We start from the raw sequence: 71,854 nt of genomic DNA on the forward strand, positions 1-71,854 counted from the left end.
GAACATGATATTCTAATTAACCCAAAAGTTAATTGGGACGCTCCCAAGTTCACACTAAACTGACCACACGCTATATGTGGTAATCTACCCGATTTTATGTTCAGTTGTATTGTAGTGTCTTGTAGAAATAAACCCCTAATGTATCGGAATCACTGCATGGTAATGACAATAAAAACACATAAGTTACTATGAAAGATGGTTTCATTCGATTAACACGTTAACAAGAATCATTCAGTGCATCGACCCACAGGTAAATCAATTCACACAAGAAACAGGTAAATCAATTGACAGATGAAATCACATGCATTTTGGGAAATGTTGAAATCAAAATGCAGTCCTATGCCGGCACGAACTATTTATCCCCACGTTGCAGGCCTGTGTCGTCGCTTGGGTACGTGGAGGCCAAAAACAGAACGGCCGCTTCACTCACAGGAGCAAACAAACAAACAATCAAATGTACCTTTCACCTCACTTGGCGGAGTGTGTGTGCGTGCGTGTGGAAGCGAGCGGAAAGTCGCGGTCCTCGTGCCGATTGGTCCACGCTGGCGTTTTATCCAAAACGACCGGCAAGATCCTTATGCTGGCGTCTTATCCAAACGACCGGCAAGATCCTTATTTGGGCACACATCCCACTGAACCGCACTCAGGCTTCGCCGCGTCCACGTCTGGATGCAGGTTCAGCATCTCCTGTATACCTCAGAAAGAACATCAATACACACGATCACTGATGTGGTGGTTATCTATCCGACAACCTAAACAGTATACCTCTAGTCTATATCCTAGACAGAGTATTATTGCATGCATAGATCTAAGCCGGTATAAATGGTTCACGAGTTCGCACTAGCCGTCCGTCCTCTTCCTGGTTCACCCTTCCTCAGCTGCCGAGCTTCCAAACTTTTAACCCTCCGGTTCAAAGGTCACATTAAGAAAACAACCAAAACGTACATACTCAAATGAAAATAAAATACAGGCCATAGGAAAATGAAACATTCTGCATAATGCATTCAAAATCATTAAACATTTATTAACACCTTTTAACTTAAAGAAAATTAAAGGAAAATATAGCACAGGGCTACACTCTCCCCCCCCCTTAAATGTCCTCATGCCCTCATGAGACCCAACTCTGGCATGAAAAATTAGTTTATTAACCAATTTTTATGACTACACCCCTATGAACTATAGTCAAAGGCTGGTCCTTAGATCTTCCTGCCTCATCATATGTTAACCTAATAACCGGCTTAATTGACCTCTTCCCTCGTCGAGGAGAATTTCTCTGAGGTTCAACTTCCTCAGCTGATACAACTGGATCTTTATCAGATACAGTTCTACCTCGTTGTCCAACAGGGGTATCTGCATCGTTACCAATATTAACAATATCATCACTCTCATTAGCAAGGACATGTTCAGGCTCTGATATCACCTCAGACTCAACCTCACTCTCCTCTGGATCAGATGCAGTTTGTTGTTCATCAGCAGTGTCCACTACTGGCATGACATCGTCCCTGCTTCTCTGAAAACCACGAGTACAGGAATCAGGAGGTTCAGATCTCCATCTGTAAACGGGTCTAATTTCACATTCAGAATCACTAGTGTCCTCATCAACTAAGTAGCGGTCTGGTTGTCTCAAACTAGGACTCTTAGGTGAAACAGATTTTCTTTGAGTCCTAGTCACAGATCTTGCGACCGGCAATGGAGCATCCTGCTCCTCATCAGCTATCCGGACCAGCTCACCAATAGGCAAAATATTGTCTCTGTGTAGGGTTCTAAGTTTCCCCATTCCACTATCAGGCTTGACTCTGTACGCAGGCAAGTCAGGTAGCTTTTCAACCACCACATAAGGTAGAGCGTTCCAACGGCTCTGTAACTTATGCTTTCCCTTCAAGCCCAAATTTTTCAAGAGTACTCTGTCCCCCTTGGCTAAAACTTGGTTGCGCATGACCTTTTCGTAGTTCCTTTTGTTTCGCAAATGAACTTGTGTAGCTGACTTGGCAGAAAGTTCATATGCACTCTGTAAGTCCTCTTTCAACTCTTCTACATAACGTGAATGACTGACCGATCCCTGCTTATCAGTGCCAAAACACACATCAATTGGCAATCTAGCCTCTCTTCCAAACATAATGTAATAGGGAGAAAACCCTGTGGCATCGCACTTAGTGCTATTGTATGCATGCACTAGTTGACTCACATGACGGCTCCACTGTCTCTTATGTGTGTCCCTCAAAGTCCCCAGCATGGAAAGCAGCGTTCTGTTAAACCGTTCAGGCTGGGGGTCCCCCTGGGGATGATAGGGAGTCGTTCTGGACTTTCGGATCCCCAACGTCCTCAAAAGTTCTTTGATCAATCGGCTTTCAAAATCACGGCCCTGATCCGAGTGAATTCGAGCCGGGAGGCCATAATGCACAAAGAACCTTTCAACCAAGACTTTGGCCACTGTTATTGCTCTTTGATCTTTAGTCGGGTATGCTTGCGCGTAGCGACTGAAATTATCTGTAACGACGAGTATGTTACCATATCCACTTGAGTCTGGTTCCAAAGACAAGAAATCGATACAAACCAGCTCCATAGGTCCATTAGAGGTAATTTGATGTAACGGAGCAGCTCGGGAACAAGGGCTCTTCCACGTTACACACCTCCCACAGTTACCTATGTATCTCTCAACAGCCTGAGACATTTTCGGCCAGTAAAACCTTTCCCTTACCAGGTCTACAGTTCTCTCTACCCCCAAGTGTCCCATATCATCATGTAAAGCACGAATCACAGGCAATCTGAACTCCTTGGGCAGTAGCAACTGACGTCTTTCTTTTCCGGAGGCTTTGTTTGTAATTCTGTACACTAGTCCGTCTTCAACACTGAATTTCGGACTCTCACGTTTCAGCAAACCTACTTCAGGGTCAGTCTGGCTTAAATTAGCTGGCCACTGGCCAGTGTTCAGGGCCTCTCTAACCACCTTGAGTACACTGTCCTCCAGTTGCGCTTTTCGCAATTCTTCTCGGGTGAACTGTTCCAGACTACCCAGATTGAGATGAGTTGCAAAAGCATACAACTCAGGAACACCTTCTGCAGGGATACCTAGTCTATCTGCTACACGCACCTCCCCGTCAGGTGACTCCAGTACGTGTGCATAACCACAGATGGCCCTCACGTCACCCTGTGACAGCTTTTTCCAGGGCTCAGTGTCCTCGTCAATCCAAATCCGGGAAAGCAAATCGGCGTCAACATTAGTTTTACCAGGGCGATATTTGATCTCAAAATCATATGTAGCTAGGGCCGCAAGCCACCTATGCCCTGTCGCATTTAGCTTCCCAGTTGTCAATACGTAGGTGAGCGGATTGTTGTCCGTCATCACAGTGAATCTCACCCCATATAAATAGTCATGGAACTTATCCACCACTGCCCATTTAAGGGCTAAAAACTCAAGCTGATGAATATGATACCTCTTCTCTGCAGCACTCAAACCTCTACTGGCGAACGCGATAGGCCTAAGGCCTTCATCATGCACCTGATTTAAGACAGCCCCTAACCCTTTAAGGCTAGCATCAATGTGCAACACATAGGTCTTGTTCGGGTCCGCAAAAGCTAATACAGGCGCGTTGGTGAGGCACTCAATGATCTCATGGAAAGCCTTGGTACACTCATTAGTCCATCTTGAGCCAAACGGTTGAGACTCTTTAAAGTACTGCTGTTGGTCTTTAACACTCACTTTCTTTCCTTTCCTCACTGGAGGATAACCCTTGGTCAGGTCTGTCAATGGCTTAACTGTGGAGGAGTAGTGTGCTACAAATCTGCGATAATAGCCGCAGAAACCGAGAAAAGATCTCAGGGACTTCAAGTCAGTAGGCTTCGGCCACTTGGTGACAGCCTCCACCTTAGCTGGGTCGGTGGCAATCCCGTCAGCCGACACAATATGCCCCACATATTTTACTCTAGGCTGGCAGAACTGGCACTTATCCATTGAAAGCTTAAGACCCACTTCCTCGAGACGGTCTAACACCTTCATCAACCTCTCCTCATGCTCCTCCAAAGTCGCACCGAAAACAATTAAATCATCTAGGTAGACAAGGACTTGTAACAAGTTCATGTCCCCTACGGCCTTCTCCATTAAACGTTGAAATGTCGCAGGAGCCCCCATTACTCCCTGCGGCATTCTCTCGAACTGATAGAAGCCGAGAGGACATATAAACGCAGTTTTCTCCTTGTCTTCCTCGGCCATGGCTATTTGATAATAGCCGCTACGAAGATCAAGAACGGAGAACCATCGGCTTCCAGTTAAGCAGTCCAGTGCATCATCGATGCGTGGGGTGGTGTATTGATCAGGAATAGTCTTAGTATTCAGAGTTCGGTAATCGATGCACATACGCACACTACCATTTTTCTTTCTGGCGATCACTATCGGTGATGCGTACGGACTCCGTGACTCCTTGATCACTCCTATAGCTAGCAAGTCTCTAAGGTGCTTACGCACATCCTCTATGTCAGCAGGCGTCAAACGTCTGGACCTCTCCCGAAAAGGTCGGGGGTCAGACAGTCGAATGCGATGCTCCACTCCTTTGGCCAAGCCAACTTCCCATTCATGGAGTGAAAACACTTTGCGCCGCCGGCACAGCTTCTGGGTAAGTCTCTCTCTCCATTCCCTAGGAATAGGAGAATCACCAAAATCAATCTGACTGGGGTCCATCTCTCTTGATATCTCACCAGTCCCTGGCGAAAACGCCAAATCAGCCACCTGCACTTTCCCTAGCGGTGTGCCTGAAGGTATCCTCACCTCTTTCTTGGACTCATTCTGCAGTAGCAGAGAGAAACATTTAGGATTAATAGCCTTAGCTAGGGCTACCACAGGCTGCAACATCACACCTTGAGGCAATGGCGTGGAATCACTCGCCTCCACCACAACTATGCCTTCAAGCTCTGACTGAAATAAGTCCACTTGACACGGCACACAACAGCTCTCTAGAGGGGGTATGGTTAGCTGCCCAGGGCCCATCCAGCTGATCAAACCGACAGTTTCATCTGGGTCCCCTTCGCTAACACTCTGTGAAACCATCCCTTTCTCAAGCCCAAACCCCCTGATGTTAAAAGTATTAGTCAGAGTTTCACTCTTTTGATGGCCGCACACAGCAGCAAGTCGGTGAAACAAGCTAGCGTTGGTGCCTAAAATCATAGGGACCTGATCTGGCGTGCCAGGTCCAGGACAAATCAAAGCCAACACTGACAGTGTTTCTTGTTTCCCATCAAGCTCTTTTGGGAACTGCATATCGACTACAACATATCCTAAGTATGGGTAGCTGTTATCACTAAGGCCCCAAATGGCCAACCCCGACACTGGTTGGATGGTTACATCCCACAAGTGTTCCTCATACCATTTCTCAAAAATGATCGTCACTTGTGACCCGCTATCCAGAATCGCTGTACAGGGGTGCCCATTCACCTTCACCTGCATAGTAGACGACGGACCAATCAGCCCCTTAGGAAACGTAGCAGTTGTCTTGGATTGCACAGCTTGTTTTCTGACTGAAGCGTGCGTTGTGTCATCCTTAAAATCACTGTCAGGAAAGCAGTTTCTTTTGGCTTTATTAAGTGAAGCCATAAGCCTCCTAATAACTCTTTTCTCATTTTCAGGAGACGAGCACTTAGTGGCGATATGACCGTCCTCCCCACACCGGTAACAGAAACGGTCACCATCACTCCTAAACCTCTGCGGTCGTGCAGAAGACCCACGCTCAGCAGTATTCATCCCAACAGCAGCAGCTGCAACCTGCTGCTCAGCTACATCCCCGCCTTTAGCCTTCCACTTCTTTTCTAATCTGTTACCTTTCTTTCGCAAAGCAACCTCGTCAGCTCCGTCCTTGCCTGACTGGAATGACTGGGATGCTAAAGCATGAACATCACATTCCCCCTCACCGAAGGATGGCCTCTTATTCATCTCAGACACATAGGTTTTAAGAGCTTTGAAGTCAGCCTTCAGTTCCTCCACAATGTCAGTGTCATTCTCTGCAGATTCATCTCGTGCAGCAACACTTCGAACACGGGTATTCACTCTTTGCCGTGTCCGGTCATGTTCTTCCTCCGTTCTGATCTCGGTAAATAAATCTAGGAAATTAGGAGGATAGACCTTTCTTTCATTTAAACGCATTCTTAGCAGCATCCAATCAGAACCGATTGCCCCACGAAGCAGCTGTTCAACCCTCACTCGGTCTTTGTCTCGGTCTGAAATGCCACCTTTCTTAACCACCTTAGCCAGAATAGGTTCAAGCCTGGTAAACAGGAGATCCTGGGTTCGGATCCCAGCAGAGCCTCCATTTTATGTAGCGCCCCCATGCCATGGCTATGAACATGATATTCTAATTAACCCAAAAGTTAATTGGGACGCTCCCAAGTTCACACTAAACTGACCACACGCTATATGTGGTAATCTACCCGATTTTATGTTCAGTTGTATTGTAGTGTCTTGTAGAAATAAACCCCTAATGTATCGGAATCACTGCATGGTAATGACAATAAAAACACATAAGTTACTATGAAAGATGGTTTCATTCGATTAACACGTTAACAAGAATCATTCAGTGCATCGACCCACAGGTAAATCAATTCACACAAGAAACAGGTAAATCAATTGACAGATGAAATCACATGCATTTTGGGAAATGTTGAAATCAAAATGCAGTCCTATGCCGGCACGAACTATTTATCCCCACGTTGCAGGCCTGTGTCGTCGCTTGGGTACGTGGAGGCCAAAAACAGAACGGCCGCTTCACTCACAGGAGCAAACAAACAAACAATCAAATGTACCTTTCACCTCACTTGGCGGAGTGTGTGTGCGTGCGTGTGGAAGCGAGCGGAAAGTCGCGGTCCTCGTGCCGATTGGTCCACGCTGGCGTTTTATCCAAAACGACCGGCAAGATCCTTATGCTGGCGTCTTATCCAAACGACCGGCAAGATCCTTATTTGGGCACACATCCCACTGAACCGCACTCAGGCGTCGCCGCGTCCACGTCTGGATGCAGGTTCAGCATCTCCTGTATACCTCAGAAAGAACATCAATACACACGATCACTGATGTGGTGGTTATCTATCCGACAACCTAAACAGTATACCTCTAGTCTATATCCTAGACAGAGTATTATTGCATGCATAGATCTAAGCCGGTATAAATGGTTCACGAGTTCGCACTAGCCGTCCGTCCTCTTCCTGGTTCACCCTTCCTCAGCTGCCGAGCTTCCAAACTTTTAACCCTCCGGTTCAAAGGTCACATTAAGAAAACAACCAAAACGTACATACTCAAATGAAAATAAAATACAGGCCATAGGAAAATGAAACATTCTGCATAATGCATTCAAAATCATTAAACATTTATTAACACCTTTTAACTTAAAGAAAATTAAAGGAAAATATAGCACAGGGCTACAATAATAATAAGTAATAATAATACATATAGGTTTTATATAGTGCTTTTCTCGGTACCCAAAGACGCTTTACAAAAACACCAAAACAAAAAGGATACAAATGGACAGTACAATACATACATGCATACAAATATTCCAAAACAACAATACAGAGAAAGATAGGACAATTAGAAAGAGAGAGGGTGAAAAAGATTCGTCAGGTGTTGTAAGTGATGTTGAAGAGATGGGTTTTGAGATTACTTTTGAAAGACGGCAGTGAATCAAAGTTACGGATAGCCAGGGGGATGGAGTTCCAGAGGGTAGGGGCGGCAATGGCAAAGGCTCTGTCCCCTATGGTGCGGTATTTGGTCCTGGTGATGGGGATGAGGGTGTTGGCAACAGTGGAGCGTGATGATCGGTGTGGGTGAATGGGGCGTTGGAGGAGATCCGTCAGGCATGAGGGGTCAAGGTTGTTTAGGGCTTTGTAGGTGGTGTGGAGGATCTTGAAATGTATGCGTTGTTTTACTGGAAGCCAGTGAAGTTGACGGAGGACGGGCGTGATGTGTTCTCTGGAGGGAGTGTGGGTGAGCAGTCGAGCAGCGGAGTTTTGAACATATTGCAGTTTTTGAAGAACAGTTGAGGGGAGACCATACAGGATGCTGTTGCAGTAGTCGAGTTTGGAGGTGATGAAGGCATGAATTAGTGTTTCAGCAGCTGAGAAGGAGAGAGTGGGTCGAAGGCGTGCTATGTTCCGCAGGTGGAAGAAGGATATTTTGGTGACGTGGTTTATGTGTGACTTGAAGGAGAGTGCAGGGTCCATGTAGATGCCAATGTTTCTGACCAGGGGGGAGGGAGTGACAGAGTGACCATCAATACAGAGTGAGAAATTCTGGGAGGTGGGCCAAAGATTATAATTTCAGTATTATTGCTGTTGAGTTTGAGGAAGTTGTGGTTCATCCAGGTTTTTATGTCGGTGAGGCAGTTGGTGAGGGTGGAGAGAATAGCTGGAGTGATGGTTTTGGTGGTGATGTAGAGTTGAGTGTTGTCAGCATAGCGGTGAAAGTCCATGGCGGCGGATGATGTGGCCAAGTGGGAGCATATAGAGGATGAAGAGGATGGGGCCAAGCACTGAGCCTTGGGGGACTCCGTGTGAGACAGTGGTGGTGTGGGATTTGTGGTTGTTTATGGCGATATAGTGAAATATTTCTGACAGGTATGAGTTGAACCAGGAGAGGGCGGAGTCGGTGATGCCTAAGGATTTCAGGCGGCTGAGGAGGATGGAGTGGTTGACGGTGTCGAAGGCAGCACTGAGGTCCAGGAGGAGAAGAATGGTGAGGGAGCAGGAATCAGAGGAGAGTAGGAGATCGTTTGTGACTTTGATTAGTGCTGTTTCAGTGCTGTGGTGGGTTCTAAAGCCGGATTGGAATGTTTCATATAGATTATTGGAGAGGAGGTAAGTCTTGAGTTGAGTTGCGATGGCTCTTTCCAGTAATTTTGAGATGAATGAGAGGTTGGAGATGGGGCTGAAATTGTTGGGGTCGTCATAGTCAAGACCAGGTTTTTTAAGGAGAGGGGTGATGGCAGCAAGTTTAAGAGGTGGGGGGACAGTGCCAGAGGTAAGGGAGGAGTTGATGGTGTCAGTGATCAGTGGGGTGAGAGAGGTAAAACAGGCTTTGACGAGTTCAGAGGGCATGGGGTCCAGGGGGGAGGTGGATGATTTCATGGTGGAGATTATTTTGGAGAGGTCTGCAGTGGTTATCGGGGAGAAGGTAGAGAGCCGGTGGTCTGAGGATGAAGGAGGTGTGGGTTCGGGGACCGGGGTAGAGGCAGAGGAGGTTGCAAGCTGGTTGTGGATGTTTTCTATTTTGGAGTTGAAAAAAGAAATGAGGTTGTCGCATTTCTCCGGGGTGAATGAGGATGAAATGTTGTCGGTGGGCTTGAGGAGTTTATTTATGGTGGAAAACAGGGTGCGTGGGTTGGAGGATCCAGAGTGAATGATGCCAGAGTAGTATACTGAACAGTCATTTTTACAGTCCGGGGAGTCAATGCGTAGGTTGAAATCACCGAGAAGTAAAACAGATGGTGAGATTGAGGAGAGTGCGGTGATGAATTCAGAGAGTTCTGGTAGAAATTATGGATTGGGTTTGGGGGGACGGTAGATGATTGCAATGATGAGAGGTTTTGGGCCGGGTAATTTAAAAGCCAGGTGTTCAAAAGATGGAGCAGCAGGGATGGTGAGAGGGCGAGGTTGGAGGTCTTGTTGGTAGATGGCAGCAATGCCCCCTCCTCTGCCCTCAGAGCGTGGGTTGTCCAGGTAGGAATATACAGCAGAGGTGGTTTGGTTTAGTGACATTTTTTAGAGTGGTGATGAGTTCGGTGGAAGGAGGAATTTGGGGAATGAGCTGGCGGAGCTGCAAGGATGAGTAGCGAAGTGCCATGGCTGAGGCTGAGGACAGGTGGACACCTGCCCCGGATCTCTACCCTCAGCTCAGCGGCGATGGAAGATGTCCACTGGATGGGAGCAGGATTGGTTTGATGGGAAGGCAGCGGTCTTGGCCACAGCAGAGGGCCGAAGCATCCGCACCGGTACAGGTGGAGATTCTTACAGGTTTACCTTCGACCAGGTTACGGCGATGGAACCTGTCGCGGAGAGTCTTTCGACACTTGCCGGTAGGTGTCCAAGCTAACGCACTGCACAGAACACTGAGAGGGGCTCTGGAGCAGTAGCCTAGCACCACCGTGGTTGTTAGTTCGAGGAAGATACAGGTAGACAGGTAGATTAGCCGAGAAAGTAAAGAACGTAAAAAAAGTTTTTCAGAGCGGGAAGCGGCAGCCAAGGCAGCGCGCCAGCGTCCTCTCGTCCGAATCGTCTGATGAATTTCAAAGTCCAAGCTCGTTGATGATGGTTGTTAAATCCAATAGAGGTTGCAGGGTTGAGTTGGCGGAGTTGCAAGCTGGAATAACGAAACATCATACTTGCCAAGGAGGGATGCTGCTGGCCAGACAAGCGTTAACTCCAGGTACTGGAAGGTGGTGGAAGGGAGGAAAGTTGTCCGGCAAGGCGTTGTAGATGGTTGGAACCAGAGGTCTCTTTCCCAGTGGGGCAAAGATTGACAGTTGGAAGCAGCTAGGTGCCTAGCTACCCCGCTAACAACGCCGGTGAGTCTTAGGATCAATGTCCCGTAAAATGGGTAGGGCTCGTAACAATTGCTTGTTAAAAAATGTAAACATTAAAAGTGCAAAATCACAGGAAAATCAATTTTAAAAGTCACAAAATTGAAAAAAGATTGTGGGCAGAGAAGCGGCAATCAAACAACGCCAGCGTCCTCTCTGGAGAGGACGCATAACAACACACATAACAATACATGTACACAACAATACAATACACATAACAATAATAACCCATAATATCACGATTCAGCATATTTAAACAAAATCAACCACAACTATCAACAGTCACAGCCCTTCAACTCTGGGCTAATATGTTGTCACAAGTATGCAGTTAATTAGGTCACATCACATTCAAAGTAAAAACGTTTGTTTTGGACATGTCTCAAAATGTAGCCTAGCTAGCCCCAGGCTAACGTTACTTAGCATGCCTCCACTCGCTCGTCTCCTGGCGCAGCAGCACCTGCTGGGGTGTTGACCCCGGCACCAAATAGGTCTGTCAAATTTGAACATTTGGCAGCTTCCACCTCCAGAGACTTCAGCTTTTTAAGTCGCAGTTTTTCAGCGCCATCCGGCGTTTCTTATGCCTCGTTTCCACATACATATGTTTTTCGTATCCGTGCTTCCGTAAATTTACGGAAGGATGATGAATTTATTTACGAAAAAAAGATGGGGGAGCGTATGATAATGGCCGTTTTTAGGAGACCGGTACTTTGGAACATATACAGAGATAAAAACCAAACCAACCAGGCTTGGAAAGAGATCGGCGAGGAGTTTGGCCTGCCAGGTACTTACATGTTTTGTGAAAAACATAAAAACTTTCATACAGTATCTCATACTCGTCATACGGTAAAATTTAACTTTCGCCGTCGTTTTACGGAGATACCGTATGAAAGTTTTTATGTTTTTCACAAAACTTGTAGGCTAAGTACCTTGCAGGCCAAACTCCTCAGCGATCTCTTTCCAAGCCTGTTGGTTTTGTTTTTATCTCTGTATATGTCGATCCTCATGTTCCAAAGTACCGGTCTCCTATCCGCTTATCCGGGGTCGGGTCGCGGGGGGAGCAGCTCATGCAGGGGGCCCCAGACTTCCCTTTCCCGGGCCACATTGACCAACTCTGACGGGGGGATCCCGAGGCGTTCCCAGGCCAGTGTTGAGATATAATCTCTCCAACTAGTCCTGGGTCTTCCCCGAGGTCTCCTCCCCACTGGACGTGCCTGAAACACCTCCCAAGGAAGGCGCCCAGTGGGCATCCTTACCAGATACCCGAACCACCTCAGCTGACTCCTTTCTAAGTAAAGGAGCAGCTGCTCTAATCTGAGTTAGGGAGACGCCAGCCACCCTTCAGAGAAAACTCATCTCGGCCGCTTGTACCCGCGATCTCGTCCTTTCGGTCATCACCCAGCCCTCATGACCATAGGTGAGGATAGGAACGAAGATCGACCGGTAGATCGAGAGCTTTGCCTTGCGGCTCAGCTCTTTTCGTCACAACGGTGCGGTAAAGCGAACGCAATACCGCCCCCGCTGCTCCGATTCTCCGGCCAATCTCACGCTCCATAGTTCCCTCACTCGCGAACAAGACCCCGAGGTACTTGAACTCCTTCATTTGGGCACTCATTTCCTACCCGGAGTAAGCAATCCGCTGATTTCTCCTAACATCTTTTGTCCGTAAATAAATTCATGCCCGTACGTAAAACACTAGCGACTCCTTCCGTAAATTTACGGAAGCACGGACACGAGAAACATACGTATGTGGAAACGAGGCGTTACGCTTATCCATTTTCAGCTCCGTCCCGACTCCGGCCCACACCATGAGTTCCCGCCCACCCTGGTTTGTGTTGTGATTGACAGGACTGTCAGGGCTCTCTGAGCCTGTCAGCCCATGATTGATCGATAAACATAGACCAATAATATGTGTAGATGCTGGCAACACACTGCTAGCCCTCTGTAGCCCATTGGCCTGCCCAATTGGAGGGAATTTATGCCGCGTTTCCACTGCAGGGTGCGGAACGGATCGGATCGCTTATGCCGCGTTTCCACTGCAGGGTGCGGAACGGATCGGATCGCAAAGGTGCAGTAGGGAGGGGGCGGTAAAGCCCAGTTCAGTTCCGAGGTCGCGTTTCCACCGCCGACAGTACCCTTGGTGGTAGGCCGGATGTCGATCGCCGCGGCAGCTACGTAAACATCGTAAACAACGTCTTCCTCCCCAAGAATGCAGACGAACGTCTCCTCCTCCATGTTCGCCCAAGCAAGCTTTTTACGCGACATGTTAATTGTAAAGAATAATACCTCGAGGCTACTGTTTGTTTGTTTTTATCCCCGCGTCACCCGGAAGTGACGATTCTGTCGACCAATCAACGGAGGGGGGGTGTAGCTAGAATTTCACGGGACCCTTTAAGGCGTCTGGTCTCGTTTTGGGTACCGCAACGGAGGAGTCCCGAGAATGGGGCTGGAACGGGTACGGCAAAGTCCGGGTCACGCCCACTTTTGGCGGTGGAAACGCGACCCGACCCGCACCTTTGCGATCCGATCCGTTCCGCACCCTGCAGTGGAAACGCGCCATTAGGTGCGCCAGGGAGGGGGCGGTATAGCCCAGCTCAGTTCCGAGGTCGCGTTTCAACTGCCGACTACCCTTTGTGGTAGGCCGGATGTCGATCGTCGCGGCAGCTACGTAAACATCGTAAACAACGTCTTCCTCCCGAGGAATGCAGACGAACGTCTCCACCTCCTTGTTCGCCCAAGCAAGCGTTTTACGCGACATGTTAATTGTAAAGAATAATACCTCGAGGCTGCTGTTTGTTTGTTTTTATCCCCGCGTCACCCGGAAGTGATGATTCTGTCGACCAATCAACGGAGGAGTCGTGTAGCTAGAATTTCCCGGGACCCTTTCAGGCGTCTCGTCTCGTTTTCAGTACCCCAACGGTGGAGTCCTGAAAACGAGGCCAAAACGGGTACGGCTAAGTCCGGGTCACGCCCACTTTTGGCGGTGGAAACGCGACCCGATCCGCACCTTTGCGATCCGATCCGTTCCGCACCCTGCAGTGGAAACGTGCCATTAGAGAGAGAGAAAAAAACAAAACATAGCGGACCGGACTGGCCCACATTGGGTCAACGGCCCACCGGGACGATGCCCGGTATGCCAGATGGCCAGTCCACTCCTGATCTCATCATACGATCCACCCTCACTCATACTTGCATTCAGGGGTGGATGGTGTATAGGGGCGATTTGGGCGACACACTACCAACTGGGAGAAAGAGGATTTTTTTTTTTCGCAGCAAAAGTAGTTTTCTGTGTTCTAGACATATTATCTGTCATTGTCCAATCAGAATCGTCAGATTCAAGTCGCGTTTCAAATGGTCCTGCCTCTCTGGGCGAATTCATTGACGTGGAAAATCGCCCAAGGATTCTCACATTGACTGTCATGTTAAAACATTATTTTTTTCAGGAAATGAGCCTTCACTGCATTTTCAATGGGGATTTGGGACTCGCCCTAACGTGCTTGCGTCATAAATAACTGAGCAAAGAGCGCGAAGGGATATCTTTGATCAAGTCACTTGCTAATTTCAACATGGCTGCTAATGTGTGCAATTCCGTTGCTTCTCTGAAAAAAGTTCCTTTTAGTCTACGATCCAATTCAGAGAAATTGGCATTAAAACAATCAGGACCTCCAAGACCAAAATTAATAAAAGACAGTGGTCGCACGTCGACATTCTGTACCAGAAGCTCCAGAAGAAGGACATTGATGCAGTCTTCATCAAAAGGGCCCTAGAGAGCTTCACAAGCAGTGTGCAGACCATTAGGTAAGATAACATTTATATTATTTGATCCTTCTCAAAGCAAAGCTTTGTTATGAGAACATATGCATGAAAGGAGACTGTATGCGTTATATCTTTTATAATATATGTTCTTTTTTATAATATATTGCCAGTGGTGTAATCTAGCATGCTTTACTCTGTGCTGGACATCCTGGTTAGGCGAGGCACAATTTTTTAATATCTTAAAAAACAGTGTTTAACACTAACATTATGCATCCCTGCCCATTTTAAGTGGGTATGCTCATCAGGCCATCAGTGTGTCTTGGACAACCACACATAAAAGGTTGCCCATATTATATTGATATTTTTTCGTATTTGTCTAAATGCATACTTTACTGTAGATAGATTTATGGGTGAAGTTACCAACACAATAGATAAAAAACAATGTTTAACACTAACATTATGCATTCCTGCCCATTTTAAGTGGGTATGCTGACATCTTTTTACTGGATAAAGTGTGAACATGTGCATCACGTAGACTACAGTACTGTACACAGCCTAACAAACACATTATTGGTTTGTTTTCATTCAGAGACTCTGACCAGCTGCAAGAGCCATCAGGAACCGACAGACCAAGGACGGCTTTGACAGTAGAGGCGAAGCAGAGACTGTCTGAAGAGGTCTGCGACACCATCCTGGCTCACACCAAAGCGAGGTTCTCTTTCACTGGCCACCTTGTGAGTGCTACCTTAGTACAAGGAAATATGTTTGAAAGGTACTGCCATTCATTTCCTGCTGATGCTCTGAATGCCACTGTGAAGGCATATCCCACGCTGAACAAGGCAAAGCTCAAGACGGAACTGTCTCTGATCTATGAGAATCCTGAATCAAGTGTGCAGCTTCAGTGTGCATATAGTTCTCTGCAAACCAATGGTGGCATCATGCCTTCAGTGTGCATATTGTATCTAGTTCTCTGCAAACCTATGGTGGCATCATGCCTTCAGTGTGCATATTGTATGTAGTTATCTGCAAACCTATGGCGGCATCATGCCTTCAGTGTGCATATTGTATCTAGTTTTCTGCAAACCTATGGTGGCATCATGCCTTCAGTGTGCATATTGTATATAGTTCTCTGCAAACTTATGGTGGCATCATGCCTTCAGTGTGTCTTGAACAACCACACATAAAAGGTTGCACATATTATATAGATATTTTATCGTATTTGTCTAAATGCATACTTGACTGTAGATAGATTTATGAGTGAAGTTACCAACACAATAGATTGAAAAGAAAAATTTGTTTGGTTCCGGTTTCCGACCGATCATGTCAATTTATGTGCGACCCAAATTATTTTATGAGCTTTAAAAAAAAAACTGGAACCAAACTTTTTTTTATTTTTAGGCCTAACACACTCACCCCTTTTAGAATCACATTCTCTCTCTCACACTCACTCTCACGCTCTCCCAAACACACATACAGATAGAGACAGAGAGAGAATGTTAACTTGTGTATAATTCCCAATTATTATTGATGTATTTGCACTTTTAATCTTGCTGAATTCTACAAGGCAAATAAATTAAGTTAAAACTTATTTCCCCGGCTCCATTCGTCTTTCTAAGGAAATGTTCTATTTTGTCTTTATTATTTTGTCAGAATGCACCAGAATGCTTCATTTGTATGGGAAAATCACAAAATAATCTTCGGGGTTGCCCCCAGACCCCCCTACAGGGGTTTGGTTTACAAACTTTCAGCCCCTCCTAAAATAAAATTCACCAGCCGCCACTGCTTGCATTTGTAAGAAGCCTGCACCTTTAAGCTCAGTGTTGCCCTGCGGGCAGTCGAGATCTTTAGGAGAGAGCACCTTGAGATTACAGCACGTTCACATCACATCTCGACCGCAGGTGAGAGACTATTATTCCTTTAAAGTTACCTTGTTTTAAATCGTCAACTTAGGGTTAAGATGACAGAGCAAAGGGTTTTAGGAGGATTCAGGATACAGCTTGTGATGTAGTATTACAAATTAAATAAAACGTATAACCATATGTACTAAAAGCGTCTGTTAAATGCCTTAAATGTACATGTAATATGTCTCTAAATATGTTGAAATCAAGCACCAATTTGTTGAGATTGTGAATAGGTCTTTGACTAACCTTAATTAATCTTAACTATTACAATTAATTAAATTTAAAGGATAAACTTTACGCCAAATGGGGGATTACGCATTTTGATAAATATTTAAATGCATTTTTAAATTAAATGATTAATCCTAATATACTATATATTTTACTTATTTAGAGGTTTTAGTAGTGAACTAAGTGATTTCCCAGAACAGATCGTTGCGCCCGACCACAGCCCCTGAGCAGCCTGCGGCCTGGGTTTGTGGCTCTTCACCTGCAACTCTGTAGCAGACCTTACTACATGACACACATTAGGCTGGAGCTTTTTTACCAAAGTGGGCAAGTGTCAATAAAGCAAATAAGTGCAAGAAAATTTGCAAAGCAACTGCACTGTAAAAACGAACAGCTTGTTCTATTGCTGTCTGGCATTCAGAAATTTAAAATGGAAGTTTCAAATTATTAATTTTAATGAAGTGAATTTAAAACTCGTTTTGCATTCTTTGAAATGTTTTTTTTTTTAATAATAATATTAACCTTAATTTGAAATATTAAGTTAACACCCCTGACTTATTTTTTATTTTTTTTTTAAATATAAAAATCTTAGTTGCTATAACTCAGTTTGTCGAAAGAAGAAAATGACCTTTTTGATGGGCTCAAAACTGAAAAATGTATTGCAGTAAGTTGCCTTGCAATTTTGAGTTTGCTCAACTTTTTATTTTTTACAGTGCAGGTCTCAGGTTCCCTGGAGGATGTTCGTCCGTGGGCCCGCAGCCAGTCAGATGGTTCTGCTGTCAATCCTTCTGCCTCTTCTGCACTCGCTGGGTGGAGTTTTGGGTGAGCGGACCAGCCATACCTAACTGTTATGCGCTGCATATTCACATTCTTTCACAAGCAACTTAAAGTCACCCTGAATGTAGCAATTTGCACTATTAAAAAACTGGACAACACTACTGTGCAATACCGTTTGCCACAGCTGCTATTCTTTTTTATCTGTTTTTTATCCTTATTTGTTATTTGAATAATTTATCTTTTTTTGTTCATATAATATTTTTACCTTTCTTATATATTTATATTAGAGCTGTCAAGCGATTAAAATATTTAATCGTGATTAATCGCATTAATGTCATAGTTAACTCTAATTAATCGCGATTAATCGCAAATTATTTTTCTATGCTAAATATCCCTTGATTTTTTTGTCCCATAATTATTCTCATTTTAATTCTCTTATCAACATGGTGAAGTGCATCGGCTTGCCTTGTGCAAATGATTTTTTATTGATAACAACATTGGCATATACACTGATCAAAACAGGACGATACAAAAAAAGAGCCTATAGTGCAATTAAACGACTGCTTTGAACAAATGTCATTTGAACATAGCAGTCAGGCTACTGCTTCTTTGTTTTGAGCCAAAGAAAAAAAAAATATATATATATTATTATTTTTTTTTATAAAATATTTGCGTTAATATTTGCGTTAATTCTGATTATCACTGACTCACTATTCCCTATATAGTGTTTATGATAGTATCATAAACACTATGATACTATCCACTGATAGGGGAAACACTATACAGTGCACTTTATAGGGAACGAACAAACGAGAATTCGGACACTACGCTGAACATTTCTAAACAACCGCATTGCATTGTGGTATACAGGAGTAACATGTAGGGATCGTATGTGCGCTCAAATCTTGGGTATTTTATGTCAACTACATAGTGAATGAAATTAACCACTGAGAATTCGAACACCACTGCAAAATGGCGAGCACCCTATATAGTACACTACATCCGTGATAGGGAACGATTTCGAACACAGCCATTGTCTCTGCTGCTGAACTCATCTGTGTGTGTGTGTGTGTGTCAGGAGCCAAGACTTGTGTCCCCAGGCCGAGCTGCAGCGAGTGCATCCAGAGCCCGGGCTGTGCCTGGTGCTCAGCGAAGGTGAGAGGGTCTAGCAGTCCTACAGCAGGGCTGGGACATCACGGTCCATCCCAGGGTCTTTCTGTTGGCTCGACGTACGGACAGGACTCACAGGAGTCGTTAGTGGGGCTGGATCGATGTGAAGACGTCATAAGCATGCTGGTTCTCCCACGCGTCGCACGAGAAACGCTCTGGTAGTTTATGTTGTGGTTTAGGCTGTGAAACATGTATAGAGATGCACACCCACACAAATGCACGCACGCACGCACACACGCACGCACACATACACACACACATATACAAATATACACATATACACATAGATGCATACACAGACAAATATATATACATACACATGTATATTCGCAAATTTCGCATACACATACACATATGCATGTATTAATATTATCAATCGGTCATCAGATTAGCGGTTGAGTTTTAAACTTAGCGGTTGAGTTTTAAACATTTGGCGTGTTTTAAACACGCCAAATATATTAGGGGAACTATCGAGACCCAGATCAAATGACCTATAAACATGCACATTCATAGGGGCGTAGTCCCTATGAATGAAACAGAGGAGTGAATAACATTGATATCCAGCTTTTTACGATGCACTGGTAATAAAAGCCCTTACTGAACGTGGATCCGATATGGAGCTCCGTCCTAAGAGCGAGTCGTTGATCCAGGGGTCCCAGGGTAACTCCGTTCCTCTCGTGGTCCCTGTGGTTCCAGGGCTTCCTGCAGGCCGGGGAGCCCAGCGAGAGGCGCTGCGATGCCAAAGAGGCGCTCACCAGCAGAGGCTGTAAAGAGCCCTACCTCCCTGAGACAGAGGAGGCACTCCTTATGAAGGACAAAGAGCTGAGTGCTTCTGACGACATTATCCAGCTCCGACCCCAACAGATACACTTTCAGCTCAGAGTGGGTGAGTACGGTCGGCCCAGAAAACACACCAAAATGCTAAATGCTGTTTTTAAGTTGTTTATGTTTTAAAAAGGAGGGATGACATAGATAGGGCTGTGGGCCTTGTGTTTCGTCCTTGTCATGTTGTCTATTTCCTTCATGCTTTTCGTTCAATGGATCTTAGGAGTTCCACAAACCTTCAAGGTGTCGTTCAAGCGGGCCGAGGGTTACCCCATCGACCTCTACTACCTCATGGACCTGTCCTTCTCCATGGGGGACGACCTGGACATGATCAAGAAACTGGGTCAGGACTTGGTCAGCACTCTGCAGAGCTTCACCAAGAAACTGCGGATAGGTGAGCTCAGACGTGGAGCTCCTGGTTCTCCAGATCTCTGGACTAGGTAGCCCCGCCCATTCTGCCGGTGATTCGAGTTCGCCCTGCACAAGGATCTGGAGAAGAGCAATATATTTCTCTCTGCTTCCGATACGTTTTTGCGGGAGCCAATCACCCAGCTGGCTTTTCCCCTTCGCGCGCTATTGGCTGGTTTAACACAATGACGACAGGAAAGCGACGGCAAGCAGCCAATCGCGTACAGAGTCATTTGAACTAGGCCCGTTGATCACGCCTCTTGTGCTGAAGAAAATGACAGCAGCTTCTCCAGACCAACGGGCAATCTACGATTGATCTTGGTCTGGCATTAGCAAGACTACCAGATCTCTGCTTTGTGACGAGACCTCGATGTGAGACAGTCTCCTGCTTGCTCCTTTATTTTAGGATTTGGGTCCTTTGTGGACAAGGTGGCGTTGCCGTACGTGAGTCAGATGAAGAGGAAGAGGAGGGATCCCAGTCCGCACCGAGAAACCAGCTGCCAGCCAGCCTTCAGCTTCCAGAACCTCCTCAACCTCACAACAGACATTGCGGCCTTCGAGAAAAAGGTCATCGGGCAGAGGATTTCTGCCAACCTGGACTCACCCGAGTCAGGCTTTGACGCCATCATGCAAGCTGCGGTCTGTAAGGTAAGGCACAACATAACACATCACATAACACATCACGTCACACATCACATATCACACCACACATCACACCCACTGTCCCATGAGGACTTCTGGGGGCCCTCTCCCCCCTCTCCTCCTCTCCCTCATCTCCCCCATTCCCTCATCCCCCCTCTCCCTCCTCCCCCCCCCCTCTCCCTCCTCTCCTCCCCCTTCTCTCCCCACTCTCCCTCCTCTCTGGTCCCACTCCATAGCTGTTTTTTAACTTCCTGCGGTTCTGTGGGCAGGACGTGATTGGCTGGGACAAAGGGACCAAGATCCTACTCTACACGTCTGATGACACGTTCCACATGGCGGGGGACGGGCGTCTGGCCGGCCTCAGCGAGCCTCCAGACGGCCACTGCCACCTCTCTCCGAGCGGCCTCTACGATGGGACACGATTCGTAAGCGGCCCTGAGCATTAGCGATCGACCGATATATCAGCCGATATTCGCGTTTTCTACGTGTATCGCATCTGCAATTCTTTCTTCTTTTTTTTTTTCGGCATGATTTACAGACAGTCCAATAAATGTTCCTTTTTTAAATTGCGACTTGTAACATTTGTTGCATCATTGTGTCATTTTTATGATGTAAATGGAGGGAGAAAAATAAGTATCGGCTCCAAATATTGGCTCAAGAAAATTGGTATCGGCTAAGTCTGATGAAAAAAAATCGGTGTCGGTATCGGCATTTAAAAATCCATATCCGTCTGTCCCTACTCAGCATCAACGTTTTGTTTCCAAAACAAAGGACCAGGCTGGCGGTGAGGACCCGGGACAGCTGTCCGATGGAGGGGTAATCCTGGAGGAGAAGAGAGACATCACACTGGTTCATCTGGAGTTGAACCAGTGTGATGTCTCTCTTCTCCTCCAGGATTACCCCTCCTTCGGACAGCTGGCCCGGGTCCTCACCGCCAACAACATCCAGCTCATATTCGGCGTCACCAAGAACATTTCAGCAGCTTATGTCTCCAGATGAACCAGTGTGATGTCTCTCTTCTCCTCCAGGATTACCCCTCCATCGGACAGCTGGCCCGGGTCCTCACCGCCAACAACATCCAGCTCATATTCGCCGTCACCAAAAACATTTCTGCAGCTTATGAGGTTCTCCCAGAGAGCAAACATTCAGAGTCGCTTGCTTCTCTTTATCATTCACTTTTTCTGTCTTAATGGTTTATCTTCTCCCTGGACAGGAACTGAGTAAAATGATCCCACAGTCTGTGGTCGGAGTTCTGGAGAGCGATTCCAGCAATGTGGTCCAGATCATCAAAAATGCTTACAATGTGCGTATGCCAAAGCCCTCGATACACAAACAATACCTCTGTCTTTGAAGGCCAGGCAGCCCCCTACAAATCAAGCATCTTACATTACGAACAACCAAGGAGTTAAGAGCAAGTTAAGAGCTGCATAGAACGTAGACCAACACCTTCATCAGGCTGTGAAGCTCGGCTGATCTCTGTTGAAACTGTGTGTGTGTGTGTGTGTGTGTGTGTGTGTGTGTGTGTGTGTGTGTGTGTGTGTGTGTGTGTGTGTGTGTGTGTGTGTGTGTGTGTGCGTGCGTGAGCACTTGTCACATCCAGGTAGCAAAGTGACAGTCCTGTGTTGTGTGTGTGCAGAGCCTGTCCTCCAGCGTGGTCCTGGAGCACCACGGCGCCCCCCAGGGGCTGGAGGTGGCCTACCAGGCCTACTGCACGAGCCCGAGCCCGGGCCTGCCCGGGCTCCGGCCCTGGAGCCAAAGAGCAGAGTGCAAGGACATCAAGATCAACCAGCAGGTTGGCCACACCTTGAGAGCCCTCCCACTACTGACTGGTGTCTGTTAGGAGCCTTTTCTCCTTTCCTACCTTCCTGTCCTTGTTTCCTTTCCTTGTTTCCTCTCCTCCCTCCCTTCCCTTGTTTCCTTTCCTCCCTTCCTTCCCTCGTTTCCTTTCCATTTCAAGAGATTTCTGCCTCCAGGTTGATTACGGACCCTGGGGATCAAACCCACAACCTCCCTTCTGGTAATCCACCCTAACCACTAATCTATTCTCCCTAGGTATATTAGTCTACACCCTAACCACTAATCTACTCTCCTCCAGGTAGCTTAGTCTACACCCTAACCACTCATCTATTCTACTCAGGTAGATTAGTCTAACGGTTAGACTAATCTACCTGAGGAGAATAGATGAGTGATTAGGGTGGGGTTAGACTCTAACCCCACCCTAACCCTAACCCTCATCTATTCTCCTCCTCAGGTGGATTTCTACGTCCAGCTGAACATGTCCAGGTGTCTGGAGCAGACAGAGTTCCACCTCTCCGTTCAGGGCATCAGTGAGCAGCTGAAGCTCGTGGTAAAGATGAAGTGCGAGTGCGACTGCGGCCCGGTAGAGGAGGCGTCTCCCTCCTGCAGCGGTCACGGCACGCTGCACTGCGGCACATGCAGGTAATGCTCGTGGTAAAGATGAAGTGCGAGTGCGACTGCGGCCCAGTAGAGGAGGCGTCTCCCTCCTGCAGCGGTCACGGCACGCTGCACTGCGGCACATGCAGGTAATGCTCCTCAACGCTGTTGTGTTCCCTGGGAGAAAGGTGAAGTACGTATGTGCTGAACAGTACCCCACTGGAAAAAAACAACAACGGGATACTTGTCTCGACTGCATCGTTTTCGGCACCGCAGCGGTGGAACGAGCTCCCTGCCGATGTCAGGACCGCAGAGTCGCTCAACAGCTTCCTCAAAAGACTCAAGACTCAGTTGTTCAGAGTTCACCTAGACTCTGCATATAGCCTCCCCCATTACCACCCCCCCCCCAACCCCCAGACACCTCACACACTTGCCATGGCAGGTACCAGGGTGGGCCACGGGTAAGAGGGGCCAAGTGCACTCACCTTACCCACTTATTGTATGTTGCCACACATGTTGTACGTCCTGGCACTCAATGTAAGCACTTATTGTACGTTCGTCCTTGCACTTAAAAATAGTACTTACTTTGTGTAGCATCTTATCCTAGATATCTTTGTTGTATACAGTGAATGTTAACCTAGCTATTGTTAGGGCTTGGCCCTTGTTTCTATCCTTACTTTACCGACACGATGTAGGGTTTCTCTTTCTTCTGTAAAATGTACTCATTGTAAGGATAAAAGGGTCTACTCAATGCCCTAAATGTATATTTGAATGTTTGTTTATAACTTATTTGCACGGTTGCTGAAGAAGCCTGAACTCAAGCAAACCATCAGCATTCAAACTTCTGCCCGTGGTTCCATTCATGACGTTGTGACCAGACACCTGAGGCCGCTGGTGTTGTTGGTGCTGCGCCCGTTCCTGTGTTCACCAGTGTGCCGTGTGATCCTCAGATGCGACCCGGGCTTCCTGGGCCAGACGTGTGACTGCCAGCAGAGTGAGGACCATGTCTCTCTCTACGAGAAGTGCCGTCATGGCGGGTCCTCTCAGCTGTGCAGTGGCCACGGCAGCTGCGAGTGTGGCAAGTGTGCGTGCCAGCACAGCTTCAGCGGGCCATTCTGCGAGTGTGACGACAGCAACTGCGCACAAAGCAACCAGCAGTTGTGTGGCGGTAGGGGAGCCCTGACCACGAGTCGGACAACAAGAACATTAATGCACAACTTCGAATTCACAGGAAGTATACATAAATACGCTGTGTCCATCGCGGTGAATACATGCACACCACATTGTGTTCCTCAGGAAACGGGAAGTGTGTTTGTGGGAAGTGCAACTGCTTGGCCGCTTACGGAGGGGAGGCCTGCGACTGCTCCACGCTCACCGACCGGTGCCAGACGGCAGGCAGACCCTGTAGCGGCCGAGGGGACTGTCTCTGCAACAGATGCGTCTGCAAGGGAGGGTTTGACGGCGACCACTGCTCCCACATTCCCAACAACTGCACCAAATACGAGTGAGTGTGGATAGAAACTAAAGACGGAAGGCTTCCAATCGTCCCAGTTTTCAAGGCAAACCATTATAAGGGTTAAAGGTTTGCGGTTGAATCGGGACGACTGCAGCCATGCACCGACTGACTGGGTGCCTCTCTTGGGGGTCTGCAGGAAGTGTGTGACGTGCATTTCCAATCTTGCGGGAGAGGGCGCTGAGGCCTGCGAGGTCCCCTGTGAGGGGGCGGTGTTGAGCAGTAAGGATGGACGGACGCTTCAGGACGCCCACTGCAGCTTCCAGTCCTTCCTGTACGACGTGACGCTGACTCCCCAGGGCATCGTCCACCTCCGCTACGCCGAAATGCCCAGTGAGCAATGCTACATTTTAATTTATTTTTAAGTGCATGGACGTAGAAAATACAATAAGTGTGTAAGAGGGGTAAGGGGGAGGCTATGCAGAGTTTAGGTGAACTCTGAACATAATACTCTGAACCTAAGCTAAAATTATATAAGTATCCAGGGTGTTCTTATCATGGGCAGAATATGAGGCTCACACGCGTTCTGTAAGCTCCACACGTGACACATTGAGCTTGGTGTTGTGTGAATGATCAATGATATCATCCTTGGACCAGGAACTATTGATAAGACTTGGGTGATCATCTGGAGCACCATGTCAGGAATCGTCTTCATCGGCCTGTTGATCATCCTCATCAGCCGTCTGCTTCTCGAGTTCCACTACCGCCGGGAGTACCAAAGCTCCGTCACAGACCAGCAGCAGACCGACTGGAAGGAGGTGAGACACAATGTTATGCTGCCATTATGAACCTGTTTGTGTCTGATCACCTGTCTGTCTGATCACCTGTCTGTCCGATCACCTGTTTGTCTGATCAGTTGTTTGTGTCTGGTCACCTGTCTGTCTGATCACCTGTCCGTCTGATCACCTGTCCATCTGATCACCTGTTTATCTGATCACTTGTTTGTCTGATTACCTGTATGTCTGATTACCTGTATGTCTGATCAGCTGTTTGTGCCTGATCACCTGTCTGTGTCTGATCACCTGTTTGTATGATCACCTGTCTGTCTGATCAGCTGTTTGTGTCTGATAACCTGTCTGTGTGTTATCACCCGTCTGTCTGATCACCTGTATGTGTCTAAACACCCTTCCGTGTGTGATCACCTGTCTGTCTGATCACCTGTCTCTGTCCGATCCCCTCATGTCATCTGGTGAGCGTCTTTAAGAACCCTAACCAGTATTATAATTATTTGTTTCAGACTCACATTCCCTTGCTCAAAGATACCACCACCACCACGGTCATATTTAGATGATTTTTCTATATTACATTTTATTTTACATTTAGGTTCACTTTCTGACTATTCTGTTTTTTATAAGTATTTGTAAACTAGCCAGATTCATATTGGTAGGCTATGTAATATGCATTTTATTTTGAACTCATCATTGTATATGCATAATGAGTAATCATTTAACCCAGCGAGCTGTTGCCTCACTCAATACACTCAGCAACATTTTCAAACAACTCACTATTTTAATATATATATATATATAATTTTTCTATATTACATTTTATTTTACATTTAGGTTTTCTTTCGGACTATTCCGTTTTTTATATGTATTTGAAAACATGACAGATTCATATTAGTAGGCAATGTAATGTACATTTTATTTTGCACTCATCAATGAATATGAATGATGAGTGATCATTCAACCCAGTGTCTCACTCAATACACAACTAGGCATATTCATATTATTAGGCTGTGTAATATACCTTTTATTTTGACAATAAAATTGTAATTTACTTCTTTTTGTCTTGCTCCAAGTTTTTATAATTAATAGTGTGTGAGCTGAATGGCTCGAACCGCAATTAAAGCAATTAAAAAACACCAACAATTAAAATAAATGTCAAATAATGGATTGGTAAATTAGCCTATATATGTTGGATTTTAACATTAGGTTGAGACCATATTTTGGTTTTATTTTTTAAAGAGAAAACTATTCAAACATTTGTTTTGTCGTCATTTGTATCTCAAACACGCACGAGTCTAAAGTACAACCTCAAGCAGACACACACATTTTACCACAAATGTTGACGATGGCGCACACATAGGTTTGAAACCGGCTTTCAAATCCTCTGCGCGGGGACGGGGGGACGCGTTGCTTGCTTTAACAGTTTGAACATCGAACACTTGTACTTGTACACTACCCTACATGGTTTAGGCCCAAAATATTTAACTGATATGCTTCCACTACATAAGCCTTCTAGACCACTAAGATCTTCTGAGACCAATCTGTTAATTAGTCAACACGAAACATGGGAAAGCAGTATTTAATTACTGTGTAACAAATAGATGGAATAAATCCCCTGAAGATTTAAGACTTGCCCCAACTCTGAGCACCTTTAAAACAAGACTGAAGACTTTTGTTTGCTTTAGCTTTCTGCTAAATCTTAAATACATTGCACTTTCTAAAAAAAGTTTTTTTAACTTTGCCTTTACTTTCTATTTTATTACTAAAATGCCTTTTTTAACTTTCTATTTTACTCATTTCTATGCATATGTTTTCTTTTACTTATCTGTTGCGTTTTTTCTTGAAGAAAGTAGTCCAATCCTTGGTCGCTTTTAACTCACTTTATTTGTTAAAGTAGGCTTATTTCGGTGTGGGAACTATGAAGCAAAAGGGAGGGAATTGTATCTAACGCGTGAGAGAGAAATTCCGTGAGCTACTTCGAGCCACGGGCTTAAGGCCCATTCACACCCTACGGTAAATACGGATACGGACCGTTTCGTCCGGTCCCGGAGGTGTTTCGTCCGTAAATTGGTCCGTCGCCTCTGAGCTTACGAATCCGGAGTGCTCCCGGAGAACCGGAGCAATACCACCGGAAATCGGGGCGGCAGTATAGAGTCAAAAGTCAGACCATTCGCAAAAATAGATAGAGTAGTATAATATCTGATATGTATATTATATATATATAAATATATTGCATTTGACGTTTTGTACTTGTATTATACTATATACTTGACATTTTTATTGTATTGTTTATTGTTATTGTTCCCCTGCTTTGGCAATGAGTTGTAACTGGTCATTTAACAACATTTTGAGGAGATAATCTGCGGGTTGGTGAGGGGTGTCACATGCCACCGCACACTTTTTGCACTTTTTTTTGCCGATTTCGGATGACGCAAACCAAAATCATCTCTACAGATGTCATGTTTGCGATTGTGGATGCCGTTAATTTGTGAAACGACAGTCACTGCCATCTAGAGGATTTATTGCGTAACATCCATAACAATGCTGAAACCAGACGGAGGTATGAAGGGTAGTTCCGGGGGCAACGTTTGGGGCGACGGACGATTTTCGTCCGGATCCGGAGGTATGGATCGGCCTTTAGGCCCGTCTCTCTCCGCCCGTCTACCTATGAATCTCTCCCCTCCAATCTCTCTGTCGAGCTTGATAGGGTCAAGTGGGCGTGGCCTATGTAACGTGGGCGTGGCCGGTGTGACGTAATGACTCCGCCCTCCTCACCTGTTTAAAGGTGCTGCCATCTGTGGCTGGAGTAGTTATTGCAGCTTATGTGTTCGATCCTGTTTCCTAGTGGTTATGTGAGGGTAATGCAGCTTGTGTGTTTGATCCTGCTTCCTAGTGGCTATGTGGGGGCAGCTTATGTGCTTAAAATACGTAACATATCTATTATTTAGTTTATTGTATGACAATGTTTATATGTGAAGCACTTTGAGTCTGCCTTGTGTATGAAAAGTGCAAACTAAACTTGAAACTAATTTTCAAGTTTCTTTACGGTTTGCAGCGCTTGCCTGCTCAGTGTAGCATGAAGTGTATGCTAAGCCAATTCAATCGTCAAATGAAACATGGAAGCGGACGAACTGCTGGTTCCTAAAATAACTAATAAGGGATCAGTGATCTGGCAGTTTTCATACCTCCGTATATCACAGGCCAGTATATCGAGAGGAGGAGGGGGAGCAAAACACGCCAATGCTTGTAACGATAGTTACGTATTGTAACTCTAGATTCTATGAGTATAGGCGCAGCCTTAAGGCTATCGCTTCCCTAGGCGTGAGCCGTAGCACTGAAAAATGTGTAATCCCCGCCCACCAACAGCGTGGGCCTCAATTACGTCTGCGGGCCTCAACAACGTCCGCAGTTCAGATGTAGGCGGGCGCCGGCGGACGTTCTGCTCCCAATAAACAGCTTTTCTTCAGCTATTTAAAGGACAATGAGGCCGACACTTAAAAGGCTGCGCCTATACTCGGATCTAGAGTTACAATACGTAACTATCGTTCTATGTCGTATAGGCTTCGCCTTTTGAGGCTATCGCTATTGGGTTAAAGGGCGAAGCACGATATAGTCTATGCCTCATTGGTCCCGATCAGTACCAGAAACACAGCTACATACGCGCTAGTATCATGCGTCAGACGTATAACATACGTCATGCGTCTAACGGCAGGTCATCAACGAGTAGCTCCAATCTGTCTGATAAGACACGAGCTCTCAGCATGAATAGCATGACTCCTCCTCACATTGTTTAATATGCGAGGGGAATAGTCACACAATCACACTCACTCTGACAAAGCACCTAGAACTGAGTGTGTCATAGAGAGGCGTGACATGTCTCTTAGGTAAAACCTAATAAAAGAGCATGGGGAAGCCCAGGAGGCTGCTGTGCAGGTATCCTCCATAGGAATCCCTCTTTGCAGGGCGACAGAGGACGATATTCCTCAGGTCGAGTGAGCTCTGATAGTCTCAGGCGGCTCTGCCCCCGCTGACACATAAGCCTGTGTGATAGCATCACACAGCCAATGCGACAGCCGTTGTTTCGTCAGGGGGAGGCCCTGGGAATGTTCTCTGTAATGCACAAATAACTGTTGAGATTTGCGCAGAGCCTCCGTGCGCTTCACATAACAGGCAAGCGCACGTACGGGGCACACGAGATGGATGGTTGCCTCTTCCTCAGATTGATGAGGAGGGAGAGAGAAACCATTGAGCGATATTACTCTCGATCTGAACGAGCTAGTAATACCCTGAGGTGTAAAAGCCGGGTTCGGGCGTAATATGGCCGAACTGCAGTCCCCTTGTATTCTAAGACAAGAAAGGGCTACAGAGAGTGCAGACAGGTCGCCCACTCTCTTAGCTGACGTCAGGACCAGCAACAAAGCTGTCTTGGCTGACACAAACTTGAGGGGCACCCGGTCAAGAGGCTCAAATGGGGCTTTAACCAGTGCGCGCAGCACCAGCGTTAAATCCCATTGTGGAGTGAGAGAGCGCGTCACGGGTCTCTCTCTCCTCACAACTTTTAGGAAGCGCTTCATTAAGGGGTGACTGAAAACAGTTTTATCCCCGAAACCTTCGTGGCATGATGAAACAGCAGCCACGTACGTCTTGACCGTGCTAAAGGCCAGCCCTCTTTCCATCAGTGTCTGGAGGAAAGAGAGCACGCACGGCAAAGGGCAGGAGATGGGATCACAACCCCTCTCCGTGCACCATTTCTGGAAAGCCGCCCATTTAGCCGAGTAACACGCTCTGGTGGAGTCAGCTCTGGCACCCTGGAAGGTCCTTTACGACCTCCTGGGAGAGGCCGAGACCCTCTAGGCGCTCGCGTTCAGCGGCCAGGCCCACAAGCGCTAGCCGATCTCTGAGTAATCTATGATTGCTCCCCCTGCCTGTGAGAGAGCTTCCCGCCGCCAAGGGAGTTCCTTCGGCGGCCCCGAGAGCAGACGCTGGAGGCAGGGAAACCACGGTGCACTCGTGCGTTGCGGTGCTATGAGAATCATATACAGCCGGTCCTCTTGGACTCGGTCCAAGACTTGGGGAATCAGGGGGACGGGTGGGAAAGCGTACAGGAGTGTGTTCAGCCACGGTCTGTGAGCGAACTCATCCACCCCAAGTGGGGGATTGTCCTTCGCGCTGAGAGAGAACCACAGCTCGCACTGTGTGTTCTCCCACGTGGCGAATAGGTCGACCTCTGCCTCCCCAAACTCGCTCCACATCTGATTGATCAGATCGTGGTGCAGAGTCCAGTCTCCTGGTTGGGGACCCCCCATCGACATTATGTCGGCCCCTCTGTTCAGGACACCGGGTGTGTACGCTCTGATGGAGAGCAAGTGCGTGTGCGCCCAACATAACAGCTGTCTCGCTATGCTCAGCACCTGTGCCGAGCGCATGCCCCCTTGGCGACTTATGTATGCTGCTGTCGCCTTGTTGTCCGTGTGAATCATTACGTGTTGATTCGTCAACAATGGGGCAGTGTTGGACCGTCTCTCGGAGAGCCGTCTCTACGCACTTGGAAAACATTCGAGGGGCTAGAGAATAGCCGAACGGGAGACGGTTGTACTGGTAGTGTGACCCTTGGAACGAGAAACTTAGGAATTTCCTGTGTTTGGGGATCACTGTGACGTGGAAGTAGGCGTCCTTCAAATCTATTGAGGTTGCATGAATGTTGCATGCTTGGTGCATGAATAGAAGGTTCTCTAAATTAGCTATAACCGAGGATCATATAGAACAAACACAAAATTTGACATTTACCAATTTGCATCATACCCAGCAAGCATGTCAATTTATTTACAAGAATTACATGATATCCTTTTTATCTCCATTTGAGCATTTAATGTTTTTATATCAAAAGCATATTTTATCCATTCTTTTTTTTTATATTTTTTAAAACTTATACTATAAATTAGGCCATCTCAGCTAACCGTATAAATTATTCAAGTTGTTTCACAACTTGACAATAATATTCAGAATATTTATATATATTGCATGTGATTTTGTCATAGAAATATAAAAATGTTCTATGCCCATCCCTCTCTCTGTGTGTTCTCCAGGATCTCATCATAGAGCCAGCTCTGGGTGAACTCCTGACTCTTTTCCATCAGCTGGAACAGTCTCAGGTACTCCTCTGGAAACACGTTCCCAGTCAGAATGTCCTCAGGCAGGCCCATTTCCTCTAGAAGCTTGCTACCGCTGTCTGGAGACCACAGACTGAGGGGGTGCAGAAGAAGGAGGATGTATTAGCAATTTATTGCAACAACAATACATGTTCCACTACCGTAAACCAAGACCTATGTTCTTCTTGATTACATTTTCTCCTATCTATTATCCTAAGACATAGCATTAATATCATTAATATTTTTGCCATACTTTCAGATTTTCAAGGAAACAATGTAATCAAGGAAAATTACCTGCTACATGTATATGCAGCACATGAAGTGCTTGTTAATGCTACTTACTTGAGTCTATCTACGAGTTTGACCTTCCTTTTGGCTAGACATTGTTTGACCATCATTAATAACGTTCCAGCGTTGGACGGAGAAAGCCAGGATGAGAAGAGATCAGCTCTTGGCTGCAGGCGTACCAGGCACATATGATCATTGGGAATCTGGGTGGACAAGAAATATCGACATACAGAGATTTAGGAGGTTGACAACCATCCATTTCACATATATCGAAGTATAGGAACATAACCTGTATATTTGCTTGATACCACCACCACCACCACCACCACCACTACTACCCATGAAAGTCACGTAATATGCTGGGTCAGCATTATCAATGTGTAAGTAATAGGTTGATCATCTTACCTTGCCCTTTTGAACTGTGCGACACTGTTTGGAAGACACAAACGAATGCCAGGGTTCCTGCATAAACACGGAAGAGGTCATCCCATTTAAAAGTAAATTCATCAGCTGACATTAAGCCAATGGCACGCGTGCTAAAATTTCTGCTGCTCCTAATGAGTTTTGCACAGACACAAAAACACACATTTCTCCCCTCCATGTCACCATTGTTCAATACCTTGTGCAGTAGTGTTATATCACAGGCCATTTGCCAGAGGACACCGAAGGCTCTGTAGTTCATCATGTCACCAGGTCGGGAGACCAGTTTCTGAAAATAGTTACAAAACACAGGATGAGAACAAAAGTTAACTGATCTGAGCATTGGTCAAATAAAAAAAACACATAGTATGATAAAAGCCAATGTTACCTAAATTTAACAGCAACTGTGAAAACAGCTTTCAATTTATTATAGTGTACACATTGGCACACATATCTCACCATATACTCCTTTTCGCTAATGAAGAGGTTGAGCTCAACTCGACCATATCTGTAGACGGACAGTCGTTCAAATAGAGCATACACCATCTTCAGCAGCATTCCACGCTGATTACGCAAGGGCAGGATGCCAATCACCTTTACAGGAATGTCTGGGGTCACGCAAAAAGAGGCAGAAACAACAGAAATAGTTCCAAATTAGACAAATATCCAGAGGCTATGCATATGAAAAATGTCAATGCAGATGCTTTGCATCCAGCATCTTTACTCTCAATGCACCTGCACTTATGTCATGCGTGTGAAACTCTGTGTGTCCGTTAGCTCACCATCTGTCCAGCTGGCCTCGGATATTCCCATGTCGGTAAACAGTTTATCACTGAACATGGTGGGGGCTTTGACGCTTCCACTGCCAATAGGGTCAAGCTTGAAGAAATCACAGTGGACTACTTCTAACTGACCATCAAGACGGTTTTCCAAAACCTAGAATGAGGAAAATATTCACATAAATAAATAAATAAATAGGATTTCCAATGCAAACAACCATTTTTGTTTTTCAACTAGTTACTGATACCAACAATAAAATCTCAATAAATCAAGTTTCCTTGCTTTTGCAATTCGCTCATATCTTTTAGCCTGGAAAAATGGATTGTGACATCCTCTTGATCTCAGTAAATTTGTTTCCTATCATACCTGCAGGTCAGGCAGAAAGGATTTGTCTCCCTCGAGAGCTACGACTCTCTGAGCTCCTGCATTCAACAGTGTCTTAGTCAGTACTCCTGGACCTAAGAGAAACACACAGATGTATATCCCTCACTTTCATGTGTTATGCAAGCAGCCGATCCTAGCAGATGCTAACCCTGAAAACAAATACAATTAGCAGAAGTGTGTTCAATTGAAATAATCTTCACAACGCACACACACACACACACACACACACACACACACACACACACACACACACACACACACACACACACACACACACACACACACACACACACACACACACACACACACACACACACACACCTGGGTTACACTCGAAGATAATTGTCTTGGTGTCTTCAAGGCCAGGTCCTAGGTGCTTTGCAACTAGCTCAGCCATAGTTGGGTCCACAATGAAGTGTCTTATTAATTTGCACGCCTTAGCACGAATTATGTTTTCCTCTACATCCCCAATATCCAAGAGGTCATATCGGCACATAGGACGACGCTGTCCCTGGAGAGACAAAACATAAACAATTGAAAACATCAAGGAACCGTTTAGACTTTTGCACAGCATTTGATGAGAGGTCTTCTGCATTCAAGTATTACCTGCAAAGCAACAGCAGAAAGGTTTCGCTGCGTGAGAGCTGAGGCGGCAGAGATCCCTTCCACCCGAGGTTGTTGTGCAGAGCGTCCAAGTGAGGGCCGACCAGGACCCGAAGACAGAGAGTCCAGACTGTAAGCCCTGCTCTGGGAGCTTGGAGCTCCACAGTTAAATACTCCAGAGGGTCCCATAGTGGTCAACACTACTTGGCCAGAACCCGTTATACTCCGGGGGTGTCGGCAATTAGCAGCACGCACTGCCAACACGACCAGTTTGCATAGCTTGGTAGACATGATGATCAGACGGATGGATACTTGGATGAGAAAAACCTTAGGAGGGTCAGAAATGAATAACGATGAGTGGCATTAGGCAAAGTTATCGATACCCAACTGTTACATTTTTAAACAGTTAACCTATCGATAATATTAGGAAAATAAAACAATATATCTGAATGTGATGTTGCGATAGGCCTACTGTACTAAGATGCGTTTAGTTGAATGCACATGGATACTTAAGTGCATAAAATATTTTGGGACCATAAACACAGCACTGCAAATCTTTTCACTAAGATAAACTATACGGGTGCTATAGATTTAAAAAGCACAGGACGTAGATACAATCTCATAATGTATTCCTCATGATGCCTTTTATAAGGCTTTCGTACGGCATCATCAGTCACGTAAGCTACTTACGCATCTATATATATATAGCATTATAATGTTAATAACTGACTTACCTTTAAGACTGATTATTTTAAGCGTTTTCTGTTTCGCGATTATCTGACGTTGGCTTTTGCCGTCATAGTTGCATGGAAATCGACATGACATTGAGGCAACAGCATCTTGACCCTCGGTAGAATGTTTTGGAGTTCTCGTGGTGATGTTGGCTGGGCTCAGATTGAAAGCGTCATCCGTATGCGACAACTGAGAATACTGAGGAACCTCCGCGAAGACCAATCAGAAGCGATACTGTAGTTAGGACTGCCCCCATTTAGCATTGTGATACGTAAACTGCTGCAGAAACGTACATATCAAGGGCTGTGCAACCATGATTAAAGGTCTAACAATGCATATTTTGTTTAAATAAATATTTCGAACTCCAACACGACGTGTCAATTTATGAAATACTTTAGGTATATGGTGGGTCTATCCTTGGGACAGTATAATGGACATTGTTTTGTACAAGTGTCCGTGTTAGCGCTTCCGTAGCACTAGAGTCCTATAAAGGCAGCAACTGTCACCCCCTTCTTGAACGTTGATCAGTAGGTCTGTAGAGCTTACGTGCAAGTCCCTGACTGATTAGCAAGCTTTCTAACACGATGGCAAGTGTTGAAACATCGTCCAGCAGGCCCTACCATATCATTATTTTCGGAGCTTCTGGTTTTACTGGTCAGTATGTGGTCGAGGAGGTGGCACGAACGGTCTCGGAGGGTCCGAGTGGGACCCTGAGATGGGCTGTCGCCGGCAGAAGCAAGGCGAAACTGGAGAAAGTTCTGGAGCAGGCGGCCGGCGCACTGAGTACGTACTTTATTCGTATTGTATTGGTTAGTAGACACTTGGACTGTTATCTAGTCAGTGTTTTATGCAACAACTTGATGGTTGAGCTTAACCAAATAAAATGGTAATACTTGATAGGTCTGTAACATTAACATTCACAAGTCAAGGTTGATAAGGCTTATCTTGCTAAGATGAACAGATAGTACCTTATTATAAACCACGGGCTATATGCTTCTTGGAAATATGTTGATGACATCAAAAACTAAAGGATTTTTTAAATATATATATATATATATATATATATATATATATATATATATATATATATATATATATATATATATATATACCCACATTTACATCAGTCAAAATGTGCTTTGCATTCTCCATGTTTCCTTCAAGTAAACAGTTTTCTTTCTGTGGTTTAGGTAAACCAGAGCTGAGGACAGTAGACATCATTGTGTCAGATGTAAAAGAACCAGACTCATTGGCAGCAATGTGCAAACAGGCTGTGATTGTCCTCAACTGTGTGGGGCCTGTAAGTATTTGACTGTGCACATTCAAACCCTGAATGTAGATAACTTTTTCCTTCACATCCAGACATTAATTTCTATGCATGCAACACACCTCTTGGAAGCAAATTAATCTCACCTCACCGCAGCTCTTGTCGTTTCGTTGCCATGAGATCTTTTTGTTCCATTCTCTCTTCCTAGCATTCTCTCATTCACTGAAGCCTTCATTCAAAACCGAGATGACAAGTCTTATTGTGTTCAGAATGTCACAATGGAAAGGACCATGCAATGTACTAAAGCCCTTTGGGTGCTCTTTTCTGAAATATCTATGGTGCATTTAGCAACTGCGACTACATTTTGTTGGTTTCAATAGCTGAATATTGTCAAAGGTTTCATGGTTTAAATCGACATGAAATCTTTGCCTTGTCTTTCACAACACTTGTTCTGGTGGAATGACGGGTCAACACAAGATAAGGGATTTGCCTTGGACTGCACCTACTAACGCTTCTGGACAGGTGTTGGATTAGCTCCTAGCTTGTGCACTATGGCCAGTTGGCCCAAGATGCAGCAGGGTAACAGTAATGACTCCATCATAGTGGGTGAAAGGTAATTACGACAAAAATGTTGTAACACACTGTGTTACAACAAAATTTGTCACAACAAAAATGCATTCTATGGGCTTGTAACAACAGTATGTGTTATGCGTGCTCTTATCTGTGCTTTTATGATTTTGTGTGCAGTACAGGTTCTATGGTGAACCGGTAGTCAAGGCCTGTGTAGAGAATGGAGCCCATTGCCTTGACATCTCTGGGGAGCCTCAGGTAACCATCTGCAGTGACATACTTGTCATAATATTCAGATTCTTGATTAAATCTGTATATATGAAGTAGTTTAATCCTGACTATTGTAGATGGTCACTAGAGTGCTACTATGGTGACAGCTTTTTGGTAGGTTTTGCCCTTCCCTTTGTAGGATCAGTATGCCATACCTGCATTAACTTAATTTCTCATCATGCAGCGTGCACATTTTCTTTCATCTTGTTCCTTGGCCACGAAGTAAAAACCTATTCTCCTCTCAGAAAAAAGCCTACCGTGCAGATTTCTCTTAAACGCTAACAGAATGAATAGCGGTTAACAGAAATCTGCACAGTACACTTTCCTTTAGTGCTGCTATTATTCGTCATCGCTTCTTGTTCGTCATGAACTGAAACACCGTCCCGAGGCACTCTTATGATCTTTTTTATATTTGGTAAAAGCTTTCAATGTGCTCGAGGCCAGAGTGATCCGCAGAGAGAAACTTAATGTGTCCTCCCCATATCGGGATGGTCCAAGGCTATCGAGGAACAGCATGTCTTACAACAACGTCTGCTTACGACAATAAGGTTGTATGTATTTAAAGGGAAGGTACATCCGTCTATTTTAGCTCCCCTGAGTTAGTTATGTGTTCAGGAAAATCCTTACTGCCATCCGAAGAAACAGAATGATTGCATCAAACAAGACGTATTACTGTACTGTTTTAAGGTTGAACATTCTTTCTGTCTGTGCGTAGTTTCTAGAGGGCATGCAACTGAACTACCACAGCGAGGCAGCTAAGAAGGGAGTGTACATCGTAGGAAGCTGTGGCTTTGACTCCATCCCTGCTGACATGGGAGTCCTCTATACCAGGGACCAGTTCAGGGGTATGAACATGTTCATAGACCCCCACACACACATCCATATACACTTGTGTTTGGATGACAACTACACACTGAGAAGCCACCAACGTACCAGCCTTCTATGTTGATCACTTAGAAATGCAAACACTGACCTACTGACCAACCCCTGTCTTTCTTTGAGTCACAGAAATGTGTGTTGGATGCCTCATAGACATACTCGATGTTTGTTATACTTTTTAATTGTTTTTCTCCAAATGGATCATAAACCCTTGAATACTACAAAATGCAGAGTTTATTTATCTATGTCTCTGTGTTGCCTTGTGTGTGCAGATCCTATCCTGAAGTGTCTGGTATGGTTGTGATCTGTGTCTGTATCTACAGGTACACTGACAGCAGTTGAAAGCTTCCTCACGGCCAGTGCAGGACCAGAGGTATGATAACCAGATTCCCCGAGACCCCCACCACAAGAACCTCTTTATGTCCGATGTTAAGTCGGTTCTCTTCCAACCGTTATCTTCCCGTCCTGTTTTTAAGCTCTTGTCAGATCCGATTATGTATGCCTTCATCACAAACACAGTCTGAGGCAGCACCCCAGGATTTGACGACCTTACCTAAACCTATGTGAATAAACTCCACAGATGCATGGCTAAAGCAAAAACCGTAAATAGTATATGGAAAATGTAAATGATCCAAACTATTTTGCCTGTGCCAGGGCGCCAGCATCCACGACGGTACATGGCAGTCGGCCATCTATGGTGTTGCTGACGGCGCCAGTCTCCGCAGCCTCAGGAGGAAGTTCAAATACCAGCCACTTCCTGTAGTTGGAGCTAAGATTAAACGACGGTAATGACAGTGGATATCTCACTCACTGATCTGTTAGCGTTTCTTTACTAGTAACTGTTCTTCGCTGGTGACCCCTACATTTCCCTCCCAGCTTTTAAAGCTTGTTTTGACCGTTATTTTGATTGTAATATGTAGTCTTTGTGGGTGACTGTTGTGCAGGAGCGCCCTGTTCTACAGCAATGAAGTGCAGCAGTATGCGGTGCCCTTCATGGGCACAGACCCGTCTGTAGTGAAGAGAACGCAGCGCTTTCTGGCCGAGGAGCAACAAGAGTCGCCCGTGAGTCCCTCTTTCCTCTCTCATAGGCCCTGTAGGCATGTCTACTGCTTGTATTTTATTCATTGTAACTCATACCATCAAATTGTTTCTAATTGGTATTATTTATTGAAATTATATACCGGTATATGTATATGTGAATGGGAGCAGCAATCTTCCATCTGTTTGCATACATGTTGATCTGATCAACATATAATTCTAAGATGTAATCTTAATCTATTTGCTATTAGCGACGCAGCTAAAGTAAGTGTTTGGTTTTCTCTGCTGTTCTGCCTCTTAAAGCACTAAAGAACCTCCTCCCGGTTCGTTAGGTCCAGTATGGTGCATATGCAGGAGTAGGAGGAGTGGGTAACATCATCAAGATGCTGGTTGCTGGCATGATGTTCATGTTACTGATCAAGTTCAACTTTGGACGCAACCTACTCATCAAGGTAGTGAGATGCATGGAATGGAAAAACAATATTGGGCTTGAAACACCACAATAATCCACCGACATGGAATTCATTATTCTGTCACATTTCTTCCCCAGTACCCAGAATTCTTCTCCTTTGGTTTCTTCACAAAGGCCGGACCAACCAAAAGTCAGGTATGTAGAAAGCCAACGGCAGGAAGGAATGTCATGTAGAGGCCCTGAAATAGTTTAACTTTGCACAAAGGCTAAGAACTAACTTCCTATCTTCCGTCAATCATTGGAACATAGTGTTCTCTTGGCTGATTTGCAGCTTGTATGCCGTGTTTCAGATGAAGGACTCATCCTTCCAGTTTGCCTTCTACGGAGAAGGTTACACCGAGGGAAAAGACCCTTCCCAGGGAAAACCTGATGGCAAGATTCGTACTCTGGTCCAGGGGCCCGGTAACTACTTTCATGCGTCGACTATATCAATTTTGAAGGGTCAAATGAAGCTCAAAATCCCACATTACCAATGTAGAGAAGTGTCTTTGACTTAATTGAACTGACTTGATGCTTGCTCTCCAATCCAGAGGCTGGGTATGTAGCTACCCCCATCGCCATGGTACAGGCGGCGCTCACCATCCTCAATGAACCCAATGCTCTGCCCAGGACGTACGTCTGTGCACACACACATTTGCATGCACATACTGTACACATTCACACACTAACATCAACACTATAACCAACCTTTGAATAATTTTCCATTTGCCCTGCTGGTCCCTTATCAGTGTCTGTCTCTGTCTAATAATTGCTCTGCACACCTGTTGTCCCCCTTGTTTCTTTCACTTCCCACCCGTTTCCAGGGGAGGAGTCTACACTCCCGGAGCAGCTTTCGGCAAGACTACGCTGATCGACCGCCTCCACAAACATGGCATCCAGTTCTCCGTGAAATAGAGGTTGACTCCTAAACGATGTTGTCCTTCTTCAACAGTTGATAAACATGAATTTTCTCTTGATGGATCCCATATGAATCCAAACTGACGTTTAGAATAGTGTAGACCCAAATGAGTACATGAACGAGAAGATGGATTTAGCTTGAGTCCAGGCTCCGGAGACATCCGTTTCTTCCCCTTCTGATATCATTTGATTACCGTAGATTACCGAGTCTCATTTGGTTGAACATGCCATTGACCTTCTGCCAAATGGACCGCATGCCCATTGCATCATATGTTTACCGGAGAAAAACTTGCATGAAGGTTTAGTTGAAGTCTAAAAAACGAATGTAAAAAATATTTGGAACTCAACTAATTCCTCTCATCATATCGCCACACTGTTCTATATAATTAAGTAAATTGTGTGTGTTTGTGTGTGAGACTTTGCCTCTAAACCATACCAAAAGAAGTCCCTTAGGTGACCCTTGTCAGCTTGCATAAATGTTTACAAAGAAATAACATGCAGGATTGAATTTTTTTATTTTGTGTTCTGGAAGTGGAACACCCTTCTGACTATAACACTATAAAAGTGTACACTGGAGGGCAGTGCTGAGGCTTAATCATCGGGTGCATATGTGTTTGCCCTCTGTTTATTATATATGGTTCAATTGGAAAGGCAGATTGAGGGATATGGAAATGTGCCCCTCTCATCAGTGCTTATACATGCCTGGCTACATGCCTGGCTAAAGGCCTGCTTTCAATAATAAACTACATTTTTTGCAAAACAGTTATCACAGGATATGTTTTAACATGCTCATTCCTTGAAAGAAACCGCATTGAAATGCATTGACCTGGTGTTTAAAACCTGTATGCGTATAAAAAAATGGATATATTAAACACAAGTGTCGACAAATGGGTTCTGGTTACTTGCGCCATGCAATGCACAAATGGGTCTCAAGCTATTGCAATGATTTCACAATGAGTGGTTCATTATTTATTTGGGGTTGGTCTTTTTGCCTGTATATTATTCCTGAATTCAAGTCATATAAAATTGTTCACTACTGAAAAATGGGTTATTAAAAATGGTGATTGATTCCGGTAGTCACTTTCAGCGTGTGATTGCCACACACAACACAGGTTAATTAAGCAATATCAAAAGAGGGAGTGTGCTGTTGTACTGAATATCTGAACGGCTGTGATTCGGTCATAGGTACGAGGCCGTAGACCGAGCGCCGAAGATAATCACAGCCGTGCTGATGTTCAGTACAACAGCACATCCTTTTGTTGTTAGTTGCAATCGCAGCTTTTTTATAGCCTAAGGTCAGTTGAGTGACGCTGTTACGAACCCTCATTTATATTAAGTTGGTATTCATTTTTGGCACCCCCTGCTGGGGCAAGTATTTCTGTTTCACCCTTTCTCCCTGTGGTCGCAGGCTAACGAGTGATTGCAGGCACCGGATACCCCCCTACTTAAGGAGATCCACCTGCAGTAGCACGCTTTCTCTCTCTCTTCCACCTCCTGAAACCCGAAGGATCGTGCAACCGGCTCCTGTCTTCGCCACCGCCTTCCATGGTTTCACCATTATCATCCCCTGCGTTGGGATCATGATTGTTGGCGCTTTTGGCCTTTTTCGGATTAATTGACGGGTTAATAATAAACACCCCTGCTTTTGCTAATACCGTCTCTTGGTCCATTAATTCATGTTCAGCGCCTATCATGGGCCGTAACAGACGCGTAGGCTATATAAATCACGTGGCAGCCTACGCCCGGCCTCTCAGGATCTTCGAGTGACCGTTGTGACTGGAAGTCATCCAGGAATTCACAGAACCATTGTTACATTCGTAACTTTGTTCTGTTTAATTCCTTCCCGACTGCAGTACACAAAGTGGATGACTTATACCAGCAGTGTCACGAGGAACAACACCAACCTATTGGTCAACTGTAGAATCCAAAGGTAGGATAACCGATGCCAGCATGGACCCAGAGACCACGTTAAGGCGATAAAACCATGAGAATGTTCAGGGTGCTGTCCAGGACGCTGCCGCACAGACCTCTGATAGTGACACCCCCCTCATTGCCTCCCAGGATGTGGCAGATAGATAACATCTGAGGGGGCAGGTTTACCTGCTACGTCATAGGCCCCCCTGTTATAACCCCTGTTATTTCCGCCATAGCAGACCAACAGCTGCTCTAAAGCCCTGTGATGCCTCAATATGCAGCCGCAATGCTCGGAATGGGCACGGCAAATTGGCCCTCTCCTCCAGCCGGGAACTGTACGGAGGAGGATGGTATGCCCCCAGATTTATGGCCCGATGAACATGGTTGGGGGATAAAACCTGGAAGGCAATATTCGGCCACAGTGTAACCCCAGAACCTCCCTTCCAACAAAGAATCGTAGGACTGATAGTGAGTGGAGTTCACTCCACTCACTACTCAGAAAGGGTGAGTTCACACTAATTGTGTTATGTTGTTTGTCAGTTCTTTGGTCCCTGAAGCACCCAGGGCCAGAGGCAGAGGGGACAGGGGGTAGCAATATGAAGAGAAGAGCCTTCAACATCATTTCATTGAATCTGGAGATTATTTTGGTTACTTATTTGCCCTCCTTGGTCGTCTTGTCTTTGGTTACTATTATGCCGCGGGATATCTTTTTTTATCTGTATTATCCTGCTACATATCTAACATTGTTTGGTGGGATTGCTCAACCTTTACTTTATCTGCACAAAGCTGGGAAACTGCCTAGGAAATGTTTTTGTTATGGCAGTGCCACCATAGTGGATGATTAATGATACAGGAACTCGTTATAATGAGATGTCTTCTATTCATGAAATTATCTTTCTCGTTATTTTGAGATCCTTTCTCGCTATGTTATGATATTTTTCGGTAACATCGAAATCTTTTACCGTTATATTGAAATCTTTTCCTGTTATGTTGAGATATTTTCTCGTTAAATTGACATGTTTTCCTTTTACATTGGGATCTTTTCTCGTTATATAGAGACAACTTCTCCTGTTATATTGAGATATTTTCAAATTATATTGACAACTTTTTCCTGTTATATTGAGATATTTTCTAATTATATTGAGGTATTTTATATGTTTTTCTTTGTATAATATTTTATTTTTAATACATAATGAGACATTTTGAAAAGCATGAATAAGATGTTTTTAGCTTAAAATGACACATCCGTATTGAATACATATCAATAGTGATTTCAACGATAGTAATAATAATGAAATAATAAAATCAAATCTCTTCTATTAGAATAGTTATACAATAGGCAATCCCAAGACCCCTCCAACTAACACACCTAACTGAGCTATGCTAGTTTGAGAAACAGCTTTTCACTGTCTTTGAATATTATTTTGTCTCTGGATATCTTTAATCATATGTTTTATCATGCTATGTGTCTGAAATCCTTTCTTGTAATATTATAATATTTATATATATGTTATATTGTGTTTTTTTATTTTATTTTTCAAATAATTGTGTGCGAGAATAGTGAAATTGTTGCGGTATGTAGAAAAGGTACTCGAATCAGAATCGCTTTTAACTGCCTTTATTTGGCCTAGTTTCGGTATGGTAACTATGAAGCAATAGGAGGGGAATTGTATATTCACCCGAAAATATATATATTAGCTCAAATACAGTTTGGAGACATAGTCAATGGTGATTGACAGTGATTTAAATAATGTTACCAATAATGTATTATTGGTTGTCAACCACATTTTGCCAACCAATCCTGACGATCACGACAGCACCCTTTATAGATTAAACAGTACGGTTGAAAAGAAAAGTATGACTTTTTATAATAATGAATTGTTAAGTTATACATGGATGGTATTTTGTATATTATCATTCAGAATGTTGCTAGTGTTTTGACTAAGACTAAAATCGTACCCGATGGTTGCAGAAGAAAGATCACTACACTGGCATCCTGTTTCCCAGGTCAGTAGAGTTTAATAAATAGTAAATTGTTGATAAAGCGTTAAAAAGTCTAGTACCAAAACACATAGGCCTGCATAATCAGCACATGTATAACTGACCCACTAGACGTCTAGGGTCATCAAGGATTGAACCAAGCATGACGAACCTGTGAAGGTTACAGAACGAGAGGACCCAAACGCTTGACACAGGGGAGCCGAGACGGGGTGGAAAGGAAGGTGGGTTTATTGGGGCAAGGGGTAACGACAAGCCGGGACTAGGCAAGCAGTGGTCAGGCAGGCGAGGGTTCGGTATCAGGCAGGCAGTCAGGCAGGCAGGGGCTCGGCGGTAGGTGGAAAGTCGGGCAGGCGAGGATTCGTCAACGGGTAGCCGGGGTGACGGACGGAGAACTACAGACGGAGGAAAAGGGTTACAGGAGGACAGGGAAAACGGGCTAGACTTAGGATAACGCTGGTAGGACCGATACTAACTGAGTAGTAGTAAACGACGAACTGGCACCGGCTGATTGGAGATCCCCGGCTGAAGTAGGGAACGGTGATTGTAGATTGCAGACAGGTGTGTAGAGAGAATGAGGACCAGTGGCGCCAAGCGGCCACTAGATGGGGGTGTTGGACCGTGTGGCAGGACGTGGCGTAACAGAACCTGATTTTAGTTTCTGTGCTCCACATTTCTGAACAAACATCCAGAATAGCTGGGGTTGGTCTCATCTCAACACTACATAATTTAGGATAAGCACTCTGAATGTTTTTGTGTACTACAGCATTTGCTCTTAAATACTACTTGCAGCACATTTAAAGTCTGAGTGTTTATTCATATAATCAAAATAAACCTATCCCTGGATATGGTTACATTTACCATGTGTATTCTGTGTATTTACCATGTATGTTCTGGCATATTTAACCAAATAATGTTATGTGAGAATAGTAAAATGTAGTTAACCAAATTATTTATCTCATGTTTTAATCCCTGAAAGCTGCCTGAAGGATCCATACGGTGTATTTATGTTTCATTTCATAGGTCTTTTATGCATCAGATACAAATAATGGCCTGATTCATTAATTCCCTCACTCTCCACCTCAAGCTGGTGTGTGGTGAGCGCTCTGGCGCCGATTGGCTGCCGTGCGTCACCCAAGTGGGTGCTACACATTGGTGGTGGTTAGTGAGGTCCCCCCTCACTGTAAAGCGTCTTTGATTATCCAGAAAAAGGCTATTTAAATTCAATCAATTATTAAGTACTTACTACAGTATTTTTGTGAGCTGTACCACCGATGCAGTCCAGTGTTTGTCACTGAAGAACACTGAGTAAGCAATCAGTTCCTTTCCCGGTGCCTTACCTTCCGCTTACAGCCTCTTCTGCAAGGAGGACGGGTTCAGAGCCCCCCTGCATGGTGCCTCCTTCTCAGCCTCATTTTATTAATTTGTGCCCTTTCATCATTGCATTTCCTTAATTAAGTGTCCTTGAATATATATATTTCAATATGTCTTATAGATGTACTGCCGACTATCCCTCCAAAAGATTTTGCACAGGATCTGCATAATTCATTTCAGACACATTCCTTGCCTGAAGTAAATTATATATGTTTATTTACATAGCTCAAAAGTTGTATTTGCATGTGATTTGTCTAGTTATTACAACAGAATTGTTCATGTGACAGATGACTATACAATGTGGAGCACTGTGTTCCATTAGTCAGACGACGTGGTGAGCTGAACCAGTAGGCTGTATTAGAAACATAAGAGTTTGGTGATTAAGTATTACTAGGATAACTAAAAGCGGTAAAGACATATTCTGTTTTTGTTTGTTAGACCTGTTTAAAGTCATTCCTATTATTATATGATCTATACCTAATTAATTGCCTTACAAAAAAGGTTTTGAATAGTATACATATTTTTAAACACTCATTAAGAAAATCTTTTGCTGAGCATTTCAATGCTGGAAGATCAGAAAAGTTAGCTGTGAAACTATTTTCAGGACCCAAAGAGGAGCACTTTGGCCGATGATCATGTATCCAGAATATAACAATACCTCTTCTGAAAACTCGAAGACAAATTCAATCTTTGCAATGTGTGAAGTTCCATCACCAGCGCTCACAACATATATCCAAGGAATTACAGGCACCTTTCTGCTTCCCTACATGGTCGTTGGCCTTCCAGCCAACCTATGGGTGATGTGGCTTATCACTCACGGAACAAAAGATTCATTGGCGTCTGAGCTTTTCCATCTAAATATGGCAATATGTGAGACCATTTTCCTGTTGGGGAGTCCTTTACAGTTCTACTGCTTGTTTGACCATGCTGGTGATGGCCCGGTTGTTAATTTCCTGATCATGGAACTTAGGGTGTTAATAAGCTTTGGCCGTCTCCTGTTCCAGTGCTCCATCTGTGTGGAGCGCTACCTGGCTGTCGTTCACCCTTTGACCTTCATCAGGTAACCAATACCATTTCTGTTTCAAGTGAAGTAAGCCTAAAATGTTGAGGTTTTGTTTGATTCAATACCAACCATATGCTGTGTTGTGTCATGTGATCTTTTACAGGTTCAAGCCCCTGAGATACAGAGTAGTCTGCAGTGGTCTGATGTGGTTCGCCATATTGGTCCTCTTGGCGATCATTTGGACAGCTCTTCATAGGATTTTGATTGTATCACTCTTGACATTTATCATGATGCTCTCTGTAATTGTGTTCTGTTGTTTGTCAGTTCTTTGGTCCCTGAAGCAGCCAGGGTCAGTAGAGACAGAGAGGACAGGGGGTAACAATAGGAAGAGAAGAGCCTTCAACATCATTTCATTGAATCTGGGGATTATTTTGGTTACTTATTTCCCGATCTTGGTCGTCTTGTCTTTGAATACTATTTTGTCTTGGGATATATTTTTTTTGGGATATCTGTTTTATCCTGCTATGTATCTGAAAGTGTTGGGTGGGATTGCTCAACCTTTACTTTATCTGTACAAGGCTGGGAAACTGCCTCGGAAATGTTTTTTTAGAGCAGTGAAACCATCGTGAAAAAATTCAAATAGATACAGGAACTCGTTAAACGAGATGTTTTCTCATCATCAGATAATTTTTCTTGTTAGATTGACTTATTTTCTCATTATATTGACATATTTTCCTGTTATATCAATATATGTTCTCCCTATAATTAAATATTTTCCTTGTTATATTGAGATCTTTGCTCGTGATATTGAAATCTACTCCTATTGAGATCTTTTCTTGTTAAATGAATGGTGTGTCCAGATGCCTCGGACACCTGCCTCCCGAGTTGCACTTGTGACGTCATTTCCTGTACCGTAGCATTTATAGCATTCCCGTTTGTCTTTGTGATTATGTCATATCATTGGCTAGTCATTGATATTGTTAGCTACATTAGCCTCTTAAGCAAACCAGCTTGAAAACAAACAGCACAACTTTACATTGTATTGCACACGCAGCAAGACCGTGCAATGTATGAATTGGTGACCGGAATATAGTAGCAATGTAATCAAGTGTGCAAGAGCATTTAAAATCAACATTAAAATAACCAACGTGGCACAAATACAAAGAAAATAAATATCTTAATGGACGCAGCCATGTTTGTTGTCGAGTCGCCTCACTGAACTCGGTGTACTCTCAGAATTCCGAAGGGGACCGACCAAAAGGGGCGTGCCTCCGTGAAAGGCCACAAGAAAGCCGGGAGATTTCCCCACTTGCAACTTGGAAGGCTGGTGTCCGAGGCATCTGGAACACACCATGAGATCTGATCCTGTGAAATTTAGATATTTTCTTGTTATAGTGTGATATTTTCCTGTTATATTGATGTTTATTGTTTGTATGATATTTGAGAACCCGACGTGTTATGCGCCATAATACCAACAGCAGGACGGTTGTCCAAATAACAAAGAAGTATACAACATTCGTAGCTCATTGTCTCATTTGCGGGCCAAATTCTCTGGGCGGGCAAAGCAGAGAAGGGGAGGTCACCTGGCCCCTTATGACGACATATGGGGCCTTGTATAGGTTAAACAGTTTGGATGCACGCAAAAGTCAGTTTTTATTCAAATAAATATGTATTTTTAGTAGTGGTGGGCCGTTTTCGGCGTTAACGGCTGCGTTAACGCAAAACTTTTATCGGGCGATAAAAAAAATATCACCGTTAATCTATTTTCAAACACTTCCTTGTTCGGACCCATTACGTGACTGAATTTACCAATCAGAAGCTAGAATTTTGAGGTAAACGTGACGGAATCAGAGAGGCAGATTCAACAGAATACCTTGACTGTGTTAAATATCTAAACATGTAAATATGCAAGTAATAATTTTGTGACAGAAATATGAAAATGATTAACTGACTAAACATTGTAAGTAAATTTCTAACAAATTAACTCCGATATAAATTATATTAATTTATTCTGGAACTTGCAAATATTTAACTTCTAAACCTTTCATTATTATGGATTACTACACGGCTCTTCTCAATGCTGTAGACTGCTCCATTCACTTGCATGGGCCTTCCCAACGTTTAGCTGTCAATTATTTTTGTTTATGCTCCGTTCACTTGCATGGGCACTTCACAACTTCCGGCGGTGAATTATATTTGATAATTCAACGTTGCCAAGTATAATTGACAGATGTCAAGGTAAACGAAAGGATTTTTTGCCGTTTGCCATTTTAATCTAGATTAATCTAGATTAATTCCAAAATTAATCTAGATTAAAATGAATAATCTATGCCCACCACTAATTTTTAGTTTAAAAATACATTTAGATTGCCAGTTAGGTGTATTGTAAGTATAATGGTAGCCAGGGATTGAAACAAATAATCAATCGCTCATTTAAACTGCTTGAACCAAACCGATACTTGCCCAATCGGGCAAAAAATAAGAATAGATAATACGTTGATAAAGCTCATTAAAGTTGGTTTGTTTAATTGTTAGGAAGGTGTGGTACAACAGAAGGGGGTGAAGTAGACCGGCTGAGGAGGCACAGCGTAGAGCCAACTCCAGGTGGACATAGTCCTCATGTATCGTGTTGTGTTCCAGTTATACCGAAGCATGCGAGTTGTATTGTCATTTCCTAAATGTAGGAACAACAAAGCACCAAAGTTATGTATGGATGATATTATGTATAATATCATTCAGAATGTTGCTAGAGTTTTGACTAAAACTAAAATCTCACCTGATGGTTGCAGAAGAAAGATCACTGCACTGGCATCCTGTTTCCCAGAGATTAAAAGTAGTATTTGCATGTGATTTGTCTAGTTATTACAACAGAATTGTTGAAGTGTGACAGATGGTGTCACACAATGAGCCTAAAATGTTGACTAATGGAACTGTGTTCCATTAGTCAGATGATGTGGTGAGCTGAATCAGAGGGCTGCTTTAGAAACATAAGAGTTTGGACATTAAGGAGTTGCATTTCAGGATAACTAAAAGCGGTAAAGACATATTCTGTTTTTGTTTGTTGGACCTAGTTAAAGTGATTCTCATTATTATATAATCCATAGGCCTACCTAATTAATTGCCTTACAAAATAGGTTTTGAAGGTAGAATTTGTTTTTTTAACACTCATTACGATCACTGGACAATAAAATGGACCATATACGACTTCTGAGGTTAGTGAATCGTAAAGTGAGAAACTGCTGTGCGCTTGTTTTCACCGAAACATGGCTTAATGACAACATCCCCGACTCCGCTGTACAACTGGAGCAACAAAAATGCTTCGTAAACGGTGGGAAGACTCGACGAGGCGGGGTCTGTGTTTACATTCGCGATGAGTGGTGCCGTGACGCTGTGGTATTATGCAAACACTGTTCACTACTGGCGGAGTTAATGATCATAAGGTGCCGTCCTTTGTACCTGCTGAGGGAGTTTACTGCGATTTTGCTAGTCGCGGTATACATCCCTCCAACCTCCTCCAGCAGTGACAGGAATGCGGCACGTTGTGAACTGTATCAGGCCATCAGTGAACAACAGACAGCACACCCAGATGGATTCATCATCCTCGCTGGAGATTTTAATCATAATGATCTTAAGACCGTCCTTCCAAAACCCCACCAGCATGTTGATTTCCCTACAAGAGGAGATAACATTTTGGATATGGTCTACAGTACCCACAACGGAGCATATAAGGCCTCCCCCCCTGCCCCACATCGGACTATATGATCGCATCACTGTTATGCTAATGCCAGCATACAGACAGAGAGTGAAAGTCACAAACCGATTCGGAAGCAAGTACGTGTGTGGCTAGAGGGGGCCTCCTCTGCTCTTTCTTACGGACTGTTTTGGAACAACAGACTGGGGAATGTTTAAGCAGGCAGCCACATACAACAACCCCACAGACATTGAGGAGCACACAAACACTGGTACTTCTTACATCAGGAAGTGCATCAATGATGTGACTCACACATCGACCATCATCACTCGGACTAACTGGAAGCCATGGCTGACCGGGGAAGTCAACCAGCTGAGTACCAGAGACAACGCCTTCAGAGCCGGGAATGAAACTGGCCTGAGAACAGCGAGAGCCTACCTGTCCCGTGGCATCAGGAAAGCAAAACAGGACTATGCTGAAAAGATAACCTGCCACTTCAGAGACAGCAGAGACGCACGGAGCCTGTGGCAGGGCATACTGATCATCACGGACTACAAGCCCGCGCCACAGATCTGCGACGACAACATCTCTCTGCTCAACAACCTCAACAGTTTCTTTGCACGTTTTGAAGCCACAAACAACACAAACCCAGAGAAAAGTCCACCCAACCTCCCTGATCACGCTCTGTGCCTGTCTGCTGCCAGTGTGAAGAGGATACTCTCCACCATCAACCCCCGCAAGGCAACAGGCTCAGACAACATTCCAGGCCGTGTGATGAAGGACTTCTTCCCAGAGGAGACAAGCTGCTGTCCCATCACATTTCAAGGCCACCATCATCATACCTGTGCCAAAGGAACCTGCTCCATCCTGCTTCACTGACTATCACCCTGTGGCATTGACCCCCATTATAATGAAGTGTTTCGAATGGCTAGTCATGTCACACATCAAATCCATCCTCTCCCCCACCCTGGACCTCTTTCAGTTTGCATACCGAGCCAAACGATCCACAGAGGATGCAATTTGCTCTGCTCTCTATCCAGCCCTCACCCACCTAGACTCAACATACTCATATGTGAGAATGCTGTTCATAGACTTCAGTTCAGCCTTCAACACCATTATCCCACAACAACTCATCTGTAAACTGGACCAGCTGGGGCTCAACACCTCCCTTTGCAACTGGCTGCTGGACTTTCTCAGTGAGAGGCCACAAGCAGTACGAGTCGGCAACAACACCTTGAGTAGCATCACACTCGGCACAGGGGCCCCCCAAGGCTGTGTGCTCAGTCCCCTGCTCTTCACCCTGCTGACTCATGACTGCACACCAACCTACAGCGCAAACCACATGGTGAAGTATGTGGACGATACAACTCTGGTGGGTCTCATCACCAAGTTCGACGAGACCCACTACAGGGAGGAGGTCAACCTTCTGACCACGTGGTGCAGAGCCAACAACCTCCTGCTGAATGTCAGCAAAACCAAGGAGATTGTTGTTGACTTCCGGAGAGGCCACACTGAACACCCACCACTAACCATCGATGGTGCTGCTGTGGAGAGAGGGAGCAGCACCAAACTCCTGGGGTTGCACATCAGAGAGGACCTCTCCTCGACAACCGACACTGCATCACTGGCAAAGAAAACACAGCGGCCCCTCTTACTCCTTTGCAAACTGAAGCAAGCGAAAGCTCCTCCACCCATAATGTGCACTGTCTACCGGTGCACCATCGAAAGCATCCTGTCCAGCCACTGTGTGGGGGGGGGGAGCTGCACTGAATACAGCAGGAAAGCACTGCAACGCATAGTCAACACAGCTGGAAGGATTATTGATGCCCAACGTTGACCCGCCTTACCCGAAAAGCGACCACGATTGTGAGCCAACCACAGTCTGTTCAGCCTCCTGCCCTCTTGGAGAAGGTATCGGAGCTTCCGTGCCCACTCCACCAGCCTCAAAAACAGCTTCATCCACCAGGCTGTCAGAAAGCTGAATCCCCCCCCCCCAATTCCTTCTACCCCCCACCCGAAACACTGACACGTATGCTGCTTCTCTTAGATTTTATTATCTTATTGTCAACCTCTTTAATATTATTAATGTTGTTATTTCTTGTGCACATACATTTTTACTTTTAATGTTGTCCTATCTGTTGCTTACTTTTACTGTGGTCTTATCTGTTGTGCGTGCGCACTTTATCTCTTCACCGTGGGATAGTGAGAAACGTCATCTCTGTCACGCCGCGTCCTGCTACGCGGTCCAATGCCTCCATCTAGTGGCTACTAGACGCCAGTGTACCTTCTCCTGACACACCAGTCTACAATCACCAATCAACATTCCCTACTTCAGCCGGGGATCTCCTTTCAGCCAGCGCCAGTTCGTCGTTGTTTGCCTTCCAGACATGTCTCAATGAATGAGACATGTCTCAATATAACAAGAAAATATTTTTCATATTACAAGAAAGGATTTCAGACACATAGCATGATAATACATATGATTAAAGATATCCAGAAACAATATAGCATTCAAAGACAGTGAAACGCTATTCCTCAAGCTACCGTAGCTTGGCTAGGTGTGTAGTGTGAATTGGAGGGATCTTGGGAATGCCTATTGTATAACTACTATATAACTATTTCTGTCACCTTTCTGCTTCCTTACATGGTCGTTTGCCATCCGGCCAACTTATGGGTCAATCATTGGCGGCTAAGCGTTCCCATCTAAATACGGCAATATGTGAGACCCATTTCCTGTTGGGGATGTTGTTTGAAGCCCCTGAGATTCATAGTAGTTTGCAGTGTTCTGATGTGGTTTGCAATCTCGGCCACCTTGTCGAGCTTTTGGACAGCTGATCCTAGGAGAAGTATTATCATTTTTGCACTCTTGTCATTTATCATGACGCTGTCTGTTATTGTGTTCTGTTGTTCGTCAGTTCTCTGGTCCCTGAAGCAGCCAGGGCCAGTAGAGACAGACAGGAATTCAATATGAGAAGAGCCTTCAACATCATTTTATTGAATCTGGGGATTATTTTGTTTACTTATTTGCCCACCTTGGTAATAATGTCGTTGAATTTTTTTGCCTTTGTTACGTATTTTAAGAATCTAAGCTACCCACACATAGACCAAAATGAAGCAGGATCAAACACATAAGCCGTAAATACTATACATAGCCACAAGGGGAGCAAGACCTTATTAGAGGCTGCTCCAGCCACAGATGGCAGCGCCTTTTAAATATATGAAGAAGCCGAAGCCATTACGGCACCCCGGCCACGCCCACTAGGCCACGCCCACTTGGCGGTCTCTACCTGAGGACACGAGGTGGGGATCGCCAGAGATTTTCAGCGACACCTGCGAGGGGACATGGGCCTTTGCCCATGTCCCGTAGTAGCCAGAGTTATTATCTCTCACTCGTGTTAGATACAATTCCCTCCGTATAGCTTCAGTTACCATACCGAAACATGCCGACGACTTTACAATAAATGAAGTAAGTTAAAGCAACCCGGGATTGGACAACTTTCTTTGAGAATATGCAACAGATGGTGACCACCGACGTTTGGAAGAAAGTCCCTAGATTCCCGGCGGGCGCGACGCTAAAACAACTTCAACAGGCCACACACGTCTGAGGTAAGTATAAATCATTGTTTTAAAGATTAAATCTGAAATAGGATTGGTTATAAGAACACTTAGGTGTAAGTTTGTTTTAGCCACCAAAGATGCTGCTGCAGAGGCCTAGCATAACAGCACGTGTAGATCAATGGTTGCAAGGAACTCTGAAAACCCAACCTCCCCCCTTCATAACACTTGAGTTGTTTTGAGTACTCGTCGTTAACGATCATTCTTGGTAGGCTACTGGTTGAGAGGTGAAGCCCTCCACTATCGGTCTCTGTATAGATCGGGCCAAAATAGTATATTAACAAGTTATCTTTAACTTCTCCGCTGAGGCCGGCACGGTCTGCGTCCACCATAGCGGACGTTCGGAGTGTATACTATCTTATCTGCCGATCCGCTAAATGCCACCCAAGACTGCATGCTTCATTTTACATTCAAGTCTATTGGTATTTTGTTATTAAAGACGATGAATTATTAAGGTAAAATACCCCCTGACCCCCTGGACACGTGAAGTCCCCCCCCCCCCCCCCCTCTCCCCATCCCTGTGTTTACCTGGGCGCTCCTGGCTGTTTGATAAAGCAATGGTAGCCTGCACAAAGGGACCCCCGGTGTGTTATGTCTGTCTGTCTCTGTCTCTGTCTGTCTCTGTCTCTGTCTCTGTGTCTGTCTGCACCTCAGGTAATACGTGGGAGAAGTAGTACCTGTGTTTTTTGTTTTATATGATGAATGTCTCGAAGTTAAGCCGAGACCATCATAAGGTAATTGGTGAATGTCTCGAAGTTAAGCCGAGACCATCATAAGGTAAATAGTGAAAGCGCCGAAGTTAAGCCGGGCCACTATAAGGTTTATTTATTACCGGCCACAAACTTCCAAACTCTTTACGGTGGGGGGAGGAAAGGTCAGGTTTTTAACGTTAATCTAGCTTAGTTGCATATTAAAACGGAGGCTTGGCCAAGGAATTCAAATTGGATTGATTCCTCCCGGTTCATTTCAAATCTAATGTGCAATTTTGATTAGTATACAATGCAGCCGTAGAGTGTAACCACGTGGTGTTAAAGAGACGGCGCGTCTTCGTGACGTGGGTTTCCTTTGTCCAGACGTCCGCCATCTTGGGTCTTGCAGAGACCAAGAGCAGCGGGGAGCCTAACTACAGTGTTACATTCTCTCCCACCCTCCCTCTCTCTCCCTCTCTCTCCTCCCCCCCCCCTCTCTCTCCCTCCTCCTCCCCCCCCCCTCTCTCTCCCCCTCCACCCCCCCCCCTCTCCCTCCCCCCCTCCCCACCCCCCCCCCCTCTCCCTAGAAGATCCTATCGTGAAACTCCCCCACTCCCTTTGTCCAAGTCTTCACAGGTCCAGTAGTCAAACCCCCCCCATCCCCCTGTCCACAGGTCCAGTCGTCGGATCCTCCCCTCCCCACCCTTTGTCCCTGCAAACATTCTCTTCCCCTACCCTTCCTTATTCACATTGCTTAAAGAAGATCGGGAACGGTGGGACGGGGGCTTCGATTTAACTAACAATAGAGAGGCACGTGGCCTCGCTGTTGTTGGTTGGGTTGAGGTTCTTGGTTGGGTTGAGGGGGGCAAGGGGAAGTTCTTTCTTCCCCTTGCCCCCTCCCACCCTCACACCTAGCCATGTGTTGGAGGCAGGATGTAAATTTAGTGTTTGTATATTTGAGGGTCTGTGTGTCTAGGTGCTGAAATACAGAGAGCCACTCCCTAGTTGATATCGGCAAAACACGCAAATGTTTGTGTGGGTTGTAATCAATGTTTTTTGATTCACCAACATTAATAGTTTAAACGATCTGTAAATGTTCACATTTGTACTAAATTTGTTCTTCCTCTTCAGGCCTTTGCAACCCAAGCAGTGATGGATGCCCGGCATTCATGGTTTTAACCGGTGCCCAAGGCGGGAGTTAGCTCAACTGCTGTAGTTCAATTACAATAACATTTGTTTCATCCGATAACTTCTGAATTTTTCTTTTAGGTTCAGTTTTTGTTTTGTTTATAGAATATCACCATATATTTGATACCCAGATGTGCATAATTATTGTAGGTTTGGATGACTCTTTGTTCTGCCTAGTTTAGACGGTTTTGATTGACCTAGCTCAAGATTCACCGGGTGTCAGACGTAGGATTGTGGCACTTCCTGGGAGCCTCCTCCAAGCCACACGTTAATCGACTAATCGTTCCTGCAGTGTTCTGAGGTGGTAACGATGGGGCTCATGGGGAGGCCCCGGGAGAGTTGTCATTCGCGGGCTCACACGGGGAGAAATCGGGTAGGTCGGAAAGTCAGAAGGTTGAATTAATGTATCGATTTGATGTTGACCAACCAAAAACTAGATAATTATAATAATAAATACTGTTCATGTAATGGTATAGTTAGGTCTGGGACCTGCGTAGCTAAAAAAACTGTTTTGGAAATAGTAATGAACGTGTCCGGGACATGTGTAGCTATAAAATAAGTAAAGATAAAACTGAGTTTTACTTTACTTCACTTTGCTAAGACATATTCACGTTTGATGTGGTATGCAGAAAGTGGCGCAATAGGATATTGTGCAGAGAATAAGGCGTATTCACGTTTGATGTGGTATGCGATGTACATAGGAGTGAATCAAAGTGTGGACAACATCAAATGCGAGCAATAGGTAGAATAAATGAAGATTAGGTCATCCAATATACATAGTTAGTGTAGGACAATCGGGTAGTATGATGAAGGTAACTGTTATTATGAGATACGGTTAACACAGAAGTGATATTGAACATGCAAATTTTAACATTGTTAATTCCCTTTTACATCTTTTTGGTTATAGCAACTTGGTTGAACTACGGTGTTGTTAACTTTGGTTGTCATTAATGCACATGGCTGAAGCAATGCGCATGGGGGATGTAGTGTGAAATTAAATCAAAGTAGATCTGTAGAATTAATGGAAATATGTTTTTGAACAACTAACTGCTGTACATGAGTTTGTATTTCTGCAATAGAAACAAAAGTTCCAGAACCAGATGCAGACACACCCGGAGCCTACAAACTACCACCGCCGAGCAAGGACTAACAGTCACATGAGGAGATCAAATAACAGCAGGATTTGAATCGGTTCTGTTTTGGTTGTCCACCATTAGAAACAAATTTTAAAACAACCATATCCGACTATGTTTGTTCTGAATCGCTGCATACAGTTGATCTTTGAGACGGTTGTTTTACAGGCCACCTGTTACTGACACGACGACGACGGAGAACCTGTTTGGAGGCTCCCATGATGTAGGAGTAACCTCTCTGAGTTAAGCCCTTGACAAGGAGGGACGAGTCTTGGGTTCATGAATTACAGGCCCGACGGCGACAGAAGAAACAATGGCTACGATAATAACAACGCCCAAAACCACCCACATGCAACAGCGAACCAATGCACGAAGATCACCTGAACCACCCGAATCCATGCTAGGCTATCAATAATCTTGAATTTTTTAAAAATTGTATTATGACTACCAATTTTTACTTTACTTTTGCACATGATGAAAATTGTATGACCTTGTAGCACATGACCAAAAGTATTTGCTCAGGATTTCTATTGATAGTTTTGTTTGTGTGCTGTTTGGCCATGTGATTGTATGATAACAAGATTCATGTTCATTGTTGTATTGTTAAATAATGACCTGTATTTCCAATGAGACCCACAAGGTGAATGCCGTCTCAGTATTATGGGGACGCGTAGTGGTTTTTCTCTATTCGATAGAGTTGTTTCCACTCCGGTTGATGGTGTTGATGATTGATCCTAATTTGACTATGTTTTCGGTGTGGTAAATGGTGTTTATGATTTAAAATATTATTGTATGGTCATCTAAGATGACCAAGGAGGGATTGTTACGTATTTTAAGAATCTAAGCTACCCACACATAGACCAAAATGAAGCAGGACCAAACATATAAGCCGTAAATACTATACATAGCCAGAAGGGGAGCAAGACCTTATTAGAGGCTGCTCCAGCCACAGATGGCAGCGCCTTTTAAATATATGAAGAAGCCGAAGCCATTACGGCACCCTGGCCACGCCCACTAGGCCACGCCCACTTGGCGGTCTCTACCTGAGGACACGAGGTGGGGATCGCCAGAGATTTTCAGCGACACCCGCGAGGGGACATGGGCTTTTGCCCATGTCCCGTAGTAGCCAGAGTTATTATCTCTCACTCGTGTTAGATACAATTCCCTCCATATAGCTTCAGTTACCATACTGAAACATGCCGACGACTTTATAATAAATGAAGTGAGTTAAAGCAACCCGGGATTGGACAACTTTCTTCGAGAATATGCAACACCTTTGAACCTCTTTCTTTACTTTATCTGCACAAGGCTGGGAAACTGCCTTGGACATGGGTTTTTAGAGCACGGCAACCATAGTGGAAGTATGGGAATAGATACAGGAACTCGTTATAACGAGATATTTTCTCATCATCTGTCCTATTATATTGAGCTGTTTTCTGTTTTCCTAATTTCTTGTTATATTGAGAACTTTTTTCATGAAATTACACTACATTTTCTTTGCATTATATTTTCCTGTAAATTACACAAACATAAATAATATGTTATTAGCGTAAAATGACTCGGACATATCTGTAGTCATGCTGATCAATAGTGATTTCAATAATGTAAATAAATCCTATTCTGTAACTTATGTATTAAGCAAATAAAAAGGCAAATCCTGAGCGTCACAACAGCCCCCTTTATGGGTTAAACAGTACGGTTTCACGAAAAACAAGCACTGTTTTATAAGAATAAAGTTGTTTTTTTAGGTCAAAATACATTTACCTTTAGTCAGCTAGGTGTAACATAAGTATAATAGTCGGCAGGGTTCGTAGCAGATAATCAATAACTCACTTTATAATTTGCTTTAGTTTCTGTGTTCCACATATCTGGAGCAAACTTCCCTAATAGCTGGGGTTGGTGTATAGTTGGTGTATAACACTATATAGTCTAGTTGAAGATCAGTGAATCTTGAATCACGCCTACAGCACATTCATGGTCTGAATGTATATACCATAGAATCAAATGTAACCTACCCTAGATCTGGTTACGTTTATTATGTGTATTATGACTGTCAATTGTACTGAAAAATGGTGCGAGAGAATGGTACAATTTCGTAAACCAAATAATTTGTCTCATTGTTTTTATCAGTCAAAACTGCCTGAAGTTGTCACAGGGTGCATCTATTTTTCATTTTTATTTCATAAAGTTGACACAAAATCCTATAATCAGTACTGGCTACAGTATTTTTGTGAGCTGTACCCCCACTTTAGTGTTAATTTTGTAGCCCATTTTTCTTAGTCTTGTGTAAAAGTTCCTTATTAGTATTAGTCCGATTTAGTCATTCACATATAATTTTTTGTTAGTCATGTTTTAGTCGACTAAAAGTTTCAACATTTTAGTCTAGTTTTAGTCAAACGGGGACTAAAGGTATTGTAGTGACCATTAGTGAGAGTGTTGTGTGTGTTGGTCAGGGTTGCCCTGGTTCTGTTATGTTCTTGGGGTCATGAATAAAGGCAGTCAATAGGTGTGCGTGTATGAGGCGCGGAACTGCATAATTGCTTGAACCTGGGCTCCCGTTTCAACCTTCCCGCGCTGCTCGCCACAGTATTTTTGTCAAGTTTGAGTCAAAACATTTCCGCATTTGGTTTTTATTTCAGAGACGGTTGTTGTTTATCATTCCAGTTGAATTTTGTTCCAAACAGCTAATATATTGATTACATTTCATAAAAGCTTGGAAAAACTAACATTTTGAATTAATTAAATTGAATGAATGAATCTTCTATGCAATTTTGCGTGTCTGGTTTGTTGATTCAATACACCTTTACATTTGTTGCACTTGTACTGACAATTTTATTTAGAATCACCAACAAAATTAAAGAAACTGTTAAATAATATGACTGAAATGTGCCGGCGCACATACTGCTGTAAATACGGTACTGAAATGTGCATGCGTGCATACTGTTGTATGGGTAAAGCCAAAGCGCACATGGGATACTTATCCGGGGGAACATGAGTTATGCAAGTTCTCCGTAAATGACACAGAACGTAAAATGAAGGGAATTTTTGTTTACTGTTTATTTCATGCAAAAAAAAATTGTCTTGTTTTTATTTGTCAACAGTAAAGCACATTAAACGACTTAGTAAGTGCTTTTAGAACATTGGTAGCAATGGGTAATAGGGTCATTTACGAACGTATTTTGTGTCGTCACGTCTGAGGTAATGAACACTACTCCACTGCAGTCCAGTACTGTTTGACACTGAATTACTCCATCCTAGTGCCTTGCTACTGCCTCCTCCCTTACAGCCTCTTCTGCCAGGAGGATGGGTTCTGATCCCCCCTGGTGCCTCCTTCTCAGCCGCATGGATGACAATAATTTCCACTGTATTTCCACCTATGATATGAGGTCACCAAGGTCAAGACCTCAGTACATTTTTTAGAGCTAGATAATCCTTCTGAGATGAGTGCATGCTGACTTCAGTTAAGACCTGTTGCGTTGGTTCCGCTGTTTGTGACATAAGCTGGTGCGTGCCGGAACCGAGTACAGCAGTGTTTTTCCAACCCTAGCTACGGCCCTGTCTGATAGAAGCACATTATGAAAATACTTCTTACAGACCACATGTACTGCAGACTATCCCAACAAAGGATTGTGCGCACCATCTGCATGATTCAGTGCAGACACATTCATTGCCTGAAGTTGATTTTATCTATTTACCTCTGTTTATTTAAACAGAGGTCAAATGTAGCATTTGCATTTGATTTGTTTAGTTATCACAACACAATTGGTCATGTGTGACGGATGAACATAAAATGTGGAGAACTTTGTTCCATTAGTCGTTTGTCCGACAAGGGGAGCGGGACCAGTATGCTGCATTAGAAACATAGGATAGTTTGGACATTAAGAATTTGTGTTTCAAGATAAATCGAAGTGGTAAAGTCATACTCTGTTTTTGTTAGTTAGACCTAATTCAAGTCATTCCAATTATTATATAATCATGATCTAATTATTTTCTTCAAAAAGTAGGATTAAGACAATTTTTGGCTGAGCATTTGAGTGCTAGAATATCTGCCTAGTCAGCCGCAAAACTTTTCAGGACCCAAACAGGAGCATCTGGGGCAAAGATCATGTTTCAAGAGTATGACAATATCACCTCTGACAATTCAACGACAAATGTAATCTTTTTAAAGTGTGGAATTCCATCACCAGCGCTCATACTATACATCCAAGGAATGACAGGCACCTTGCTGCTTCCTTACGTGGTTGTTGGCCTTCCAGCCAACCTATGGGTGATGTGGCTTATCATTCATGGAACAAAGGATTCATTGGCGGCTGAGCTTTTCCATCTAAATATCGCAATATGTGAGACCATTTTCCTGTTGGGAACTCCTTTACAGTTGTACTGCACTTTTGGCCCTGCTGATAGTGGCCCGGCTGTTATAATCCTGGTTGCTGAACAATGGATGCTAATAAACTTCGGCCGTCCCCTGTTCCAGTGTTGCATCTGCCTGGAGCGCTACCTGGCTGTGGTTCACCCTTTGACCTTCATCAGGTAACCAATAACATTACAGTTTTACAGTGATGTAAGCCATGAGCGCTGAGGCTTTGAGGCGTTCCTTGATTCAATAACAATCCAATGCTGTGTTGTGTCATATTATCTTTTACAGGTTCAAGCCTCTGAGATTCAGAGTATTCTGCAGCGGTCTGATGTGGTTCGCGATAACAGTCCACTTGTTGAGCATTTGGACAGCTGATGTTGGATATCTTTTCACAGTAACACTCTTGTCATTTTTCATGACACTGTCTGTAATTGTGTTCTGTTGTTTGTCAGTTCTCTGGTCCCTGAAGCAGCCAGGGCCAGTAGAGACAGAGAGGACAGGGGGTAACAATATCAAGAGAAGAGCCTTCAACATCATTTCATTGAATCTGGGGATTATTGTGTTTACTTATTTCCCCTCCTTGGTCACCTTGTCTTCTAAAACTATTTTGTCTTGGGATATCTTTCTTTATCTGAGTTATCCTGCTATGTATCTGAAACTGTTGGGTGGGATTGCCCAACCTTTACTTTATCTGCAGAAGGCTGGGAAACTGGGAAAAGTTTTTTTTACGTTGAAACAACTATGGTCAAACTATAGAGTCAAAATCGAAAAACATATAGGAACTGTATAGCATCTTTTCTTGCTATATTTGCATATGTTCCTGTAATATTAACATGTCCTCCTGTTTTACTGAAATATGTTCTTGTTACATTGTGATATTTTCCTGTTATATTGAGTTTTTTTCATTGGATAATATTTTCTTGTTAAAACATAATTAAATTACCCAAAAATAAAAATAAGATGTAGTTAGCTTAAAATGACTTGGACATATCCATAGTAAATTCGGATCGATAGTGATTTCCATAATAATATCAATAAAATCACATCCTGCAACTTTAATTATACAAATAAAAATGCTGGCCAGCCCAATTGTCTCACTTTGTTTACAATAGTTTTACTATAGATACTCCAAAAAAAACGCTAGTTAGAGTGACACAATTTCACAGCCAGTTAGAGTGGCCAGAACAGTTATTGAGTTTTTTATCTTAAAAGTCTGAAAGCCTTCTAACTGGGAGGGACTCAATCATACACATTCCAGCTTACATACATAATAATGACGATTTAAGGAAATATTTTCAGGGAGATGGACATCGAGAGGGTATGTTGTCGCCAGTCCCCGAAGGAGAGTGGTCACAGCCAGATGCTGTCTCCGAAAGATTTTGGCCGGACACATTTATGTTGACGTGTAAATTATTGCAAATTTGTAAAAAAAAAAAAACATTGTAAATAAACATTATTGCATAGAGTTTGACAAGGTTTCTTTTTTTATGTAACACATGTTTGCAACACTTTTCTTCCAGTTGTTCAATCATACACAAATTTTGGTCAGAGAAATATTTATTTTGGATATTGAAAGAAATGCAAGTGAAAGTTCTTCATGTTTAGTTTTTTTTCCTTACGACTATTGTGTAGCATCTTCTTGAGGGTTCTCTGGATTAAGGTTTCCTGGTGCCATTGGTACCCGCATAAGTTTGAATGGGGTGGTGGCTGTACCGGGGTAAGCAGGCCTCTGTACTGTTCTGCCTGAATAATTAGATGTGCATTGTTTACAACAACTTGCAGATGACGTTCTTCATTCTGTCACTGAAGTTACAATCAATTAAATCTACTACCTTCCTCTCTTACAGCCTTTTCTGCTAAGAGGATGGTTTCCGAGCCAACCTGGTGCCTCCTTCTCATCCTCATGGATGAGGCTGATTCCCCCCATGACATTATTTTCCACTGTATTTCAACCTTTGCATTCCTTTGAGCCCTTTATCCTGCATTTCCTTAATTAAATGTCTGTGAATATACATGGGTGAAATATGGGAGCATACCTGTAGCCAGCTATGAGGTCACCAAGGTCAGGACCTCAGTCATTTTTTTAGAGCAATCACACTTTTTTTTTATTTGTGGTTGATCACTTGTCCGATATGAGTGCATGCTGACTTCAGTTTAGAGCTCTTACTTTTGGTCCGCCGTATGTGACATCAGCTGGTGCGTGCGGGATCCGAGTACAATTAGACTGTTTTTCCAACCCTAGCTACGGCCCTGTCTGATAAAACCACATTTATGAAAAAATGTCATCTACTGCAGACTATCCCAACAAAGGATTCTGCGCACAACCTGCATGATTCAGTGATGACTCATTCATTGACTGAAGTTGATTTTATTTAAATAGAGTTCAAATGTAGTATTTGCATTGGATTTGTCTAGTTATAACAACACAATATTTCATGTGTGACAGATGAATATAAAATGTGGAGGAATGTTTTCTATCAGTCAGATGAGAGTTTTGACATTAAGAATGTGTGTTTCAGGATAACTAAAAGAGGACATATATTGTTGTTTTTTTGTGAGGCGTATTTAAGGTCATTCTTATTATTATTATTATATAATCTATAACTAATTAATTGCCTTATAAAAAACAGGTTTTGAATAGTAGATTATTTTTAACAAAATCTTTTGCTGAGCATTTCAAGGCTGGAAGGTCAGCAAAGTCAGCTGTGAAACTACTTTCAGGACCCAAAGAGGAGCCGAAGATTATGTTGCAAGAATATAACAAAAAAAACTCCGATCAAAACTTGACGACAAATTCAATCTTTGGAAAGTGTGGAATTCCATCACCAGCGCTCATAACATACATCCAAGGAATATCCGGCACCTTTCTGCTTCCCTACATGGTTGTTTGCCATCCAGCCAACCTATGGGCGATGTGGCAATATGTGAGACCCTTTTCCTGTTCGGGAGTCATTTACAGTTATATTGCTTGTTTGGCCGTGGTTGTGGCCCGGTTGTTGAAATCCTGCTTGGTGAACTGTGGGTGTTAATATGGTTCGGCCGTCCCCTGTTTCAGTGTTCCATCTGTGTCGAGCGCTACCTGGCTGTCGTTCACCCTTTGACCTTCATCAGGTAACCAATAACAGGCCTAGGTTAGCCTAAAAAGCTGAGGCTTTCTTTGATTCAATACCAACCACATTCTGTGTTGTGTCAATACAGGTTCAAGCCCCTGAGAATCAGAGTAATCTGCAGTGGTGTGATGTGGTTTCCCATATTGGTCCACTTGTCGAGCATTTGGACAACTGATCCTAGCAATTCTTTCATTCTTGCAGTCATTTCTTTCATGACACTGTCTGTAATTGTGTTCTGTTGTTCATCAAATCTTTGGTCCCTGAAGCAGCCAAGGCCAGTAGAGACAGAGAGGACAGGGGGCAACAATATGAAGAGAAGAGTCTTCAACATCATTTAATTGAATCTGGGGATTTTTCTGGTTACTTATTTTCCCCCATTGGTTGTCGTGACTTTGAATAATATTTTGTCTCTGGATATCTTCCTTTATCTCTATTTTTCTGCTATGCATTTGACAGTGTTGGGTGGTTTTGCCCAACCTTCACTTTATCTTTACAAATAATCGATAACTCACAGAAAATGCTTGAATGGCACAGATACTGGTACAACCTGGCAAAGAATAAGCAGTGATAATGCATTGATGAAGCTCATTGAAGTTGGTTTGTTTAATTGGCAGGAAGGTGTGGTACAACAGAAGGGGTGAAGTAGGCCGGGTGAGGAAGCACATGATCAGCGTAGAGCCAACTCCAGCTGGACTTAGGTCTCATGTACCGTGTTGAGTCCCTATACCCTATACCCAAGCATGTGAGTTGTATTGTAATTTCCCAAATGTAGGAACAACAAAGCACCAAAGTTATAAATGGATGATAATATGTTTAATATCATTCAGAATGTTGCTAGAGTTTTGACTTAGATTAAAATCTCACCCGATGGTTGCAGAAGAAAGATCACTGCACTGGCATCCTGTTTCCTAGATTAGTAGAGTTTATTAAATAGTTAATTGTTGATAAAGCGTTAAAAGTCTAGTCCCAAAATCCGACATTGTTGTGAGCTGTACCACCACAATGTAGTCCAGCAATGTTTGTCACTGAAAAACACTGAGGAGACAATCAGTTCCTTTCCCGGTGCCTTTCTACTACCTTCCTCACTTACAGCCTCTTCTGAAAGGAGGATGGGTTCTGAGACCCCCTGGTGCCTCCTTCTCAGCCTCATTTTATTCATTTGTGCCCTTCCATCATTGCATTTCCTTAATTAATGTCCTTGGATAGGAAATCTGTGAGTACCACTTATATTCTATTATTTATTGCGGATCTATATGTACTGCAGCCTATCCCTCCAAAGTACTTTGCACATGATCTGCATAATTCATTTCAGACACATATCAGATCTACTAGACCTCTAGGGTCATCAAGGATTTAACCAAGCATGATGAAGCAGATTTGAGTTTCAGAACAAAGTCCAGTGTTTGTCACTGAAGAACACTGAGGTGACAATCAGTTCCTTTCCCGGTGCCTTTCTACTACCTTCCTCACTTGCAGCCTCTTCTGAAAGGAGGATGGGTCCTGAGACCCCCTGGTGCCTCCTTCTCATCCTCATTTTGTTAATTTGTACTCTTTCATCATTGCTTTCCTTAATTAAGTGTCCTTGAATATACATGTTTCAATATGTCTTATAGATGTACTGCAGACTATCCCTCCAAAGGATTTTGCACATGATCTGCATAATTCATTTCAGACAGATTTATTGCCTGAAGTACGTTTTATTAGTTTATTTAAACAGAGCTCAAAAGCAATCAATTTGCATGTGATTTGTCTAGCTATTACAACAGAATTGTTCATGTGTGACAGATGACTATAAAATGTGGAGCACTGTGTTCCATTAGTCAGATGACGAGGTGAGCTGAACCAGAAGGCTGCATTAGAAACATAAGAGTTTGGACATTAAGAACGTGTGTTTCAGGATAACTAAAAGCGGTAAAGACATATTCTGTTTTTGTTTTTTAAACCTATTTAAAGTCATCCTTATCATTATATAATCGAATTAACGAACAAAATACGTTGTGAACATTTTTTAACACTCATCACGAAAATCCATCGCTGAGCATTTCAATACTAGAGGTCAGTTGTGAAACTCTTTTCAGGACACAAAGAGGAGCACTTTGGCCGATTATCATGTTTCCAGAATATAACAATACATCCTCTGACAACTCAACGACACATCCAATCATTGGAATGTGTGGAATTCCATCACCAGCACTCACCACATACATCAAAGGAATGACAGGCACTTTTCTGCTTCCTTACATCGTTGTTTGCCTTCCAGCCAACCTATGGGTGATGTGGCTTATCACTCACGGAACAAAAGATTCATTGGCGGCTGAGCTTTTCCATCTAAACAGGGCAATATGCGAGACCCTTTTCCTGTTGGGGAGTCCTTTACAGTTATACTGCGTGTTTGACCCTGCTGGTAGTGGCCCGGCTGTTCAAATCCTGGTTATTGAACTTTTTGCGTTAATATGGTTTGGCCGTCCCCTGTTCCAGTGCTCCATCTGCCTGGAGCGCTACCTGGCTGTCGTTCACCCTTTGACCTTCATCAGGTAACCAATAACATTTTTGTTTCAAGGGAACTAAGCCTAAAATGTTGAGGTTGTGTTTGATTCCAAACCAACCACATCATGTGATCTTTTACAGGTTCAAGCCCCTGAGATACAGAGTAGTCTGCAGTGGTCTGATGTGGTTCGCCATATCGGTCAACTTGGCAAGCATTTGGATGGCTGATTACAGTATTATTTTCATTGCAACACTCTTGGCATTTTTCATGACACTGCCTGTAATTGTTTTCTGTTGTTTGTCAGTTCTGTGGTCCCTGAAGCAGCCAGGGCCAGTAGAGACAGAGAGGACAGAGGGTAACAACATGAAGAGAAGAGCCTTCAACATCATTTCATTGAATCTGGGGATTATTTTGGTTACTTATTTCCCGTCCTTGGTCGTCTTGTCTTCGTATACTACTTTGTCTTGGGATATATTTCTTTATCTGAGTTATCCTGCTATGTATCTGACACTGTTGGGTGGGATTGCCCAACCTTTACTTTATCTGCAGAGGGCTGGGAAACTGCCTAGGAATTTTTTTTTTTACGGTGAAACAACTATGGTGTAACCATAGTGGAAAAATCTAAATAGATATAGGAACTCGTTATAACAAAATGTTTTCTTATCATGAGATAATTGTTCTCATTATATTGAGATCTTTCCTGTTCTAATGACATATTTTCTTGCTTTATTTAAATATTTTCCTGCAATATTAACATATCTTCCTTTGTTATACTGAGATATGTTCTTGTTATATCGTGATATTTTCCTGTTACATTGATGTTTGTTCTTTGGAAAATATTTTATTTTTAAAACATATTTTATTTACACTTTTCACAAATGAATAAGGTGTAGTTAGCTTAAAATGACTTGACTTGATAGTGATTTCAATTATATAAAATAAAAATAATCAATAAAATCACATCCTGTAACTGTATTATACAATAAAAAATGCTGGCAAGCCCAAACATCTCTCTTTGTTTACAATTGCTTTACTATAGACACTATAGAACCATCCACCTCACACTACACACCCAGTCTACCTGTAGAGTAGTGGACAGAAGAGTTATTGAGTTTTTTATCTTGAAAGTCTGAAAGCCTAATAACTGGGAGGGACTCAATCGCACACATTCCAGCTTTAAATAACATAATTATGACGATTTAAGGAAATATTTTCAGATGTTCAGAACCGATCCAGTTCTGGCAAAGGCACGCCAAACAAACACTTTTTTATGAGAATATTTATTATATTTTTTACTTCAAAACAGTCAGTCAGTCAGTTTGGTACAAAATAAGTATAATGGTAGGCGGGGTTCGTAACAGATAGTCAACACTAGTGGTTCCGGGCTGAGCTCACCAGGGAGGCAAACATGAACGCACAATCATGAACGCCCGCACTGCATCCGCACATGCATGTCTTTTCTAAAGAGTAGGCCTACACAACTTAAAAAAAAAAAAACTTGTGTGACGCGTCGTGTGGAGGCGCGTTAGAGAGGATCACAAAACTAAAAACTAGACACTTAACAGTGTGTCAGCAGAGTTCAATGCTTATAATCAAACGTGCGGACAAAGTTCAACTTCATAAAGTAAAGTTCATTCATGGTGCGTGCAGGCGCGTTCCGTCCATATGGGCAGGTGGGGCAGCGAACTCAAGCAAAAGCATGCTCCCAAAAATATAGTTTGTCAGTAAATCATTACTCCAAGTTTATTTTTAATAATGAGATTGTCACATTAACTATCTATAATTTCTGTAGACTTTCCAACAATTTTTGGTCTGTTTAGATCAAATTTTGGATGATGGTGGCGATTCTAGTTGAGTTTAACGTGTCATGCAATGTCGGGCAGGGCAGCTCAATGACCGCGTCCCTCTGTATGTTTCTCGCATAAACCTGCAGGCTGCAATAAGAATTGCAATCCGCACTATAAGACGCCCATATGGTCGTAAAGTAGTCTGCCCCATGGTCATATTCTAGGACTGTTGTTGTTTAAAATCGAATTGCTCCGCCTGTATCTTTCGGCATTGAGCCTATTTATTTATTTATTTCAGCAGGTATTAAAATTGTATACCTGATTTCATGCCTGATTTAAACAGCTGTTATTGAGAAATACCTGATTTCAAAAGTGTTGTTATTGAGAGATTTGCACACATCGTCGGGCCAAGTTCCAAATCGAAGCTATGCTTGATTGATGACTTGTATTTCTACTTTTCATGTATTTGCAATGCACTTGCTAAGCCTGTTGTTAAATTGTTGTTAGATTGTTAAAATAAAATATGGAAGAAATATCTTCCCTATAATGTCGAATTTGTCCTTTGAAATTTTTGACTTGGTGTTTCCATTACACAAAGGCTATTCTAATTAGCCCGACATCATATGACATGTGTTGCGATTGGCACTTCAAAAGCGTGCAGTAACATTAGGCTATTAGTTTATTTTTAATTCTTACTCACAATTAGTATATTAACATGTTTTAATGTAGCTCAAAATATACATGTTAAAAATATTTTTTCTGCCTCACCGAAATGAAGGGGCACAGCACGCTACTGATAAAGTGTACAAATTTATAATTGTAATTCGTCCCAGCCTTTATACCACAGATGGATCTATCGCATCTAACCATGTTTTCTGATACAGTTTAATGTAACAGTAAGCTGAGAACACCACAGCTGCAACTTAACCACATGGAGATAACCATGGCAACCGGTCAAACAAATTTTCTTTTTGCGATCATTCTGCGCTCGCATCCGCCGTGTTGATAAACCAATAATCCCCCTATTGAACGAAGTTGAACCGACTGAGTGTGCCGTTCACAGACACCAGAATGAACGAGTTCACAGTAACGTTCAGGCAGTTATACAGGCAGTAAAACAGTGCGTTCCGCTCACGTTCGCCCAAAATATGAACGAGTTCATGAACTATCCTTCAATGAACGCGTTCAGGCACAACACTGCACGCGTGACCTTGTTTATACAAGGTTTCGACCTGGGTGGAGCGCGAGGAGACATATCCACATTGTGTACTGCCACTGGCCGTCAGGAAGGAATGAAACAGCACTAGCATAGCTCGGCTGGGTGTTTAGTGAGTTGGAGGGTTTTGTGGAGTGTCTATAGTAAAACTATTGTAAACAAAGTGAGATGCAAGGGCTGGCCTGCATTTTTATTTGTAGAAGACATCAGTTACAGGATACTAATTACAGGTTACTGATAACATTATTGAAATCACTATCAATCAGTGTTAACTACACATATGTGTAAGTCATTTTAAGCAAATAAAATCGTATTAATGTTATGTAATTAACTTATTTGTTTTGACAAGAAAATATTATACAAAGAAAAAAATACATATTGTGGGAAAATATCCCAATATAAAAAGAAAATATCTCAATATAACAGAAAAAGATCTCAATAAAACAAGAAAAGATTTCAATATAATAATAAATTATCCCCTAATGAGAAACCACCTCATTATATTGAGTGCCTGTTTCTATTTGTATTTTTTCCACTATGGTAGCAGCGCTGTAAGAACCCATGTCCTTGGCAGTTTGCCAGCCTTGTACAGATAAAGTAAAGGTTGAGTAATCCCACCCAACACTTTCAGATACATAGCAGGATATTACAGATAATGAAAGATATCCAGAGACAAAATAATATTCTGAGTCAAGATTGTGTTCCTCCCAGTTAGTAGGTTTCACACTTTCAGCATAATAATTCTGTCCACTCTACCTGCCCGTGAAACGGTTTCACTCTAACTAGCATAGCTCGGTTTGGTATGTAGTGTGAGCTGGATGGGCTTTAGGAACGTCTATAATAAAACGTTTGTAAAGAAAGAGACAGCGAAAGAGGCCAGCATTTTTGTTTGTATAATACATCAGTTAAAGGATGTGATTTTTTTGATAACATTAAAGGGACACTGTGTAAAAATTACTCCCATCTAGTGGTACAATTGTATATTGCATACAAACTAATAGTGCTTGCTTGTTCAAAAACTACGGTGGGCAGTATGTGCCAAGAAGCTGTGTCATGACATCCAATACTACCTCATCGAGTCATTCAAGTGATGATGAGGTTCGTTGTTTCAAACAAATTTCAAACTGCATTGAATCATAAGTGTAAGCTAATGATGTATGAGTAATTATTCCTCGAGCAAGATAGTGAATTATTTCAGTCATCATTCACGCTGGCTCAGAGTGAAAACACGTTTGCATTGCCTGTACCACGTAGTACTTTTTGTCCCTCTCGGCAGTTCATAGACCGGAAGAACATGGAAGCCTCCATGAAGCTGACCCGTCCTATGTAACTATATATTAATTATTCTTTGCTCAGGAGGATAAGTGAGATTTTTGGCAGAGATAATTTTACACCAATGAGGACTTATTTATGAATGAATACGTTGATTTGAGGTAATAAATGACTTAAAATATTACAATGTCCCTTTAAGGAAATCACTATCGATCAGCATTGACAACAGATAAGTCATTTTACACTAATAACTTCTTATTTATGTTTGTGTAATTGACTTAATGTTTTAGCAAGAAAATATAATGCAAAGAAAAAAACTCAATATATCAGGAAACAAACTCAATGTAATGAAAAAAGATTGCAATAAAACAAGAAAAGTAACAGGAATTATTTCAATGTGACAGGAAAATCACTTGATATAATGAGAAAACATCTTAATATTATGGGAAAAAAATGATCTCATGATGAGTAAACATTGTAACAAGCTCCTGTATCTATTTTTAAATTTCCACTATGGTTGCATTGCCATAAAAGCCCATGTCCTAGGCAGTTTCCCAGCCTTGTACAGATAAAGTAAAGGTTGCGCAATCCCACACAACACCGTCAGACCAAAAGCAGGAGAATAGAGATAAAAGAAGATATCTGGAGAAAAAGTAGTTTTCAAAGACAAGACGACCAATGTGGGCAAATAAGTAAACAGAAATATCCCCAGATTCAATGAAATGATGTTAAAGGCTCTTCTCTTCATATTGTTACCTCCTGTCCTCTGTGTCTCTGCTGGCCCTGGCTGCTTCAGGGACCAAAGAACTGACAAACAACAGAACATATTTACCGAAAATGCCATGAAAAAACTAATTGTTGTGATGAGAAGATTCCTTGGATCAGCTGTCCAAATGCTCAACAAGTTGACCGATATGGCGATCCACATCAGACCACTGCAGACTACTCTGAATCTCAGGGGCTTGAACCTGTAAAAGATCACATGACACAACACAGCATGTGATTTTTATTGAATCAAAGGAAGCCTCAGCATTTTAGGCTTACTTCACATGAAACAGAAAATGTTATTGGTTACCTGATGAAGGTCAAAGGGTGAACCACAGCCAGGTAGCGCTCCACACAGATGGAGCACTGGAACAGGGGACGGCCGAACCATATTAACACCCAAAGTTCCATAACCAGCATTAGAACAGCCGGGCCACTATCAGCAGGGTCAAACAAGCAGTATAACTGTAAAGGAGTTCCCAACAGGAAAAGGGTCTCACATATTACCATATTAAGATGGAAAAGCTCAGCCACTAATGAATCTTTTGTTCCATGAGTTATAAGCCACATCACCCATAGGTTGGCTGGAAGGCCAACAACCATGTAAGGAAGCAGA

At 43.5% G+C, this 71,854-nt stretch overlaps 3 protein-coding genes across 6 annotated transcripts; 2 read left to right on the forward strand and 1 right to left on the reverse strand.

Annotated features, from left to right (window-relative positions):
* The first annotated feature begins 7,794 nt into the window (after positions 1-7,794).
* LOC115559126 (integrin beta-7-like) lies at positions 7,795-26,006 on the forward strand. 4 transcript variants are annotated; one of them, XM_030377813.1, is made up of 17 exons: positions 9,916-10,049; positions 10,311-10,538; positions 17,146-17,254; positions 18,288-18,364; positions 19,076-19,265; positions 19,428-19,598; positions 20,019-20,260; positions 20,524-20,679; positions 21,283-21,378; positions 21,468-21,557; positions 21,891-22,046; positions 22,506-22,693; positions 23,599-23,816; positions 23,945-24,152; positions 24,301-24,494; positions 24,759-24,919; positions 25,399-25,989. In XM_030377813.1, the coding sequence occupies exons 3-17, from the start codon at positions 17,170-17,172 to the stop codon at positions 25,450-25,452; spliced, it is 2,286 nt and encodes a 761-aa protein (XP_030233673.1). In that variant the 5' UTR covers positions 9,916-10,049; positions 10,311-10,538; positions 17,146-17,169; the 3' UTR covers positions 25,453-25,989. The 4 variants fall into 4 exon arrangements, with proteins under 4 accessions (XP_030233671.1, XP_030233673.1, XP_030233672.1 ...); XM_030377814.1 differs by lacking the exons at positions 9,916-10,049; positions 10,311-10,538 and adding exons at positions 14,173-14,348; positions 14,896-15,040 and having other exon boundaries at positions 25,399-26,006; XM_030377811.1 differs by lacking the exon at positions 10,311-10,538 and having other exon boundaries at positions 7,795-10,049; positions 25,399-26,002.
* A 4,669-nt stretch (positions 26,007-30,675) lies between these two features.
* tfb2m (transcription factor B2, mitochondrial) lies at positions 30,676-34,429 on the reverse strand. The gene is made up of 10 exons (XM_030377179.1): positions 34,248-34,429; positions 33,517-33,840; positions 33,232-33,421; positions 32,893-32,984; positions 32,529-32,682; positions 32,206-32,354; positions 31,946-32,035; positions 31,732-31,788; positions 31,381-31,529; positions 30,676-31,132 (listed from the first exon to the last, which is right to left on the reverse strand). Exons 2-10 carry the CDS (start codon positions 33,802-33,804, stop codon positions 30,943-30,945), a joined length of 1,359 nt encoding a protein of 452 aa, XP_030233039.1. The 5' UTR covers positions 33,805-33,840; positions 34,248-34,429; the 3' UTR covers positions 30,676-30,942.
* Positions 34,430-34,531: 102 nt separating this feature from the next.
* LOC115558758 (saccharopine dehydrogenase-like oxidoreductase) lies at positions 34,532-40,526 on the forward strand. Its single transcript, XM_030377180.1, has 12 exons — positions 34,532-35,028; positions 35,436-35,545; positions 36,260-36,340; positions 37,068-37,197; positions 37,555-37,604; positions 37,886-38,016; positions 38,176-38,293; positions 38,602-38,721; positions 38,820-38,876; positions 39,032-39,143; positions 39,272-39,353; positions 39,545-40,526. Exons 1-12 carry the CDS (start codon positions 34,830-34,832, stop codon positions 39,633-39,635), a joined length of 1,281 nt encoding a protein of 426 aa, XP_030233040.1. The 5' UTR covers positions 34,532-34,829; the 3' UTR covers positions 39,636-40,526.
* Positions 40,527-71,854: the final 31,328 nt, after the last annotated feature.

The sequence above is a fragment of the Gadus morhua genome, chromosome 14 (assembly GCF_902167405.1).
Source record: "Gadus morhua chromosome 14, gadMor3.0, whole genome shotgun sequence".
Classification (NCBI taxonomy): Eukaryota; Metazoa; Chordata; class Actinopteri; order Gadiformes; family Gadidae; genus Gadus; species Gadus morhua.

Bases quoted from the DNA above. Each gene is read 5' to 3' on its own strand.
- LOC115559126 (XM_030377811.1), top strand. From the start codon at position 9,816: ATGGCTGAGGCTGAGGACAGGTGGACACCTGCCCCGGATCTCTACCCT. The intron at 17,255-18,287 runs GTGAGCGGACCA...TGTGTGTGTCAG, and splicing joins CTCGCTGGGTGGAGTTTTGG to GAGCCAAGACTTGTGTCCCC. The intron at 24,495-24,758 runs GTGAGCAATGCT...TCCTTGGACCAG, and splicing joins CCGCTACGCCGAAATGCCCA to GAACTATTGATAAGACTTGG.
- tfb2m (XM_030377179.1), bottom strand. From the start codon at position 33,804: ATGTCTACCAAGCTATGCAAACTGGTCGTGTTGGCAGTGCGTGCTGCT. The intron at 33,422-33,516 runs GTAATACTTGAA...TTGTCTCTCCAG, and splicing joins TTTCTGCTGTTGCTTTGCAG to GGACAGCGTCGTCCTATGTG. The intron at 32,683-32,892 runs GTATGATAGGAA...TCCTCATTCTAG, and splicing joins CCTTTCTGCCTGACCTGCAG to GTTTTGGAAAACCGTCTTGA.
- LOC115558758 (XM_030377180.1), top strand. From the start codon at position 34,830: ATGGCAAGTGTTGAAACATCGTCCAGCAGGCCCTACCATATCATTATT. The intron at 36,341-37,067 runs GTAACCATCTGC...GTCTGTGCGTAG, and splicing joins ACATCTCTGGGGAGCCTCAG to TTTCTAGAGGGCATGCAACT. The intron at 38,877-39,031 runs GTATGTAGAAAG...GCCGTGTTTCAG, and splicing joins CCGGACCAACCAAAAGTCAG to ATGAAGGACTCATCCTTCCA.